The 72,089-nt window shown below is 41.4% G+C and overlaps 1 protein-coding gene across 1 annotated transcript; it reads right to left on the bottom strand.

Moving 5' to 3' along the window:
- Positions 1 to 18,479: 18,479 nt before the first annotated feature.
- On the bottom strand, positions 18,480 to 43,199 carry LOC124776329 (tribbles homolog 2). The gene is made up of 5 exons (XM_047251267.1): positions 43,011 to 43,199; positions 42,061 to 42,738; positions 39,219 to 39,508; positions 20,097 to 20,288; positions 18,480 to 19,992 (listed from the first exon to the last, which is right to left on the bottom strand). Exons 2-5 carry the CDS (start codon positions 42,412 to 42,414, stop codon positions 19,752 to 19,754), a joined length of 1,077 nt encoding a protein of 358 aa, XP_047107223.1. The 5' UTR covers positions 42,415 to 42,738; positions 43,011 to 43,199; the 3' UTR covers positions 18,480 to 19,751.
- Positions 43,200 to 72,089: the final 28,890 nt, after the last annotated feature.

The raw sequence follows: 72,089 nt of genomic DNA on the forward strand, positions 1-72,089 counted from the left end.
AACTGTATCATTAAATATAAGTTAGTAGGCCCAAATCTCTCAAGAACAAAGCTATGTTCATTGTCTTTTCCCATATGAGTGTTATGCAGGCTAATGTGAACAAATACAGGGGATATTTCTTTAGACTATTTTACAACCCATTGATTTTAAATAGATTGTACTTGTTGTTTAGGGTGTTGTCAGTGATAGAAACATCAGATTACACAAAGCTGTGTCAGTTCCTTCGAATTCAATTGCACCATCCACTGCTCTGCGAAGAAATAAATGTCGTATATCATTTTCACCTTGCAATCAGCAAATTACATCCTATTTATGAGGCATGTTCAGAAAATAAGTACCTTTTTGGAAAAAAAACTCATAAAAACTTTTTTCTTCTCCAAACAAAAATTTATTTTCACGAGAAAGAGCCTCTCCTAAGCTATTTTTATAAACATTTGCCATCATTGTTCAGTAATTTTTCGTAGAGAAAAACCCACTTTTCTATACCCTCTTCGTAGGAAGATGCCACCAATGAAAACAGCAACTGCCGAGAATGTTTTTTGTTGTCATTGCTGTCAAGGGGCTTTCCTCCAAGATCACACTTGAAGTTCAAGAATAAGTGGTAGTCAGAAGGTAAGAGTTCACGTCTGTATAGTGAGCACCCTGCTTCCAACCAAATTGTTGAATAAGGTGTTGAGTGACTCCAGCAGAATGGGGACATCCTTTGTCATGAAGCAACACAATGCATTCCACACCTTTTGTTTTAAATTGTGCACCGAAGTATTCTCAGTGAAAACAATCAATTTTTTACAGTATAATGTAATTGTATAGATAATAAGTTTACTCACCAAGAGGCAGAACACACATATGTAATGCCTAATTATAACCTAGTTTTATATGTGTGTTCTGCTGCTGCTGCTGCTGCTGCTGCTGCTTGATTAGGAGAGTCTATTATCTATCCAATTATTTATGTTGTCAAGTATTCTCAGTGTTTCATCATATCGTACTGCATTGATACTTTTGCCTCTGGAAAGGAACTGAACAAGTGGTGTGCCCTGTGTGTCCAAAACACAGTGCATATGACTTCTTGTGCTGACAACGGTGTTTTAAGTGTTTTGTTTTTTGGGAGATGTGCCTCCATTCAGTCAACCGTTATGGTTCTGGAGTGACATCACAAACCCAAGATTCATCACCGGTCACAATTCTGTTTAAAAATTCATCTCCCTCATTGCTGTATTGGGTAAGAAATATCACATCCATAAGCATGTTTGGAACCCAATGGGAACACAGCATGAGAAAATTTGTGACTATCTCCTGTAAAACACCATTCCATCACTCAGTACATTTTCACCATAAATCTCTACGTGTGATGAATTTCGGCTGGTTTGATGTTCTGTGTGTTCAAAAACCATATTACAGAAAGCCCTTCATTGTTGGTGGGCTCAGAGATAGTCTTAAATATTTTGTACGATTGCTAACAAATGTAAACTCAATCAATCTGGCAGTGACAGCATCAGTGGAAAGACAATGAACCAAAGAGATGAGTGTGGAACTGTTACACTATTGCTGCGGTGGTGGAAGAATGAAACTGTACTCAGTTTCGGAACATGTCTCGTACAAGACTTTTAAATGAGGTATACAGTTGAACCTTCCATGAATAGAAACATTATCTTCACCCTATAAATTTATGGCTCCATAATGCCACTTTCCTACTGTAAAAGCACATACTGAAGGGGAAAGTGCATGCAGCAATATTGTCTGAAAGTTCTTACACTCAATACCAAATGTTAATGTAGTGTTTGAGTATTGTGGTTAGCAAATTGATAATGTATACAGTGAAACCCTACTTTTACACTTTAAAAGGGAATTCAAAAAAAAGGTGTAAAATGTGGGAAATAACATCTTAAGCTGTAAAAGTTACTTATAGGATACCCCTTGCATTTTATGTAGTATATATGTACATAACCAAAACGGCCTTGCTGTGCTGGTACTGCGAACGGCTGAAAGCAAGGGGAAACTACAGCCGTAATTTTTCCCGAGGGCATGCAGCTTTACTGTATGATTACATGATGATGGCGTCCTCTTGGGTAAAATATTCCGGAGGTAAAATAGTCCCCCATTCGGATCTCCGGGCGGGGACTACTCAAGAGGATGTCGTTATCAGGAGAAAGAAAACTGGCGTTCTACGGATCGGAGCGTGGAATGTCAGATCCCTTAATCGGGCAGGTAGGTTAGAAAATTTAAAAAGGGAAATGGATAGGTTGAAGTTAGATATAGTGGGAATTAGTGAAGTTCGGTGGCAGGAGGAACAAGACTTCTGGTCAGGTGACTACAGGGTTATAAACACAAAATCAAATAGGGGTAATGCAGGAGTAGGTTTAATAATGAATAGGAAAATAGGAATGCGGTTAAGCTACTACAAACAGCATAGTGAACGCATTATTGTGGCCAAGATAGATACGAAGCCCACGCCTACTACAGTAGTACAAGTTTATATGCCAACTAGCTCTGCAGATGACGAAGAAATTGAAGAAATGTATGATGAAATAAAAGAAATTATTCAGATTGTGAAGGGAGACGAAAATTTAATAGTCATGGGTGACTGGAATTCGAGTGTAGGAAAAGGGAGAGAAGGAAACATAGTAGGTGAATATGGATTGGGGGACAGAAATGAAAGAGGAAGCCGCCTGGTCGAATTTTGCACAGAGCACAACATAATCATAACTAACACTTGGTTTAAGAATCATGAAAGAAGGTTGTATACATGGAAGAACCCTGGAGATACTAAAAGGTATCAGATAGATTATATAATGGTAAGACAGAGATTTAGGAACCAGGTTTTAAATTGTAAGACATTTCCAGGGGCAGATGTGGACTCTGACCACAATCTATTGGTTATGACCTGTAGATTAAAACTGAAGAAACTGCAAAGAGGTGGGAATTTAAGGAGATGGGACCTGGATAAACTAAAAGAACCAGAGGTTGTACAGAGATTCAGGGAGAGCATAAGGGAGCAATTGACAGGAATGGGAGAAATAAATACAGTAGAAGAAGAATGGGTAGCTTTGAGGGATGAAGTAGTGAAGGCAGCAGAGGATCAAGTAGGTAAAAAGACGAGGGCTAGTAGAAATCCTTGGGTAACAGAAGAAATATTGAATTTAATTGATGAAAGGAGAAAATATAAAAATGCAGTAAGTGAAACAGGCAAAAAGGAATACAAACGTCTCAAAAATGAGATCGACAGGAAGTGCAAAATGGCTAAGCAGGGATGGCTAGAGGACAAATGTAAGGATGTAGAGGCCTATCTCACTAGGGGTAAGATAGATACCGCCTACAGGAAAATTAAAGAGATCTTTGGAGATAAGAGAACGACTTGTATGAATATCAAGAGCTCAGATGGAAACCCAGTTCTAAGCAAAGAAGGGAAAGCAGAAAGGTGGAAGGAGTATATAGAGGGTCTATACAAGGGCGATGTACTTGAGGACAATATTATGGAAATGGAAGAGGATGTAGATGAAGATGAAATGGGAGATATGATACTGCGTGAAGAGTTTGACAGAGCACTGAAAGACCTGAGTCTAAACAAGGCTCCCGGAGTAGACAATATTCCATTGGAACTACTGACGGCCGTGGGAGAGCCAGTCCTGACAAAACTCTACCATCTGGTGAGCAAGATGTATGAAACAGGCGAAATACCCTCAGACTTCAAGAAGAATATAATAATTCCAATCCCAAAGAAAGCAGGTGTTGACAGATGTGAAAATTACCGAACTATCAGCTTAATAAGTCACAGCTGCAAAATACTAACACGAATTCTTTACAGACGAATGGAAAAACTAGTAGAAGCCAACCTCGGGGAAGATCAGTTTGGATTCCGTAGAAACACTGGAACACGTGAGGCAATACTGACCTTACGACTTATCTTAGAAGAAAGATTAAGGAAAGGCAAACCTACGTTTCTAGCATTTGTAGACTTAGAGAAAGCTTTTGACAATGTTGACTGGAATACTCTCTTTCAAATTCTAAAGGTGGCAGGGGTAAAATACAGGGAGCGAAAGGCTATTTACAATTTGTACAGAAACCAGATGGCAGTTATAAGAGTCGAGGGACATGAAAGGGAAGCAGTGGTTGGGAAGGGAGTAAGACAGGGTTGTAGCCCCTCCCCGATGTTGTTCAATCTGTATATTGAGCAAGCAGTAAAGGAAACAAAAGAAAAACTCGGAGTAGGTATTAAAATTCATGGAGAAGAAATAAAAACTTTGAGGTTCGCCGATGACATTGTAATTCTGTCAGAGACAGCAAAGGACTTGGAAGAGCAGTTGAATGGAATGGACAGTGTCTTGACAGGAGGATATAAGATGAACATCAACAAAAGCAAAACAAGGATAATGGAATGTAGTCTAATTAATTCGGGTGATGCTGAGGGAATTAGATTAGGAAATGAGACACTTAAAGTAGTAAAGGAGTTTTGCTATTTGGGAAGCAAAATAACTGATGATGGTCGAAGTAGAGAGGATATAAAATGTAGACTGGCAATGGCAAGGAAAGCGTTTCTGAAGAAGAGAAATTTGTTAACATCCAGTATTGATTTAAGTGTCAGGAAGTCATTTCTGAAAGTATTCGTATGGAGTGTAGCCATGTATGGAAGTGAAACATGGACGATAAATAGTTTGGACAAGAAGAGAATAGAAGCTTTCGAAATGTGGTGCTACAGAAGAATGCTGAAGATTAGATGGGTAGATCACATAACTAATGAGGAAGTATTGAATAGGATTGGGGAGAAGAGAAGTTTGTGGCACAACTTGACCAGAAGAAGGGATCGGTTGGTAGGACATGTTCTGAGGCATCAAGGGATCACCAATTTAGTATTGGAGGGCAGCGTGGAGGGTAAAAATCGTAGAGGGAGACCAAGAGATGAATACACTAAGCAGATTCAGAAGGATGTAGGTTGCAGTAGGTACTGGGAGATGAAAAAGCTTGCACAGGATAGAGTAGCATGGAGAGCTGCATCAAACCAGTCTCAGGACTGAAGACCACAACAACAACAACAACATATGTACATAAAAGGCATCAAAAGACTTGTCAGGGACTTTATTATCTAATAAATGTTTATTATCTAGTAAAAACCACTGATGTAACTGGAATTGATAACTGTCTGGGAAGTGGAGACGTTTGACTTAATTTCAAACATCATAATCGATGTTTTTGGAAAGCCTGCAGCTGTCATTCATAATTTAAGTAATGAAATACTGCACTAGTTACATATTTTTTCATGCTTATCATGATGCGTATTGAGAATTTTTTCCCGTTGTCAAGTGTAAATATGTAAATAAGTATTTTGTATGGTGTTTGAATATGTGTTACTCTGCGTCTCTTGCACTGTACTTGTATTTTTGAGGTCATCAAGTACTGTGCCTCATCAGTTACGTAGACCCCCCCCCCCACACACACACACACACACACACACACACACGTGCACACACATAAACACAAACTATCACTGACATTGTTTGTTTGTGTAACGTTACAAAAAATGCATATGTAAATACTGCACTTGACAACGAGAATAAATTTTTGAAATACATTTTGCTCAGCATGAATACAATACATAACCAGTGCTGTGTTTACACTAAAAACATTTGAGCAACACAGAGTGAATGACGGTGTCGACTAGTGCTCCACATGGCCATACGCCAAAACACGCTAAATATGGTTCAACAGAGGTGTCACGATGATCACAACAATCACGAAATTGCATTTGCACAGTAGAGACATTTTGGAAATGGTTGTGATTGGCCATGATATCTTCATTCGAATGAACCTTGTTAGTCCCATCAGCCACCATGCCAAGTAGAGCTTGGCAGTGGCGGGAGATACGGCACGAATTGTTAAAACTATTACTCATTTACTGGTTCAGATCCACTGAATAGAGTGCCCTGGTGTCAAGAAACTTAACCACTTAATATTTGTAAACACTATTGGATGGCCAACATTATGCAAGCATCATATTTTCGCCACAAAACATTTTTTTGTAATGCGTAAATCGCGGGAAAATTATAAATATATTGACACAAAATCAGGTGCAAATTAACATTGTGGGCATAGGAAATTTGACAGGACTGTTAAGAAATGTCATAAACAGCAGGAAAATGTTAATTCTGGGAATGTAAAAGCAGGGTTATACTGTGTTTCTTCTGGGTGAAACGCATAATGCTGTTTCTCCAGAGAAAAAGCAACCTGTAGCACTTTACGTGAAATCAGTGTTCATTTGCAAGTTTGAAGTGATAATCTCCCCTTCCCAAAATAATGTAGCATATTTCAAGTTTATGAACTTGAAATTGCAAATGGGGTGAGTGTGGTTTTAGTGGCTGTAAAGTTGAGCAGTATTTCACCAAATTTTCTCACTAATGAAATAGTTTTATGTATTCCCACTCACAGCTCATCAGTCTTCACATTTCATAGTTTGTGGTTCATTAAATTCTCTGCTCTCAAATTTTCATTAAGATCTTTTGATATGAACTCATTGTGCATTCTTTACTGTCAACAGAGATAATGAAAAGAAATATTTTATGAAATACACACATTCTTAGTAAACAAATGCACCTTGAATGGCTATGATTCCCACCAAGGACAGGAAGCTATGTGCTCTGAAGTACATCTTTCATACCCAGAAGAAAATGCATGCCTTTGTTGTGCTGTGGGAAGCATCCAGCACATGCACAAAGCTGAACAGGAAAAGAAAAAACATTGTGCTCATCACAGGCATAACCCCTGCAGAATTACCGTATTTACTCGAATCTAAGCCGCACTTTTTTCCGGTTTTTGTAATCCAAAAAACCGCCTGCGGCTTAGAATTGAGTGCAAAGCAAGCGGAAGTTCTGAAAAACGTTGTAGGTGCCGCCACAACTAGCTTCTGCCGTCGAATATATGTAGCGCCACACAGGCATGCTTTGTAGGCACAAAGATAAATACTGGCACCAAAACCTCTTTCGACCACTGCATTTTCATACATTATCCAACGAAGTAAATACAAATTCCGTATTGTTCATCTTAGAATGTAGCAGCATTTCGATGTACTACGAAAATCGGACTGGCAAGACTGTTCGGAATGTTTGTCAATAAGGCCAGCTCTAGGTTCTGGATTTTTTCCTACCTGTGAGAAGAGATGGTTGCTAATAGGAAATTTTCTGAATTGTGAATCACATGCAGTATTCTCTTCACCATAAGAATAATACGAATATAAACATTTTGCCATGTATTGTTTCGTGTTTGCTGCTATCTCATTTAAATCCTGCCTGCCTAATAAACTACGAAACTAGAGTGAGACAACAGCAAATGCGGAAGAATATACATATCATGTCATGTTTATATTCGTATTATTCTTATGCCTAATAGTGATACAGTCTGAAATGAATTGACTAGATTTTTAAATGTAAGATAACTCTAACTTCTGTGCAGAAAGGAATGTACTAAAGAGGCGCCTGCAAAGATTTTCAAACGGAGAAAAATTTTCGCTAAACTCTCGTTCGGAACATCTTCTATCACACGCAGTCTATTATTTGGTTCTTGTTGATCATTATCAAAGAAAGCAGCAGTGGAAGTAACAACAAATAGCAGTTTTTTGCCATTGTTTCGCTAATGAGACTATTCCTCTCTCTCTCTCTCTCTCTCTCTCTCTCTCTCTCTCTCTCTCTCTCTCTCTCTCTTTTTTCTCTCTTTCTCTCTTTTAAATTGTAAGCGGCGGTAGCGTGCACAAAAGCAAGTCATGCCGCGAGCGGTGACAGGCCATATACACTCATTATCAGAATGTCACAAACAATGCACGACACAGTATAGTAATGCATTTACAGCTTAGAGTGACGTAAACACCTATAGCAAAGAGAACGGCACTTATCAGATCAAAGAAAAATAAGCAATCAATTCAAACCAGACAAAGCTCGTGAAAAAGGAAGGGTACCCGTACAAATACGGACGGAGCGCCTGACGCATAGCAATGGCTACCTGGTAAAGCTTAACTGCTAAGCTTACGACTCGAACTAAACTACTGTAGCTCTATTGTCATTCATTCGACCTAAATTGTGTCTCATATTACAACGGACCAACTTTGTTTCGATTTGGAGGTGTGGCCCTAAACTTTTCTTTCCCCTTGAATTTCGATTCTCAGATTTCAGGTGTGGCTTAGATTCGGGAAAATTTTTTTCCCTTGATTTCGAGTCTCATTTTTCAGGTGCGGCTTAGATTCGAGTAAATACGGTAACTGTTAGATTTCTACAGTGCTGTACCATACTGGTAAATCTGTTTTACGGTCATCATAGGTCATGTATTCCACGCCTTAAATGCAGCTGCTCCGGGATGACTTTGTGGAAGAGGCCTTATTTGTGTGTAATTGATTAGTTGTAGAAACTTACTGAAGGTTGGTCGGTGTCCCAGGCTGCTGACTTGCAGTCTGATAAGGAAGCAGCTTGCTGTTGCTGAACAGGCAGTGCATCATCCTATGGTGGTCAAGTCCCAAATCCTGCCACTCTGTCTTCGGCTCTGAGAACTACTGTGGTCTATCCCATTAGACAGGCAATCAGATATGGAGACAGCACAAAACTGAATACAAATAAAGAAACCAAAAGATATAAATATAATGGCATATTAAATTATATGTGGGCAATACCATTATGTATTAGAGGACATGCTTGATCATGAGTCTGGTCAGGGTGGTAGGAGATGCATTAATAACAAGCATTTTTAATTCCTTTTGATTCAGTGAAAAATAAAATGTTTAAATCCAGAACTGGTAAGTAAAAAACTGTCCACACTCACTCATCTGACACATTTTCTGTAATTTAGGCTCTTACTTGTTTCACCTGCAGAATCTCTTCATCCATTGGGAATCAATTTTCTATCAGCTGAACAGTCACATGTGGCAACAACATGGAGCTTTGAGGCAATATTATAGTTTTAGGGAATGTCCATGAGCTCAACAACCTGAGGTCTACAGCAGCTGAATGGTCAGTACAAATTTTCTATCAGTCTAAAGGACCACTTGTCATTATTATGACCCAGACCAAACAACTGGTTATTTTATAAAGTGTGCGTGCTATTTGATGCAGTTAGTTTCATGTAACAGTTCCCGTTGACTAATTCTGGAGTGTGAAGCATGACACACTTCAACACTGAACTTACAGTAAAGAAATGTCATTATTTTCTTCTTGCAAAATTAAGAAGTTTAAAGCTGTTTCTATACTATTCTAGCAACATTCTCTGTGAAAACTAGTCAAAGAAGTGAAGGTCCGTGAAGTCTAAAATTAGCTTTCAAATACAGGTTAATGTAACAATGTGGACAGTCGAGCCCACACACTGGGGAAATTTAATCGAAATACTCGAGAAAAATTGTCCTGCAAAACAATTAACAGCTGGTCTCTTTCGTAAGGAAACTTCTTGGTAGTAATTAATGAACAGCTCTGCAACACTGTTAGTTTTTGAGTAGAGTGTATTTATGTGCCTGGAACCTACTTAATTGCGTGCACAAATTAAGGAAATACATTAACACTATAAGGATGGCACACTGTGTTTGTAGCATATTTGCCTTTGGGAAGTGTTACAGATGTCATCAGTAACTATTTTTACGCGACTGTGAAGTGAGATGTGTCGCTTTTCCTGGTGTTTTTAACTATTTGTGATGCAGTTTCAAGTGCCCAGAAGTAAAAAGCCTGTAATGGTTATAATAACGAGAAATATCTTGAGCAATTAGCTGTTTCAACTGGGAAGGTATGTACACTTTACAACAGAGCCCAGTTTTTATCTTAGTGTGTAGAATATTTACAACTTAAGAAAATAACAATTAAAATTATTTTCATATGAGACTGACTATATAACAAACACCACAGGAAACTGAAAACCTCTTACAATGCAATATGCCAGTAATCAGTTTTCTCAATCATCAGTCCCACTGAATTGTACCCATCTATGTTGGATATTAGTAGTTGTCAGTGCAGTGTGGGAGATTGCTCCTTAAGACAATCTGCAACAAAGTAAATGTTGTGTAAAAAAGTTGGAAATGGATGACAATTACAGAGAAATAACATGGAGGGAGATGGCACATTGTCCATTGCTCACTGCTGTGCTCACCGTACATCTTCGCCAGTACAATGCCAGCTCATCCCTACAGAAGGAACTCGCTGAATCATTTTATGCGAACTTGTTTCTTTTCCAAATAGTCTGCAGGATGCAATAAAAATTAAATTGAACAATGAAATGTATTTCAGATATTAAAATGTGCTGTCTGACATTCATACGTGTAAAATATATCTAATGAATGCAATACACAAGATACTAACATAGTGAAATTGACAATGAGAGAGAGTAAATGAACATTTTTACTTTAGAGAGTTTGAATTAATTCATTTATGTGAACAGTTAAAAATTTGATGGTGCAGAATGACTCATTGTGTTGCTGAATGTGCTGGAGTATTAATTAGTCAGATGAGGAATCAATTTAAATGCTAGGAATTATACAATATACTCGTGGTTTAGCCATGCACGTAATTTTGAATCTGTTTGTCATACAGTTCTCACTGAGTGCAGCTTTCAATGTTGTTTGGCTTTTGTTACATTAATGTCGTCCTCAAAGATGGCATACATTTATATACTTTATACAGAATGGGAAAAAAAATTCCAACATGAAGTTCAAACCAGATAGGGAATGACAAATTGAGCTAGCTTTGATTGCACAACTATAGCCATGAACTGGCAGCCTGTCAGGTACAAGTGCATAGAATTTGCCCCAGCTAGTGTCTTTCACTGACGTACTGTACATCACCTTAGATTTGGTGTCAGTGATTCTCAAACAACACAGACAGTACTTTTGATGGAATATAAGTAATGAAAAGGCTAAAGATAACAATTCGACGTATAATTGATGTGTTGTGTGGTGATAGGCACGTAACCAGACATGCAAATATTGCTTATTTTCAGTCTTGTACTAGTTCAGGTTTTTCTGCTTCTCTTTGATGCTCTTGACAGATCAAACAAAACGTGCACTCCTTTGTACATGTTCAGTAGCCTGGTTGAAGAGTGAGTCACGTTTCTGATCTTTAGTCACTTTTTAAAAAAAAATGTTTTCACCTTTTTCAACTTTTGGCACCTTTAGGAAGGAAATAAGTTGTTTACTTTTGTTTCCAAGTATATGCATTGATGTTCATTCATTCAGTGCTCCAATGTTGAAAGTAGATAAAATCTAACCTGAGGGGCTTCTGAAATTTGAAATACCTTGTATTTTTCACAACCATTATTAGCATCAGTTATTCCTCTATTACGACTGAGTCTATTTTTATTCCAGTTTTTAATGTTGCTGAAGTAAGAAGACTGCTGCTATGATACTCTGTTCAGTTTTGAAAACAAATTTTTGTGAGATGAAGAAAATGCAGATTCTGTAGCCACTGCCTTTAGAAGACAGATAATTTGGAAAGTAAAGTTCCTGCTTGTGGAGGGAAAAGCTAGCGAAAGTGAACTGTGTTGCAGTGTGTGTTCTTGCTATATTAATTTTGAGACAGAAGGTTATCAGGCAATTTTTAACCACTCAGTTTCAATTAAATATATGTGTAACTTTGAAATTAAACTTGGATGACACCAGTTTCATTTAGAAGTTTCTGATGAGACAGAACCTTAGAGTTCAGTATGTATGTAAACAACGCAGATGTTAAGTACCACAACTGAACTGATCAGACAGTGAAATCAGTGATTCCAATCACTCTATGGACTCATCAAATGATATTTTTAATGTTTTTAAGATGATGTTCCCTGGTAGTGTTCCCGGACGTTTTTCACTTTTGTTCAAGAAAATGAGATACCTAATAACTAAGGGACTGGCACCATATTTCCAGGTACATATGTTCTAAGGTGCATGTTCATCATATTACACATTGAGTTCCGATGAAACTACCAGTGTTAAAGATAAAAATGAATTACAAATAACCATTACATCTTGATCAAAGTGTAAGTTGTTACATGCAGGTGTTGAGTGATTCCAATTGTGACTTAACATTTTAATCAAAGGTGTTTTGTGAAGTGCACAGTTTTACTACTAGTTGCCAATCTTTGCATTACTTTAAAGTTAGTTAAAAAAATTTACTGGGAAATCTTCAGACTACATCTTTTCTTTATGTCTATACATTGTCACCATTCAGATTAAATCATTTGTCATCTCTCTTACCAAGTTGATAATGGTCAGCTGCTTCAAATTGTGTTGCCTGTGATAGCAGCAGGCCTGTGACAGCATCTTAAAATTTTTTGGTGGAGATGGTATTGGTAGCCAAGCCATCTTTTGATGTGGTTGAAGCGGTGGAAATTGCTTTGATATGAGCCTATTCTCTAGGGCAAATGTTCAAAACATTTACAGTTGAACTATAGCAACAACTGTTACGACTGCCAGGCAATGTGTGGCCAAGCATTGCCACACAAAAACTAACTCCGGCAATTACTTGGTTTCAATGGATCTTCTTAGTTTTCCTAATGTCCAAGAGGACACTTCTGAATTAGTTACACTTCAACGTTCCATAATGCCCACAACCGAGGTCCTAGTATTGTACTAGAAAATTGTTGCATAATGGCCATTCTTGGCAAGCGAAGACAGTGTCAAAGATGAAACCTGATAATAAGTCCTGTTTCTGTGTTCACTGCAATTTTATTATGCCAATGTACATTTCAAAGCCACATCTTCACTAGGGTTTTCTGATGTTGAACCTTCATTGCAATGTCTAAATACCATAAATGCCTTTATATGGAGTTTGTTAGTATATTTTCTGTTTGATACCTGAATGAAGCAACTCCCAAATGTTTGACTTGGTGACATTGCAGTAATAGTCCACAACAGAATGACCTGATGGTGGAACTGTGGCTTTAAAATATACATTGGCACAATACAAAGTTGGTATTAAGTTTTTTTGTGGTAGCCCTAACATTTCTCGCTGACAGTTTGTTGAGCTTGATCCACATCATTCACTGTTTTGTCTGCATGAATGACTACTCGTGTATCAAACAGCTCAGCTTTATGTCTGTCTGACCATTGAGAAATCTCAAGCTGCTTGTAGACTGGTCATCTACATGACAGTATCTTGCTACCCTGTAAGTACCCACACGTGCAGTACATTACTGTAATAAAGGTCTCACCACATTCCGTTATTGCTATACTTTGATTCATTTGAAATTATGTAGTGTCTGACGTGCTTGCTGAATTGCAGAGATAATTTTAATGTTTTAAAACCTTCACATGATACATTGTTTCAGACTTGAGTTTCTGGAACATTTCGTTGGCTTTTTATGATGTAGTTATTCGTCAGGTGCCCAAGTTGTGGGTCATTATCAGGTATGGACTGGTGCTAGGATGTTGAAGTTCAACACTTTATTCCCATGGAGGTCCCACATGCCTGCGTATGACATCAGATCCTAATCAGTGGTTATGGAAATCTGTGGTATAATTCAGCATTATACAGAGTTTAAACAAAGGGAGCCTCTAACCAAGACATACAGCTTCTCTGACTTGAACATAAGAAAAAAAATCCATTGGAATTTAAACTGTGGACGATTACTACATGCATCTCAATGGTATCACCCCAGCAAGGCCTGGGATCTTATCCTTCAAAACAAATTAAAGCCAGAATGTAATGATCAAAACATGACTATCAAACAAGAAGTCAGCATAAGAATGACTGAGCAGAGAGAATGAACTTAGAATAGAACATTTGTTGCAACACTGTAACAAGCTTGAGTAGGGGAGGACACTAAAAGGCAATAAAATAGTGATCCAACCTCCTGACATTAATTCATCAGTGTCTTATCATTTTGGTCACTTGACTACAATGTGTGTGTCGGTAATCATGTTGCTGTGTGCCCTCCATTAAAAAGTTATATTGAGTCATAACCATTGCAATCTGTTTTTCTGGGAACGGGAACTGTATCTATGCTAGAAGCGCACACAGACTGCTCATACCTAATGGTTTCCACGAAACAAAAAGCATGCTGATCATCCATTTCATTGAAATGTTGTTTCAGGAAGAATTTGAGACAATTGTCCTACATCAGGAATCGTGATTATTCCACTTAGTACATGTAATGCAACTAATAAAGAAGTTTCTAATTAATCTTTGTGTAACTGTAGCAAATATTTTTTCCCTCTCCTCCAACATTCCAGAACTGTAGTTTTAATGTTGGATTAAATACAATTTCAGTTCTCTGTGATATACCGTGAAGTCCCCAACCTATTATTTCGTGTATCCATAGTGTGATCTAAATTAGTGAACAAGTGGTGCTGAAGCATAAATCAGCTACAACAGAGACAAGTCAACATTTTTAAGTGTGTGTGTGTGTGTGTGTGTGTGTGTGTGTGTGTGTGTGTGTGTAGCATAAATCAGCTACAACAGAGACAAGTCAACATTTTTAAGTGTGTGTGTGTGTGTGTGTGTGTGTGTGTGTGTGTGTGTGTGTGTGTGTGTGGAGGAGGATCAACTGACAAACTGTTGGGGGTCAAGTGACCATCTTCAAATCACAAATTAAGTTACAGAAAGGCTTGATGAATAATAATAATGATGATGATGAAGTCCCGTACTCCTTGACAGAGTATAGGGGATGATGCGGGTGACCTGCACCGCTGTACTAGGCAAGGTCCTAGCAGAGGTCGTTTGTCATTGCCTTCCTCCGACCGTAATTAGGGATGAACGATGATGATGGTGAAGACGACACAACACCCGGTCATCCCGAGGCAGATGAAACTCCCTGACGCACCGGGAATTGAACCCGGGACCCCGTGCTCGGGAAGCAAGAACACTACTGCGAGACCACGAGTTGCAGACATATAGAAAGGCTTATTGGCATTAATTATGTGTGTGTGTGTGTGTTTAGTTGCACAAATGCGCTGCTGTTATCTTATGCAATTTTGATCAGTCACTGAAAGAATAATAAGTTCCCTAGCCTGAATTGTGTGGTTTGTGTGGTGTCACCGCCAGACACCACACTTGCTAAATGGTAGCCTTTAAATCGGCCGCGGTCCGCTAGTATACGTCGGACCCGTGTGTCGCCACTATCAGTGATTGCAGACCGAGCGCCACCACACGGCAGGGCTAGAGAGACGTCCTATAACTCGCCCCAGTTGTACAGCCGACTTTGCTAGCGATGGTTCACTGACAAATTACGCTCTCATTTGCCGAGATGATAGTTAGCATAGCCTTCAGCTACGTCATTTGCTACGACCTAGCAAGGCGCCATTACCAGTCACTATTGATGCTATAAAACATGTACCATCAAGAGCGATGTTCACCAATTATGGATTAAAGTTAAGTATTCCAGAAGCTCCATACTTTTTTTACTAGACTCAACTCCTTTAACTGTTCCAGACCTCACGCCAGCCTGCGTGAGCTTAAACGCGTGTATGTGCGGATGGATATGTGTGTGTGCGTGTGCGCGCGCGAGTGTATACCTATCCTTTTTTCCCCCTAAGGTAAGTCTTTCCGCTCCCGGGATTGGAATGACTCCTTACCCTCTCCCTTAAAACCCACATCCTTTCGTCTTTCCCTCTCCTTCCCTCTTTCCTGATGAAGCAACCGTTTGTTGCGAAAGCTTGAATTTTGTGTGTATGTTTGTGTATCTATCGACCTGCCAGCACTTTCGTTTGGTAAGTCACATCATCTTTGTTTTTAGATATATTTCTCCCACGTGGAATGTTTCCCGTGTGTGTGTGTGTGTGTGTGTGTGTGTGTGTGTGTGTGTGTGTGTGTGTGTGTAATCTAACTTCTGCACCATTTCAGTGTATTAATGTGTTCATTGTAAATAAGTATTATAGTAGTTGTATTACATGTTTATTACCTTATAAATAAATTTTAAAAATTTTTTATTTTAAATTCAGTGCATTAGTATTTGTAAAATGACTTTCATATAGTGTTCATTAAAAAATGATCATTCCACTTGGGACCTGTGGAATGGTGCATTAGCTTATTTGTTTTAGTTGTAAATATTTGTCATGTACTGTTTTTCTGACATGTTCCACATCCTGGAGGACCTCCTCACTATGGATCAAGTGGAATGAAAGTAAATCTAATCTAATCCAATTCACTTCAAGATGTGTATGACAGTTCTGTAATGAATAAAAACTCTGTACTCCAGATTCAGAGGAGGGGAGTAAGTGCCACCTCTTGACCTCCCCCTTGCAAATTCTTATGGAACCATTACATAGGGTAAAATTTCTTTGCTCCATCTTCCCCTTTACCTTTCAAGGAATGTGATCCACAATTCCCATCTCTTTCCAATAGTCCTTTGCCTCACTGAGTAAAGATTGTGAGCTGTTTTGGTATTATGTTATTTCCCCACTCCTTTTAAATGCTTCTTCATATCCTGTAATCTTCTGTTGTATCAATATTAAAAACTTTCATCTGTATCTGACTACATTGTTGTATAAAATCTATTCAGTGTCAATAAAATTTGGTTCTTGCCAAGTAAGACTCATTTTCCTTCTTTTGGAAACATTTCTTAAGTCAAAACCTGTTGTCAGTCTCAGGAAATTCTAGCAGTGTACCACATCAGTCATTTCTGGTAGCCTATATCTGAAATACACCACTGAAAAATTCTTAAGTTTATGTTGTATTTTATCAATAATCTAATACTATAATTTAGTGGGATTTGCTGTCTCATTTATCTGCTTCTGTAACTTTATAGTAGTGTACCTTCATAATAATGAGACCATGTCAGTGTAAGGAACCTGAATGATTTCAATGGCTTTTTTTTTTAACTCATCCTGCTATTTGTTGAGTTTCCTTCAATATCAGTAATTTTTATAATATTCTTGCCTGCAGAAAATTTAAACTTTAATTTTGTCCCTGCTATATTCATCTTTAGTTTTTATATTCAACTACAATTAAAAGAAAACATGGAGGTCCATAATTAACCAGAAACTCAACTTTAGGAAGTTGTTATACCTTTAAATCTTTAGGAGTTTACCATTATGAGTCACTTATTTGAAAATTGAGGCAATTCACCATTTTGTCTCCAGATTAGGTAAATATCTGAAAATTACCTTCAAGATTATGCATTCACTTTCATTTGTTGACAAAGTATTTGCAAGTATTACTATGTTTAATATGTGGATACTTTCCTTGAACCCTGATTATGTGCTAGTCAATGAGAAGACATTCAAAACTGCGTTTCGGAAGGTCAGCGACATTGTCAGTTGTTCAGGTATGTAATACTAAGTGATTTTTTGTTGGATTTTAGACACACAACGTTTGGGTTGGCTTGCAGTGTGATTTGCAAGGGGAGGGGGGGGGGGAGAAATCAACTAATGAAGTTGAGCAAATTGTAAATGCAAGGAAAAATTTGCTATAAGAGAAAATGCTCTCACACAATGAAAGAAAGTGACATGTTCCCTCAAAGTGAGACTTAAGAAGATAAGACAAATGAACTTTCCAATAGCTTTAAACTTTTGTGTAAAACACTGTACATGAGAAACGTTTATTTGGTTGTGCACTATTCAGATGGAGTATGGAAAAATCTGCACACCAGCAACACTATAAATGAAATCAACTTTGATCCCGAAATTCATGTTATAACTGAGGAATGGAAGTTGTGAAAGCTCTGAATTCCCTCTCACCTAAGATAGCATGCAGTCTATCTAGCTGCATGAGGTGCATGTCACAAGACGATGCAAGAGTGCCACTATCGCAAAACAGAAGGGTGTAGACCTTTCAGTATCCTCTGAGCATGAGCCCATCATTATAATTAGTCATATGATCTACATATGTGAACCACACTGGAAAATATTCTTGTGGTATAAATCATTGTAAACAACTAGAATTAGCATGTATAACCTTTTTTCCCTTGGTTGATTGGTATGAATATTTACCACCGCGTTGTTGACTTAAAAATACATAGAATTGAGCAGGTTTATTTGTTGCAATTCCCTAACAGTACATAGATGCGTATTTCAGCATTATTTTGAAAAAACCTTTTGTCACTTAAAAGGCATCAGTGCAAAGCTTAATTTCCTGTAATAATGGGGTGCAACAAGTACTGCAAGTTGTAATATGAGCAAGCAAATATGCAGCATTCTTCTGCCCAAAGACATGCATTTGACATTAATTTATGGAGCTCTCCCCATTCATTTTCAAGATGCTATTAATTTCAGGGTACAAAATGGATTGCATAGTTCCAGTGCCATCTTTTCACTTCTACTCTTTCTTTAACCTATCCCTGCTGGTTCATAACTGATATGTGACAATTTGCAGTTATGACACTGACCTCATATTCAGGAGTACTTAGCTTTTTCCAAATCATTTCAGGCAAATCCCAGGATGGTTCCTTCATCACGACCACAGCCGACTGTGTGTGTGTGTGTGTGTGTGTGTGTGTGTGTGTGTGTGTGTGTGTGCCTTTGCCATAACTAACAAATCCTATGTCATTGTGAGATGATCTGCAGAGGAATAAATAATATTTTCTCTTATGTGATATAGAAAGTAGAAAACTCACAATTATTTTGAAGTAATTATTTATTACTATTACTAGTCATAAACTAACATATTCACGTAAACTATTTACACAGGAAAAAAAATATATGTACATTTCAGTTCTAGTGTGACATTTGACAGTACACCTTCCTGAGGGCTATCCCACTTCAAAAACAAAAAAAAGAGATCACAATTTTAACTGAAATATCTCTTCAGACCAGGATGCAATGGAAATTGTGGCAGACTCCAAAAACCCAGCTCTGGAGTGGGTCGTGTAAGCGACACTGGCACTTTTTTTTTTCTTTTTACACCAGACGTTTTTGTACTAGAAATTTTTGCTATTTCAATTAACATACCAATACTTTTAGATCTTTGGTTGTGTCATTTTTTTGCATCCTGGTACTGATAATCAGTCTTTAAAACATAACTGAGTGATTCTGATGGAATACAAGAGAAGATGCGGTTTCCCACAGATGGCAATGGCATTATAACTGCCACTTAAATTTTAGCATTATCAGTCCAAAAGTCTTACTGTAACAAAATAAAAATTAACTTTTTGCTACTGTGATGTATTGCAATATCACACTTTTTGTACCACACAACATTCATACTTTCAAAAATGCCTTCTGGAAGATTTGTTAATTGCTACAATATGCACATCTTGCATAACATGCCAATGAGATCTCTTGCAGCAACCGTAAGCTCACTCTCTCTCTGCCACACACAGACTGGAAGCACACTGCAGTGAGTACAGGTGCACTAGGGGGGGCAGGGCGAGTGAGGGTCAGGAACTCAGGGAGGGGGTAGTCGCAGCAGTAGGACAGGCACAACAACAACACTACTGGGAAACAACAAATCACGGCTAACACTGCTAAATCACACACATACTAATAAAGGAATATTCAACGGGTACATGTAATCTTTACAATTTCATAACTGATGCTGCTTTGTGCCTGCTCCAGAAGAGCAATGAAGTCACTGATGATGTGTGACTCTAGATGCAAGACACAGGTAACATTGTGCCACAGCAATTATCATATAAGCCAAAACTACAACAATAAATGCGCAACATAACTTTTTGTGAATAACACAAAAATTTACGGTCAATTCATTTTAGAATGACATTTAGGATATTTATGCTCTATGCAGGATACAAAATGCAGCTCCTGGTCCCAGTCAAATTTCATATACATGGCTGTGGAACCTGAAAATGGAAATAGACCCACAAACATCCTTCACGGTTTTAAATTTTTTGGCTTCCTGAAGAAGTCTATAGCAGTCCCTCGGGAGAGATGTTCACTTTGCTTTGAATACTGGAACTACTTGATCGAGCCGCGAAGAGCTTTCCAACTGTTCTTCATTTGCGAGCCACGGGTGTAGCAGCACATCCTCAGCAGACAGCCTTTCACTGGGTTCTCGACGAAGCAGGCTCCTAATTAAGCACTTTGCCCGAGATGATAGGTGATCAGGAATGACGAAATGGCCCCTGCTTATTTTAGCAAATAGACTGGCGTGTTCACTATCATTGAATGGATACCTGGAACAAAGAAAGGCAAATGAACATCAAGTGACTTCTGGAAATATATGCCGAAAAATTATCAAGAGTTTAATTTGTGTTTGTTTTTGAAAGATGATGATTACCTTCCAACTAGCATAGTGTACAGAATTACACCGAGACTCCACATATCAGCTGCCCGACCCGAATACTGTGCGTGACTGCGTAGAATCTCTGGGCTGACGTACGCCGGACAACCTCGCTTATCCTGTAGCAAATCGTCATCCGGATCATCCAAAACAACAGCGTCTTCCAAAGTCTCCAGCTTCAGATGCGTTCTGCAAACAAACAAACTGGAATTAAATTTATGCACAAAAATGGTGGAGACAGAGTGACACAGGAAATTTAAAAGTGATTATTTCTTGCCAATCAGTTCAGCAGGAGATGCCATGCACTCGTTTCCAAATTTAATACTCGACTCATTGTGTAAAACCTTTGGCAAAATTATGTCTTAATTAAAATGCTGGCATAATCTAATCATTAAGTTAGTAATTATACAAAATACTGGAAACTATATTTCTGATGCCCCAGAAGCTGTCAGATAAGTCACAATTCCCAGTGGCAGGTTGCCTAAATGACTAATAATATTCTTTGATGAACGGGACAATTATTCTGACGCAAATATCGAAGTACTTAGACGCAAAATTTTACATTGCCACGATTTTCACACAACACTCAATTGCAAACGCACAGCTAAGTCACTTGAAATACTGATTAATATAACAATTTTCTCCCTCCTCCCCCATAAAATCCTAACTTAATTGGGTTGCGCGCGTTTAAAAATACGACCCGAAAGTGTACTCTTGACTACAAATTTGACAATACTGTGTGTCCGAGTGCGATTTTAACAATTGGCACTTCAGCTGTGCACGATTACGATTTTCTAGTTCTACCTGCACTGTCGAGATTAAGAGGTCGCGAAATGTAAATTCACGTGTGAAAAAGCCCTGAATATTGTGCGTCACATGGCGACACGTCCTGCTCTTTCATCGATCTGTCGTAACTGCAAACAGCTCGTTTCCTGGCCGCCGCAGCCGTTACTCAACTCTCCATTCGAAATACGTGACGTCAGACCTTGCAAAACCTTCCGCTTGCCTGCCGTAGCCATCTCCCCTCTTCACACGCCAATCCACCGTCACACTGACAATCCCACAGAGGCGTATGTGTTTAAGTTCGAAATGGGATTTCGGCGTTTACTACATCAGTATACGACAATGAAATTAGTTTTTACCTGCTGTTCATCAAGGAGAGAGTGGTCCATCGCAATACCTCTTGACCGTATTCAAATACTTTTCGCGAAATGCGACAGATGAGCGCCCTGGAACCGTAAGCGCACAGATGTGTGCCAGTTTATGGCAGCGAAGAATGGCTTACGTCAAAACTCCATCGCCGCTACGCCCCGCAGACAAGAAACAGACGAGACGCAATGAATGTTGCTCAAGTAGACGAAATAAAGCCGAGTGGTATTTCACGCTCGGCCGTTTCGAAATAATTCTCTTTTGTAAAGCACGCGTCTTTCGGGCACCGTATTGCGCAGGCAGCTCCACCTGCCTTTCGAATCGGCTTTCCACGAGTTCACACGTTGCGCCACGCTAAGTGACTGACCCGATATGCCGGCGACAGCGAACAGATTCTCGCGCGCGGCCCTTGTAACAGCACCTGGGACGCCGCAAATGCAAATCCAACAATGAGTGGTCGCGACAATGACGACACGTTTGTACAACTGCCACAGGCCGACCTAGTAAACACGTCAAGCGAAACAAAAATGGCGTACCATCTAAATCTGTGGGGCTTTTTTCATTTTTTAGCACACGGTACAGTTTGGGGACGTTGGCGGTGAAATCGGTAAAAGTGCGCTAGATCAGGGGGGAGACTGGCCGATGCGGCACGGGTTGCGAAACACGGGCGGCCCATGGCCCGCCGGCGGATCCACTCTCTCCGGGCGGGCAGCGGGTTGACTGAACCCGGCCGGCATCCGGAGAAAGCACGGGGAAAGTGGATGCGCCCAGCGCCAGCCGGCCTACTCACAGGCGGACAATACGGACTTCGTCTCATTTTCAGTACGGCCTACTCTAATAGAAAGTGTTCACACTTCACGTCTACTGTTCACCTACACCGAGCGAGGTGGCACATTATTAAACTGCACTCTTATTCCGGAACAGCGAGGTTCAGGCCCCGCCCAGCCGTCTTATTTCGGTTTTTTCGTGATGTGCGAAAGATAAGTGCAAAACGATATTTCTTACTTGCTACTCTACGATCTGTGCGGCTCAGGGTAAGGCTGTACTCGCGCCAATGACTGTTTTAATCTCAACTTTTTTTTTAACAATACGAATTAATTTATGTTCCGATGTTAGTAATGGGCACAGATTAGGTCAAAACGAAGTTCCCTATTAAAACTAAGCGTCCGAGACGTCTGGATGAGACACGAATGCCAGGCAATGAGCAGTGCTGATTTTTTTTTTTAGTATTCACCTTAATGAATGCTGACCAGGACCCACGCTTTCTCAGCAAGAGTATGCAGGAGAATTAATACACTATGACAACATCTGAAATACATCCGATTGCAATGATACTATAGCCCCAAAAAAATTGCTGGATTACAGTTTGTACTGCGCGCGAAGGATCGATTCCATGCGATTAACACGTTTTCAGCCCCCACAGGTTCCCTTTACACAGGGTCTTTCTTAATCCTGAGACGCCATTATCTCCGCTTGAAAAACAAAAAGTTGAATTAGAAAATTAACAAGATTTAACGAAACAGACGCTACCCATACTATCTACGGAAGTGAATACGAAAACTGCAAAAGTGGTGAAAAATATGACGATTTCAGCGTTAAATACTCGACAGAAAGACCTTCAATTGCTGCTCACTAACATCGAAGCGTCAAGTTACAGTCTCTACACAACTTCTTTTAAGACGCTAATGCTGGACTCTTGAATAGATGTATATACACAACGAAAAAACACGCAACTTTAAAGGGCCCTCACATGCTCAGAATAATATTGACCGCCTGACAGAAAGATTGGTATTGACGGTTTGTGCAATATACTGAAGACTGCAGAGCTTTATTAAAACTGACACCCACGCAGTATATTGTGCAATACAATGCAGTTTCTGCGTAGACCGAGAGAAAGTTTCGCAAAGAACTACAAAAAGTAAAGTGTTAATCATCAGGAAGTAGTAGGTGGATGATTTATATGGAATCGCCAAGTGGTACTTTGGAGAAATGAAATTGCCAGATACCTCGTTTTCCAAAATAGCTGCGGAAGCTAAAGATGGTTTGCGTTCTGGATAACGTTAAAAATCCATTATTTTCCCCCATTTAATTTCTAGCACAGTTTTTTTATGAAAGCAACCTTAACACACATTTCTGCTAATTTCATTAATTTCTCTCTATTTTAAACCACACTGTTAAGACCTGAAACCGTTCATTACTTGTTCAAACATTTCCGTATTTTTGCTCGCAGAGACATTTCCTTTTCAGTTTGCCACTGCCTTATCAGAACAGGTTAGCGAGTTTCTTTCGCGAGAGCCAAAATTTTCTATATTCGTGTAACATGCAAATAAATTTATTAGCACTACATCCGACAAGATAATTCAGCAACTGTGCTGATATCTAAAAATAAACTACTTTTTTTAAAATTTGTTAGCAGTTACGCGTTTTTTTTCGATGCTTATGATATGGCTATACAGGGTGAGTCAAAAAAGGCTTTACAACTTTGGAATAGAAATTTGAGATAACTTACAGAGGGGTATGTCAGTTTACAACAAGCAAACTCAAGATTCACATAGAAGTTTCGCTTTGGTTCGACATGACTACCATTTGTGATGCGGCAAACACCCCTGCGGTAGTTAATTTCTTCCCACACTCGCGGTAGATCGGGCATAACTTTTGTGTAATGGCAGAGTATATTTAATTTTTCATGTCGGTGAAACTGTTTCGCGCGGGACGATCATACACACAGTCTTTGATGAAAACAGTGGTGTCAACCAAACACGGCGAGCACGCTCCCTACGAGTATCGGGTGGCGGAATGGGGAACTGATGCACTACGTGAATCAAACTTCAGGTTGTTCGCTACAAAATGGCACATTTAAAGACTCTGTAAGTTAACTCAAGTTTATAGATCCTTCCAAAGTTGTAGTCATTTTTAACTCACCTGTATTTATTTCTGGTCGCGCCAGACCGCAAGTGGGTCCTTGGTAGGAGGGAAAAAGCTGACTGCACGTAACAGCCACGGAGTAACGCAATGGGCGAAATCGACCGGTAGGAGGTAGTCGATCCCGTCGCGACATCGGCGTGCGACCTATCGGTGGCCTGTGTGCGCTGAACTTTGCGGCAGTGGACAGCTGTTTCGTAAGAGCTGTAATTGGCTCCGGCGACCACACGACTGCGGCACAGCGCAGCGCGTCTTCCGCGTTGCCACACCAGCAGCTCGCCAGGTCGATACATATTTCGAGAGGAGAGGAGAGGCAGAGCCTTACGTAAGGCCCAAGAGACGGCCGGTTTCTCCAACGGCCGCTGACGATGCAGCAACATGAGCAGAGCCGACAATGTGCAGGTGCCCGCCGGGGGCCGTTCACCCCGGCCGCAACTGGGTTAAGGCCTACTTCAAGGATTTCCCAAGCGCCGGCGCTCTCTCCCGCCAGTCGCGGAGACACACCACGGTCACGGACTTTCCTACGCAGATCCTGTTCTGCTTTGTTCCGCGTCGCGCTTTCTACGGATCCAGGGTGCTAGTGGCTCCGGGCAGGAAAGAGTGTGGCTTCTACAACCCCAGCTCTCCAAATAACCAGTGCACGACGTCGTGGAGGGCTTTGAGATGGGTGCGGTGCCACGATCAGGTCTCTCATTTCTCTCTCCCATGTGAGCTGTGAGAGGCTCGCGAGAAAAACAGTAGGAGGCTGATGCGACTTCCAACATATCAAAGTGGTATCCTGTGAGCTGCCGGCCGGTGTGGCCGAGCGGTTCTAGGCGCTTCAGTCCGGAACCGCGCTGCTGCTACGGTCTCAGGTTCGAATCCTGCCTCAGGTATGGATGTGTGTGATGTCCTGAGGTTGGTTAGGTTTAAGTAGTTTTCAGTCTAGGGGACTGATGACTTCAGATATTAAGTCCCATAGTGCTCAGAGCCATTTCAATCATTTTTTTTATTCTGTGAGCTGAAGTCTCTTTTGCTTGTGCCTTTATACCGCGGTCCGCAGGGTCGGCACGGATTTTGGAAGGTTAATGGTAAGGGGTGGCCGGATGCCCTTCCTGCCGCCACCCTGTACCCCCCGGGATGGAATTAGTGTACCCCACCTGTCTGCGTCTAGCGTAATCCATGGAATAGTGCAGACGTGTTCCGATGTCTGCGAGTCGTGTAGCTAAGGTGGGGTGTGAGGACCAGCCCGGTATTCACCTAAGGGGATGTGGAAAACCGCCTAAAAAACACATCCCGGCTGGCCGGCACACCAGCCCTCTGCGCGCCTACCAGAGCCCAGGATGGAACGCATTAGCGCCCTCGGCTGACCTGGCGGGTTCTGTGAGCTGAAATAGAAATAATGAGTCGCTGGCTACAAGACAGAGCACGCAACAAAATTACAATTCTTTGCCTTGAGAACATTAAGTACATACTCTAATTCACGTAATTTTCAGTGTAATAAAATAAAATTGAATAATCTATCGGCTCCTGAAACTACTTGTAGCGCACTTAATATGTCACCCTATAGCCAACCACATTACTGTGCCCGAAACAGGCCATGAAAGCCCAACGGTACCGACCAGCCGCCTTATCCTCAGCGCACAGGCATCACAGGATGCGGAGATGGAGGGGCACGTGGTCAGCACACCGCTCTCCCGGCCGTATGTCAGTTCACGAGACCGGAGCCTCTGCTTCTCAATCAAGTAGCGCCTCAGTTTGCCTAACAAGGGCTGAGTGCACCCCGCTAGCCACCAGCGCTCGGCAGACTGGATGCTAGCTCAGCCCGACAGCGCTTAACTTGGGTGATCTGACGGGAACCGGTGTTGCCACTGCGGCGCGGCCGTTGGCTATATCCAACCACACGAAGGGTGAAAACCTGTTGGGTTGATGGAATATACTGCTGGGTTCTAGCCGAAGACTATGAGCTAAACAATGCCCAACAGTACAGGTACTCTACCTTATTCCCATCACTAATTCGATTGGTAAAAAGTACAAGCCTGCATAAGAGATTCCAATAACTTTATGACGACGATTGAGAGGATATAGCTCTCTTTTGGATGTTAAATCCAAGTAACTGTTAGAATGTGCAAATATACATGGGATTGTTATTACCGCCGATTTTCAGTTGCTTTTGAAAAAATGAGCTAAACTACGATAGGAAACATGCTGCGTTTGTTACATGACGGGAGCGGCTGGACGAAGGCGTGCTGAAAATATTCAGTGCAAGAGAAAAACCATGTAAATTGTTAAATAGCAACCACAAAACATTTTGTAATGCAGTCGATCGTTCAACCAACAATGCACAAGATTCCATATTAAACCTAGGCGGAGAAAGTAAATGAAAATTGATTACAGACGTTCGGTGCAAAATTTTCAGCTAGTCAACGAAAAATAATTACTAACTGGCAATATCAAAAATATTCTTCAGTGTCAGTTTACGCATGAGCATATTCTTACTGTGGCTGATGTCAGTGAACAGCATTCTTTGTACGATTTTATTGCTCAGTTTTCTTTTTATGTCCACGCAACGTCTTTCACAGTTATAGTTATTACCGCATGGGGGTGGCCCCCACACGTGTCGGGCACGTTCCAGGACGGAACCACTGCTTTCAATGCCTCACTTCCGGCACCTACGATTATTCCCGATGTGGCGAGAAACGATTTTCCTCTCCTTCGAAAGCAGTTTGTCTGCATGCGGGAGTAGAGTGTAGGGTGGAGGATGAAACATTTCCAAGCAATCTGGTCGGTGCTGAATAAGGGCTCAAGAACACGGCAACAATTCCCAGGTCCTGGAGAGTGTTGTTCAGAACGAGTGAGTACGCTTTCGATATAGGAGGGGGCGGGTCTGCGTGACGTGTCGCACGCGTGAGCCATTGGCAGTCTGCGTCATCAGCTGTGACGCACAGGGTGCTGCTCTCGATGAACCACCCCAGGGCGGTGGCCTGCAGCCAAGAGCCCAGGAGGCGCTGACTCACGCGGCCAGCATGGGAACAGCAAAGGGGGACGGGCTGAGAGCTGTGATTAACACACTGCTTACAGTTCAGACTCAGGTTTCACGAGCTTTTGCTAAGTGAATTCGAGACGTATACGTCACGTATTAGGGAAAAGCGACACCCCACAGCGGATGAAACTGGTGCTGAAACGCTTGGGTAAGCGAAGAGAAAAAGTGGCCAGGGTCGAGTTGGACTTGCGCACTGACGGTTCCGTACAAAATTAATTATGTATATAGACAGTTCACCCGTTCCAGGACTTTTACGATATTGACAGTTTTTGTCTGTTATCGACATTGATACTAGGAAGACATCGGTCCCAGTGATTCCAGGACTTTCGAGGATGTTTCAATGTCAAGTTTGAAGTCTGATAACAAGCGCGAGAGAAATGTGTTTTTCGTATGATATATTATCAAATTAACAATTTCGGATTTTTGCTTTTACTTGTACGCTGAAACTATTCTTGCCAAATTTCATGATTCTAGACCAACACGAAGCACGCTTTGCGATTTGAATGGTATCAAAATGTGACAAATGGTCGTATTTTGACTGCACTGACTAAGAAGCTTCAGTTTTTTTTTTTTTTTTTTTTTTTTTTTTTTTTACATCACCAAGGGACCGTAGAACTTAATGTGACAAATTTCAACTTGGTATCTCTACTCGTTCCTGTGAAGTATCTCTACTCGTTCCCGTGAAAAGTGTTTTGAACCATCTGAACAGACAGGCGGACAACTAAGTCATTAGATAAGGGTGCTGTTTTTACCGACTGAGGTACAGAACCCTAAAAACAATTGTGTTCTGCAGGAGGCGAAGTTACAAAAACCAGAAAGCATTTTTAACTGAAAAAAAATCATGCCTCAGCATTTAATTTTTTCAGAAACGAAATCTAATTCAGATTCCACTAAGTTTTCAATTGATCCAGCCCGGAATTATTTTGGCCGAATGGTTAATTACTTACGTCGGTACGAAGTGCTAAGTGCCAACCCGTTTTACGTGTAGCAGCCTCGACAGTAGGAAGTTGGTTACAGTACGCTTGTTCGCCCACTGTTTGAATACTGCTCAGCAGTGTGGGATCCGTACCAGATAGGGTTGACGAGCTTTTGTTGAGGTTTCGAGAACATACCTTCACCGAGAAGTCAAGCAGTATATTGCTCCCTCCTACGTATATCTCGCGAAGAGACCATGAGGATAAAATCAGAGAGATTAGAGCCCACACAGAAGCATACTGACAATCCTTTCCACGAACAATACGAGACTGGAATAGAAGGGAGAACCTATAGAAGTACTCAGGGTACCCTCCGCCACACACCGTCAGCTGGCTTGCGGAGTATGGATGTAGATGTAGATGCCTGCTGAAATGTGGATGTTTCTGGTCTCTAAACGTATCTTCTTCTGGCTGGGAAACTGCATAACAAGTTGTGGGAGAGGCATCCGAAATGTAACATTCTCCTAAATCACGCCTGGGAAACTACTATTATGATTTTCTAGTGTCCACAGTTGCGATTTGGGCCTCCCGTCGGGTAGACGGGTAGCGTGGTGCAAGTCTTTAGTTGACGCCAGTTGGGCGAATTGTGTGTCGATTAGAGTGAAGAGTGCTCAGTTCCTGAGCGGAGAAAATCTCCATCGCTGCCGGGAATCGAACTCCTTCTTTGTGTTCTGCCACGCTAACCACTCAGCCACGGAGCAGGCAGCGTCTACACAGTGTTACGACGTGTTTTAGTATTTTGACCATGGGCGTACCCAGCGAGGGGCAGGGTACTGTTTTATTTAATAAGAAATGCTGCATGTTTTTTCGCATTGTACAAGTGCATTCTTGTATTTAAAATTGTTTATTAAAAGCAGTTTTTCACTGGTTTACTGTTTTATTTAATAAGAAGTGCTGTATGTTGTCTCGAGTCCTTGTTTCCTGAGACAAATATGACCTGCCCCCCCCCCCCCCCCAGTTCAGATCCTGGGTACGGCCCTTGATTGACCCCAATTTCTGGTCGCTTCCCCCCCCCCCCCTCCCCGGTTGTTTACTGCCGAAAATTTAGAGATGTTGCTTTGCGTCAAACTAGCAAGTTACTTCGCCTGTCGGTGTAGCAAATGCTGATTTTTGGTCGGCACGTGTCCTGGGTTCTCGCAGCGACCGAGAGGGAAGTAGGTGGTGGCAAGCGGAAGCTCCGGTGTGTGGGCCTCTATTTCTGAGGCTGGACATCATCACGGCAGGGATGGGGCGCCGGCCATTCACCGGGGGTATTTGCGTCGCCAGCGGCGGCCAAGGCCGGCGCCTTATGGGGAATGCGGCTGTGGCGGTAGCTGCCGGCTATTCCTGGCGCTGACGACAGCCGCCACGCCCGCAAAGTCAAGGGCTCCGGCGGGGCGCCGGGCTGCCGCGCCGTCCCAACATGTCTCCCTTCTCTCACAGCAATCACCAACATGTCCTCATTGCAGGCAGTATCGGTAACACAACATCCCTCGAGCAAAACAACGGCTAGTTTTTATCAATTATATGGCCTTCCCCATTTTCCGCCACTTCAAACAGTTCACCTACTGCCTTTCTCCACAGCTGTTTACCAAGAACACATTTATACCTAGGTACATATACACCTACAGCCCGATTAAAATTACTTGTCGCAGAAGTCTGTCACTTGTCACTACAGTGTTGCTACATCTGCTGCCGGCTACCACTTGGTCATAGGCGACACATTAACACGGCGGGTCACTACAGAAATGCTGTTAATGTTTAATGCTGACCAATATTGGAAGCGGCCGCCGGGAGGGTATGACGGAAACGGAAAATGCTCTGCCGACACGTTTTGCAGCCCTGAAGTTAAACTCGTGTCTTAACCTAACCACAACCTCGCGCTGTGCAATGTGTCCGAGAAAACGGCGATCAACAGTCTGTGGCAGGACTAAGATCATCATCGCTTTGTTCACGGCTTTTAAAGCTAACTTCGACGAGTAAATTCAAGACAGGAAAATTTCATATGTCTGTCTGCACAAACATCGTCCGCAGCAAAATTTCAATTTCAGCAGTAAAAGCAAACTAATTTCTCAAGCAAACTAATTTCTCGCTGTCACTGGTTACCTGAAACCATCCTCACATTGGCTAACGTCCTGGTTGACAATTCGTTGGTTGCATATTTTAGGGATTCCAAACGAAAAACAAATATAGTTAGAAAAAAAATAAGAGCAAATAAAAAAGGCAATACTATGATGAAAATGACGCAGCGAAGTATTAGAAACTAAAAAATAGTTTCAAGCAATTCATTGAATAAAAATGATGAAGTCTTGATTAGATTCAGAAAAATAATGAATTTCGCTGCCATTGCAGTGACTCGAGCCTTAGACCTTTTCCACGGGAGGCTTACACTGACCACAACGCTATGCCGTTACACTGCAAAATGCTCTTGTATTTATCACTCTCTGGGGTCCCAATCGGAACGATTGACAGTCTTCAAAAATACGGCTTCGCGCAATGTCGCGAGAAGCCTACTGCACTTCGAGCTCTGTGATATCAATAACTATAAATGACGCTAAATGGCGTCTTCTACGGAAGGAAGCAATAGCGTGTGGTTAGCGCCGTGTGTATTTCGTTAGCATCGCACGCGCGCGATCGCGTGCGTGTGATGAAATACGAAACAGAGTCGGGATCCAAACAAATCACGAGGGACAGTGGAACGAGAAACTTCTAGTGAACTACTTATGGCAACGGCGAACAGTTCGACTTTGACGTTGAGCGTTCTGATTGGAGAAATCTAGCTACAACGCGTGAAGTGTCAACTATCGCGTAATTTTTATTTGACTAACAACATCGAGCAATATTAGATTAAAAAAAAAAAATACTAAACCAAAACTTCGTCTACAGCACGCCAGAGACATTGCCAGTAGCGGGACCAGAAAAAAAAAATTTACGTCTCTGAATCATTGTGCTGAAGAATAGTCAGATGATGGGCCGGCAGAAGGAAGGACGAATCTTTTGTAAGACTAACACAAAGGGGGGGTAGGGGGGGGGGGGTGTTATGTAGGAAGGTGACGTGTCGCAGGCGTGTGCAATTGGCACGCTGCGTCATCAGCCATGACGCACACAGGGTGCTGGATGGGATGATCCACCCCGCAGAGCGGCAGCTGAAGCTGAGAGCATGCTCTGACTCATACGGGCAACAAAAAAATTGTACGAGGGCTCTTCGGAGAGTTCGGTACGATACGAGCTTTGCACGGATGTGTTCGGCAGTGTTTCTAGTATGCCTGTCGATCACATCACGTCGCTCTTTTGAGTTTTGTGCACACAATGAGCACGTAAAGATGCCCACGATAATGTCTCCCGTCAACTATGAGTGGGGGGGGGGGGGGGGGGGGGGAATTTCGCTCGATTTCACTCATCCCCACAAAACGTAATTGTTACGCATTTCGCCGGCCTGAGTGGACAAGCGGCTCTAGGCGCTTCAGTCTGGAACCGCGCGACCGCTACGGTCGCAGGTTCGAATCCCGCATCGGGCATGGATGTGTGTGGTGTCCTTAGGTTAGTCAGGTTTAAGTAGGGGACTGATGACCTCAGAAGTCCCATAGTGGAGGGGGGGGGGGGTTGCTTGGGGGAAGAGAGCAAACCGCGAGGTCATCGGTCTCATCGGATGGGGAAGGAAGCCGGCCATGCCCTTTCAAAGAAACCATCGCGGCATTTGCCTGGAGTGATTTAGGGAAATCACGGAAAACCTAAATCAGGATGCCGTCCCTTAGTGCTCAGAGCCATTGTTTGTTACGCATTTCCGTCTTCAGAACAATTCTCGGCCGCACACTGCAGGGGCAATGAAAACTCGCCTGCAGTGTTTTCGATGGGAAGTGTTTCTTTTGATGACCCACCATACAACCCAGACTTGACACCCCCTGATGTTCATCTCTGCTCACATAAACCGCTGGCGATGATGAAAACACTTTGGCACAGACAACGAGCCGCAGCTCAGCGTAGAGAAGTGGCAGAAAGCACAGGCGGCCACCTTTATGACGAGGATATTGGAAAGTTGGTACAACGCCACGACAGATGTCTAAGTCGGCGTGGTGACTATGTACAGAAGTAGCTGGAAGGTGCAGCAAACTGCTGCATATAAAATATGTTCACTGTGGTTTCCATTTCGCTACCGATCGGACGTTACTTTCCGAGTACCTTTCGTATTATAGAAGTAAAGATCGCATGAGAAATCCGCATGGTAGTGCTACGGTTTCATTACATACAGATGTAAAATTAAAAATACATCGCGAACTACATGGATCTGAAAACTAGTGGACAAAGCGGGCCGAGGAATGAAGAGCACAGAACCTACCGAGTCTTCCGGTGTCCTTGAGATTTAAGGTCTCTTATGTGGGTGTGCACTGACATAACATGTTACTGAAGCGGCTACAGCCGTGAAGCAAAACGAGCAAACGGCAAAAATTTTGCAATGACAGCGACCGTCTTCACACAGTAGTAAAAAATTGTGGTGCCCTAAGAAAGTTTTCCAAGTGTACCTACACTGCAGTACCACCAGAAAGTACGCTGTGGGTTCACAACCATTACTTGATTATTTCCTCAAATATTACATGTGGTTTACAGTGGCACGCAGTCCGACGCCAATGACGCGGCCATCGGGTTCTCACTGCGTCTTACGCACAGCCGGCAACCCCCACTGAAGTCGCCGACGTCAGCAGCTGCACCTGCACCTGCGGTGCTGCGCAGCTGGGAGCAGCACGAGAAGGGCTGCGAGGGCCGACGACCGGCGCGCCGGGTTGCGACAGTGGCCACTGGAGGCGCGCCAGTCGCCGCCGCCTTCCGCTTTCTCCGGAGCCGACAACGCGGCGCCCCGCCACTCTATTCAAGGCCGACGACCGGGCACGGCACTTTCTTCCCCACGGCTTGCGCCGGAAGTGACAGTGACCCAGCATCGCGTCTCTGCCTCTCCAACCTCTGGCGCCAGGGAGCACCCACAGGAAAAAGTCCGGTGGCGTGAGGTCTGATGATCGCGGGGGCCATGTCCTACGAGCACCTCCGCCAAATACCCGGCCGTCCAAGAATTCATTTAAATATCCGTGCACAGCACGACTTGTGTGTGAGCGCCCCATTATGCTGCAACAACAAGTGTAGCTGTATGTTCAGGGGAACATCTTCAAACAGGCCGGGTAGAGTTTCTTGAACAAGTGAGGGTAATTAGCCGACGACGATGCGACTTGTCGTCCACGCAGTCAAATGGGGGAGATGTTTCAGATGACCGAACGACCCCCTTCGATTCTTGCACTTCCTGTACTGATTGCGCTCTCTTTACTTGGCCGCTTGGACGGTGGAAGTTTGTCGATGTCGAATGTTTACTGTCGCTGCCAACATTAGCTACGTAACGGTATTGTGCGCAGTAACAAGCAGCCGTCGTGAATATAGTGTTGAACCGGTGCGGTCTTGTGCGTAGTGATTGTCAATATTATTTAACGAAGCGAGAGAAGAGGCTGTACCTGGTCCAAGTAACAACTCGCCATCAACTTTCGTGTCACTTCTGCGACGTTTTATTATACGTTCATTCCTTTTGCATGCTGTAAGCTGGCAGCTATGGAAGGAGGCAGGGCTTGCCTCACCAGCCAATCTGCTACCTTCCACTCCCCGGCATCCTCCGCTCAGGACTCGAGTAAAAGTGAGCTAGCTGTCACATTCCATTAGTGACAACGCATGTGTCATTGACAGCCGATGGTATGATCACGTCCTGGTTTAAAAAAAAGTTTAACCTAGAGAAGTATCGTAAACAGTACAGACAATTCGAGGCAGCGTCAATAACCCACGTCGTACGATTGTGTTCCGGTTGACAATGGTTCACTGGGCACCAACTCTATTCAGAACCATCTGTCGACAGTAACTAAAGCCATAGACAAACAGATTGTAAAGTCACGACTCCAACTTGGCTGTTGCATTTAAGATTTTAAATTCACAACAGACAAACCTGTCTGTACCTTGGTTTCAACCCTTTCCCTTTTATTGTGTGCTCGGATAAGCTGATTTACCGATCAGTTCCCATTACAATCGTCCCTTGTCAGGACAGAGTTAGCTATTGTCATGTTTGACTACTTGAAACGAGTGGCAGTTGTATAAATTTTCGTGTTAGCATTTGTATTTATGTACAGGTCAACATTCAAGATAAGTTCACCAACTAAAATGAGTTTTCCTGGAGGGCTGTCTTTCATTCAATAAAATTATTTATAAGTCACTACTGGCCAGTTTCGACTAATCTGTCATTTTCATATGATCCATTCTTCTCGCAAGGGTACATGAAATATTTTAATTTTAGTACTGATCGACAGTAAAAATATTGTACACTCCACATACATTGGGGATTCAGGCAGCCAGTAAAATACCGCCACAAGGTAGCAACATTGCCGTGTAATATACTTAGGATTATCCGGATAATTATTTCAAAAGGAGAAGAGTATGATAAATGCAGTGCTATTTTAGGACACGCTAATCGCCCTGTGTTCTCGATGCCGATTACGCCGTCGGCGACGCCACTGCCGGAACAAGTGCGGCGAGTGCGCAAGCTGAAACCGCTTGCGTCAGCCAGCGCGCAGGTGAAGGTCAGGTTTACCCCTACCACCTCCCCACCTAATGTCAGTTATTTTACACGGCTCTGCGCTGAAACGATGGCGCCGGCAGCAACAGTACCCACGTACAGCGACTGTACGTCACTATACACTGCTGGCATACGCGAACACAGCACACACCATGTCGATAATATAGACTACTAAAAACTAGCAACATGGAAAAAGCATAAAAATGGCATGCCAGAATACTGGAAGTTCACAAGGTGCCAACTGGTTTGGCCACAGCTCAGATGCACGACGTACGGAAATGGAACACTGAGGTCAGCTGTAATTGGCGACTTCTTGCGGCACGGCAGCGGTTTGCACACCTCCGACGGCCGAGACCTGGTCTACCACGAGGTCATTCGTTACTACGCCGCTTCAGCGGCTTCGAGGTTGTTTGCTTGATCGCGTGATTCAAAAACCTGATAGACTATGTTTCCTCGGTGCCGCCACATCTTCAGGAAGGAAATACAGAATGCCCTCTAAGCCATATTTCCTGATACGAATCCTTACATCATCTACAGACCGTCAACTCGCTGCCTCGTGGCCGTTGCCTGAATCTTTCGCAGACTACTATTACTTCGTTCACGCGGGACTCCGAAACGCCGCCATCTACACGACTATATAATTCGGCATCTTTCCTGTTAAGTAAAGCTCCCATCAACTCTAAGGCTGGAGTGCTTCCCTAAACATGGTACTGCTTGAGGGGCTGTGCTGTTGCCTTTGAACTGCTTTACCCATCATTTATAGAGGGACATACAGCTTAAAGTGGACACCCAAAAATAGGAGCAACTCAGCATTTTCACATCACAAATACTGTCAGATGTGGAACAACTGATAAATGACAGATAAAAATCCTAGAACTGACCAGGATTCTAACCAAGGGCCTGGTAATCTGTCGTGTGGCAATTTACCACTGACCCAGCGAGACTTTCTCGTAACGGGAACAAAATTTATGTCATTCAGACAGTACCCTAGAGTGTTTTCAAACTCCCATTTCCTTTCCCAGACACTGATCTTCCAAAACGGGCAAAAAGCTGCTTGTGCGTAAGTGGCAACTTAACACCGTGTTTCAGATCCTACGGTAATCTGCTGATCTCCCATTATCAGTTGGTTCCAAAGAGGCTATTTCACCCAAGAAGACTACTGTTAATAAACAGCTCTTGTGTTTAAACTGGTCGATTGAAGACAGCTCTCTACAAAGGAGAGGAGACCCGTCCGAGGGTCAAGGATACGACCGGCCGCGTCCGTTGGGGGCGTGGTGTCCGAGGTCACCTACTTTCGGCGCCGCCCGTTTCATTTCCTAAGCAGGCAGGTGGGCCGGCGTTTCGTCACGGACCTTGGGCAGCCCAGCCCACTGCAGTTGCAACACGGCAGAGCACAAAGAGAACGCACGCCTCGCACGTGGCGCCGCCACCAGCTGCAACCCCCTCCCCCCCCCCCCCCTCTCTCTCTCTCACTCACACACTTCTTTGGTCAAAGATATTTGATGGTGTAATAGGGATCTTTGTCAAATGTCGTCTAATATTTGATCAAAAAAGTCGCTCGTCTTCTTTTCACTGCAATGTGACATGTTACCACACGGAGCGCTAGCATCGCTGCATTCTGTCGTCTGCAGTGTTTTTATAAACATTGCTGGTAGATACAATTGGTGTGAGCCGACAACTACAAAATTAATAGAGATGTATGAAGCTGATGAGGCGCTTTACAACGTGAGGCACGCTGAATACAAAAATAGATTACGAAGATTGGAGACCTGACCTGACCTAACTTAACCTAACCCTCTCCTGTAGCAAGGAATCACAGTGTTACAGTGAGCCTGTCTTCTGCAGATGTAGCAGTTCTTAAGTGAATATTGTGCTTTGTGATATGAGGATACACTTCATTGAGCACATGCTCATCCATTCTTAAGTAATTGATGTACGACTTGACGTCCTCCATTATAAGCTCACGTAACAAGTTTTGTTGAATGCTTTTATCGGTCTTAAAACCCACGGCTTCACCCAGGTATGTTTCCTATTTTTCTCCCGCTTCTCTTCCGCATGTGCACACAGTGCAATTGTGGTACATGCAACTGCTGCGGTTGATAACAAGTAGTTGTTGTCAGCCATCTTGCACTTTGACGAAACAGTGTAATACCCCCCTCTAGCGCTACGTCCAAGATCTTTGTCAAATATATTTGACGGAATATTTGATCACATCTTTGATCAAATCTTTGACAAAGAAATTTGATATTGTAATACCGGCCTTAGCGAAAGCCCTTTAATAAGTACAGAGACCACCACTAACACTTTCCAGTTCCTTGGAAGAAGTAAGTTTTGTCATTCGTACAGGCCGTCTTTGCAGAGACAGCTGACGTGTAGCCACTTACAAGACTTTGTATCACCAGCATCTCGCGCCAATAGGTTAAATTCCTAACAGCTGCACTGTGTACAGTTGTGTGACTTCCCAAAACATCTGAGCCGGCATGACGTTTCATCATCTTGCCTCTGTGTGTCTTTACCGTACATGCATTCATCAGTCATCTACCTTGAACAATCACCGAAATTGCTGTCCGCCTATAGGCTTGCATCGCACGAAATGCTGAATCACTTGCGGAACATTTACGTGTCACCGACACTTACGTACCAAAGTAATTGTTATGCAGACGACTGTTTTCTTATTCATCGGGCACCCATAATCACTCTTCACATGTAAAAGCTACTTTTAACAGGCCCGTTTTGACTGCAAGTACGTTCATGAAAAAACGAGTAGGTGCCCGTTATCCTAAATTAGTTATTGGAGATGGCATGAACGTGCAGAATATTCCCTTTCCGGGCTGACGCTCATAGTATCACGTTATTTTTACGTAAGTCATGGGATCAATGTTACTTATACACAATTTTCGCGTCACACTGACCCGACAGCTGAGAAATAATCGGAATAGACATCTTTCTTTGTGGCAGTACTTTCCCCTCAAATAAAAATTTAATGCAGTGCAAGCTGTATAAACGCCCTCCTTGTATCAAAGTAGTGATTAAACAGCTAATCTGTTTATATAATTTACCAGCCCTTATGCTAGAAGGTTGTCGTTAGAACTTTATTTTCAAGGCCCGGAAAAAAAACTTATGTCTAAGTCTGCTAGAAAATTGCATCTAACGTCTAGATCACGGCAAGTAGCAGTCGCAGCTCATGGGCTGACAACCCATCAGTTTCGCCTAGCCAGTGGGACGAGTCTGACCTATTCAATAAGAGGCCAGAACAGGGGAAATGTATTCCTAGCGCCGACGCTGAAGTCTTTGTTTTGCTTGCTATTTTTTGGTGTGTTAGTGAGTAATATTTTGTGATTATGGCTGCCACTGCGACAAAATGGGCTGATTTAAGCGAATTAGTTCTGCAAAGCGATGCCATCCGTTGGTGCATGTCTCATGGATTAACAGCAGAGACACGAAAATTTATCATATATGGTGGTGAAATGACTAAAGATTCGAAGGTTTGCATGGATGGAATTATCTGGAAGTGCAACAAAAACTGATACTTTTTAATAAGTCGATCAATGTTTTTTAATTCAACCATGGAAGAAGATAGAGGCGCACGTGCGATATATTACAACACAGCAGAGAAGTATTTCACTTTTTTCGAATATCATAGAATGCGACGCTGTCTTCGGTTTGCAGTTACTAGCACAGTTTAAACAACTGCGGCTCAAACAACGAGTAATTAAATTTATAATCAACGTTTACAACAGCTTTTCACACTCTTCCGAATGAATCACTTTGAAACACGTCCTCCGTCTGCAGCTCTCTCATTGGCTGCATAGCACGACACAATTGACACACCTCTTGTTTCCACCATACCTCACGGCAACCGCCGACAGAATTCCTTCTACACTATACTTTTGCTGTTAATGGCGGATAATGGCTATAACAACGTGACTCAGGCGTTAAAACACATTGTATAGATAAACTCATGTTACTGAACTGCTGTGCAACTAAAGGCAAGGTACGTAAGATACGCACAAATTATTACAGGCTCTAAAGCAAAATCTATTGTGTGCGCCGCACCTTGCGACTAATAAAAATATATATTCTTCCATTTACGCACGTCCAGTTCATTATTATGCACGAGATGCGTTTTTTTGATTGTGTGTGTTGGCAACCCACAGTGCTTTTGCTATAAATTCTATGCAAACATAAGTGGCACTATTACACTATATTACACAAAAACATTGGTATATCTACATCGTTTTGTATTTTCATCAACTATTGAAGTTCACGGCCACAAAATAAAAAGACCTGAATGTTCAATTTTACATAGAGCTTCTGTCGCCGCACGCCATGAGTTGGCAACAGCCCACTATCAGTTGGCTGCACTGCACAGTCGCAATCGTGGCCAGACAGCAGAGCCATCTGCAGGCAGTTCTGGTTAGAGCCACGTAACGAACCAGACGAATGTAACGCTGCGGTAAAGCGGCACTGGTACCAACCTGGCGGCGTCAGCGAAGACGAATTTGCGCAGCTTGAGATCTCGTAGCACGATGCCCTCCTCGTGACAGGCGCGCACCGTCTCGGCGATCTGAAGGAACAGCTGTCGCGCCTCGTGTTCGCGGAGGCGCTTGCGCGTGCGCACGTACGAGTGCAGGTCCCCGTGCGCCTTCGGGAACACCAGGTACAGGAAGCTGGGGCCCAGCACGACCTCCCGCGTCCGGTTCACGTGCGGGTGCTCGTCCAGTCGATGGTGCGCTGCCAGCAGGCCGCCCGCCTCTCGTCCCACCACCTGTACCACCAACACAGGCTTAGGCCACGCAATTTGCGGCCCATTTCCTAACGCGCAAATATTTCCCGTGATGCCATGACGTCTATGTACGTGCTTCGAACACGTAACAAATGTCGAAGAGTTTGCAGCATAATTTGCAGATCGTAAAATAGTTCAGTCGCAGAGGTGCCATCACCGTCGTCTACAGATTTCGTAACATCCCTCTCGATAATTATTTGCAAAACGTGACAAACAGTGAAAATTATTTCATAAATGTACAACATACTCGCAGATCTCAATACAAATTCAAGTTAATTTTTCAGGTTTCTATTTCAGTTCATGTCATACTAATGCTATTTATCATAAAGGGTTAACTCACCTACAGCAACAATATCGTTAGAAATCCATGACAAAAAAAGCAATTCTGGGCAACACACAAGAGTGAAAACTAATTTCTATTCAGCTGCCCCTTCACGTAAGCTCACAGCTATGTACTGCACCACAGCTTTGACATTTCATCAGCCACCACAACCTCTGTGCAGCTGGTCGTGCTCAAACCCGGGAGAAAAAGTATCACCAGGCAACAACTAATACTTCAATACTAGTAAATATATACTAACAGACAACTGTTGACAAAACTTACTGGCAGATTAAAACTGTGTGCCCGACCGAGACTCAAACTCGGGACCTTTGCCTTTCGCGGGCAGTTTTAATCTGCCAGGAAGTTTCATATCAGCGCACACTCCGCTGCAGAGTGAAAATCTCATTCTGGAAACTGTTGACAACTTCTGCATATTAAGAACATTACGCTGAAATTTTCAGAACAAAAATCTCGTGTTGGTCGAAACACTGTGGCACCATATTGGGCAACTTGTGTATAAATAAATCACTATTATTACTCCGTGACAAAGTTTAATTTGTGCTTTTCGCATTCCTCATCAATGGCTAACGCACTTCCAGTCTTTATTCCTGTAGTGCGTGACAAGAGATACGAGAAGTGGTCAGAGTGTTACAAGCAATTTGCGCCCCACTTTTTCCCGACGGTGACGAATACGGAGCGGCGAGGCCAACCTGCTGACCTAGTTGCAAATTGGGTGCACTATGGCGACATTTAAATACAGCGCATTAACTACCGTTCAGAAGGAATTAAAACACTTCACCGTTCACCCCAATCGCGACTATATTGGAACCGATAACAGCTATCTCGCTTCGCATGGGCAAATAGAGCAGGAAACGGCCACTCAATCAATTTCATCTCCATTGGGCCTGTTGGGGAAAAAATGTATAGGCACGACACAGATGAGCAAGGTGTTCTTCAATCTCTAGTATCAATCTGTTCAAGTGACAAGGGATGAAATTTCCCTTTTCCGTGGAACAATGTTGTACAGGATGGAGCAAGATTAAAACGCCTGTTGGCCCGAGTTGCACAAGGTCTCCAGTTTACGCAAGCACAGCCGCAGCGCTGCTAGCGCCAGCCAAGTGCAGCGGCAGGCCGGAACATCAGGCCAAGGTCAGCGCCGACGGCTGAGAGCGATTACCGCTCATTCGACTGTCTTCCGGAGCGTCTATGTTGCAGGCGCAGCTACCGAAGACATCACTTTTCAACTAAATGTTACAAATGCATGTACAAGTACACCGCTGATGTTAGGTCCTGCATTTTGCATTTTTGATTATTTTCTACATGATAGAGAAAAGTAACTTTAGGACCTAGTGAACTGTATTGGTTCTGCAGGAAATTCAAGATAAAAGTTTTAAGGAAGCCGATGTAAGTATGGAAAAGATCGCCTGCAGACGTAAGAAATAGATCGACTGTAAACGAAGTGTTAGACGGAGTTTGCAGTCATTTCAGTGAGTTATATCCAGACGGCTGTTACGACTTTTAAACACACACACAATGGAAATCTGTTACAAGACAGAAAAGTGAAGTAAATGCAGCGTCGTCTATTTGCCAATTAAAAGAAGTCTTCTGATTAATTATGTTCACGTTGGTTGCTATGCAATATTTTATTTCAAACGGTTTGACGCTCCAAAAGGGACACGTTAACGCTCATTTGCTCTCTGACGTTCAAAAGTCAAACAAAATAACGTACATACATGACGGAACATCAGATGGTAAAATTGTTTTATAAATATTCCGGCATTCAAGCCATGACTTAAGGCAACCATGGAGAAGGCAACGAACGCGATGTGTGCCTTTAGACTATTGCAACGAACGGATTTCTTCTACAACCATCTAAGTGACATTAACGCTAACGTCAAAAAAAGATGTCGCGTCCACTAACCTTCCAAAGATTGTATATACAAACACTAAACGCAAATTTTTATACTAAAAATTTGTTTTCGCCGATGACACTTCGTTGTGTCAAAAGCCCATAAAACAAAGACGGGCATACGCAAGTTAAGGATGTTTCCGTTACCGCTTTTAAATAATAAATAAAAAACACAAACTGTTATACACGCCAGTGTCAACAAAAGCAAGTCAATTTGGGGCAGCAGAAGCAGTTTCTATTCATAGTGAATCCGAAACATATGAGACAAATTTGACATGGTGGTATACACAAATCAATTCTTACCTTACACACGAGTTCCTCTTGCGTATGGACGTTAATACACCGACACAGCGTGCTGCCTTCAACTTGCTCCAGCATCAGGTACTTATCGGCGACGAGAGAAACTGGTGGGAACTGTCTCGAAGATGGTGACACAGGTGGAGGAACAACGGGGAGGTTCGGGCACAAGCCACCCTGGGCCACCGGCGGAGGCGCCTGTGCATCAGGCTTGAGCAAATCACAGTCCGCGTCACTGACGGCATTCTGTTGCTGCAACTGTTGTTGCTGTTGCTGCTGCTGGTCTTGCGGAGCAGCCTCTTCCTGATCTTTCAGCCTTGAAATAGGCAGGTTAAAGGTGGGAGTATTTTCCACTTGCATTTGGATCTCCTTGGCAATTACACACGAACACAAGATATTGCAGTTTGTACTATATAAACACCTAATTTACGGTTCCGCACACGCGGATCACTAAATATGCACGTAAACACTGTCACTGGAAGACTTTACAACTTCAGGGCCGTAAATTGTAAAGCACATAACACAAAACGATGTTATCCGATTCCACCCTCACGGAAACCTTCGGTTTCTGTAGTAATTATTCACGGATATATAATATCCAGATTTTAATACAAACTCGATGACTTCGCCGTCATCGAAATGACGGATCAGCGCCCTTTTGGAACGACAGGTCCGATTCTTTTCCTGAAACAGAAGTGTTAAATTCGTTAGCATTCGGCGGCTACCTCCAACTCAATGACTGTTACTTGTACATCTCTACGAGTATATATATCGAACGTATGGTTGTCTCAATATGGTGTAATATCAAAGTAACTTACTAATTGCAAAATAAGGTGAAATATAATACAATATAGCCGTACATAGAATGTGTTAATGCAAAGAATACTGCAAGTAAATATTCTGAAACAAGTTTACGGAACTTCGAATGAAACAAAAGAACAGATAAAACAGCTTACCGTAGTAAAGCTTGTTCCTGAGTGGATATCGTTCCAAAACTTGACCGTCGGTACGAGGGATGTTCGTCTGGCCCTTGCGACAACGTCTCCGTAACCTGGACAGGCCAATTTTTGGGCCGGTCCCCGCTCAGAAACAGACTTCACAGCTCGTACAACACGCTTTACCGCACGCCATTGTGCAACTGAACAGCCGCTCGACGTTGCGCCGCGTCAAGTACCAGCGACTGCGCGAGCAGCTGGAAGTGTATCCCTCCGCGCGAACAAATTCACTTGTTTTAAAGCATTTACTAAGCCTTTAATGCAACAAAACTATTCAAATTACTCATGATACTACTCAAATTTCATACAGAGCCTGCAATTTGGCTTAAGAGTTTAGATTTTCACTTGAACTATTTTATGCTTCCGCGATCTTGAGTTCTCCACCTAAACGGGAAATGTAGACGCTATTATGAAACTCCAATGAGTATTTCGTTCGACTTATGCTATCAAAGCGACATATCTCCAACTGGAGGATACAGCCGACAACTTTTTCGGTGATTTTGGAAAAGTCTCTTGCAAATGTGCAATTGAACGTAACGGAAGGAATCGAATTCTTTTGAAAATCTGGGACAGAGTCAGCAACAAATGTGTTGCTTTTTATAAACGATGGGCTTACTGAAGCAATTTAAAAAAAAGTGACATCATTTTGATGTTCAGACCGTTGTAATTCCCCTCATTTAATCTCTGTCCGTTCCTGTTGCTCGCTAGTAAGATATTTGTCCGCGAAATTCCTTGAATGTTTTACTACACCTTGTTCACATAATACTGCCGTTCTCTTTGAAGAATCCAATGAAATGAAATAAGAACTTGAACAAAGTTTTTATCAAGTTCGTACTGATTAGGCACCCTTAATTCTTCTTGCTGCTCTAAAAGTAAACATAACGTTCTAAAGTTGCAAAACAAAACTTTTTCAGAACAATTACACAACACTCATAGTATTTCATGTAATTCTTCGTCTGGTCAGTATGACCGTGGTTACTGTACAGTACTTTTAAGATATTTCAGAAATGACTGTTCAGCTACTAGAATGCGTATTTTACCTTCCGCTATACGTTTTATTGAATTAAAATATTTATGTGCTATAATTGTGCAATACTTAGTTGTGTAAAACAAATATTTTCTTGTCCGCCTAGATTGCTAGATTAAAGTAATCGCTGTTTAGATTGCTTTAATCTAGCAGTCTAGGCAGACAAGAAGAAATCAGTTCTACAACTATTAATTAGCAATTTTCTCCGAGGTTATTGTCAATTTTTTTGCTAAATTTAGTGGTCTGTCACAGGAGAAAATGCCCAGAGCATCAAGTGAAAATCAAATTAGGCCAAAGGCTAGAATAGTGAGAAATGCGCATCTACACGACACTTAACGGATGTGAACAGTAAACATACGAAAAGGTTGGAACTAAAAAAGAAAACTTCCATGCATTGTTAAAATAATAGTTTTTAGATCGACAGCCAAACCAACATTATAAATAGTTTTGATCCCAGATAAACAATGTTTTAATTCATGAAAGTGTCATGCACATGGTAAAATAAAATTTTTTGTGGTTGCATGGATGGATCTGAATTACGGGCACCTGAAGAAATGTTCTGTATAAATCAATGTATTATGTGGTAAGTCAATGTCTGTCACAAACACCAAGAATGAACGTATCTTTTACTAATAACGTCCTACACACATTATAAGCCAAGATTTGGATTATAATTTTGGTTCGTATTTGTACTTAGACAGTAGTTTTGACAGAAGTCTGTCATTTAAAATGACTTCTAGACACTAATCACCGACCATTAACCGACTATGTCTCTGTGTTGAGCAGTAAAAATTTGTACTTACGTTGCGGCAAAATTACCGTTTACCTCGCGGCTGCCCCATATTTGATCGGAACTATAGATCAATGCCTCAATCGATTCGACACACACACACACACACACACACACACACACACACACACACACAGAGAGAGAGAGAGAGAGAGAGAGAGAGCATTTTCAGTAGAGATTTTCGTTATTACCGTAGTGTTGGGTTCCTGAATGAAAACACTTCGACAGCTGACGCAAACAGCGCCGGACGTGACTCGCCGGTCGATAGCGAACGGCGACTTCTGTTTCCAGGCAAGCAATGGCCCTCGTATCTCCTAGTGCAAGCACATATCTCGACTACTGCTCAACGCAACTTGCACAACAGTCAACGGTATTGGTCTAGACATTGGCACACACACACAAATTGTGTAAGTCATCACACATTCAAAAATTCCACGTGATTTACAAGTCGGTTTCCTCACCATATTTGTTACTCTACATGGGGTATATCGCGCTTCCCTTCATGATGTAAGTTCTGTCCGTGCAGAAAACTGTGTTTCTGTGACCTACTCAAAAATTCCGATTCTCTGTCGAACACCGTGCAAGTAGACTTACACGTTTAACTAAATGTTATAGAAGTCAAAATAAACGACGATTCGAGTATGAATAGGGCCGTAGTGAGGGCATGCCGAGATAGCCGCCCCCCCCCCCATATGTCACAGGTACAGAGGGGGTGCAAAATATGACCAATTAAAAAAATTGGTTTAGATATTAACTGGGAGAAATACGTGAGTTCACCTACCCCTACCTACAAGGTAGGGATGACGGTTATCGCTGAAACAACCGGTTTTCGGTTCCACAGTTTTTTTTTAATTTTTTTTGTTTTTTTTTAACGCCAGTTTAACTGGACCGTTAGAACCGGTCAAAATAATCGGTTTCTGGAGTAACCGATTTCGGTTTTTGTTCTTGTAATACATGTACAAATCGAACAAAGATTGAAAAATTTGGACTCCCTCACTTTCAAGATGCATAGTCTCAAAATAAGAAATTAAATAGGCAAATAAAAGAAAACTCAGTGTGTCCAATGTTCGCTGCTTTTCTCGAAAAGTGACGAGTGGCTGACTGCCACAAAAAATCACAAGTGTTCTCCAAGTGATTCTAATTTTTTGGATCTCTGCTAAGAAGTCATGTTGTGATCGGAGATCATACCACTGTTTGGACATTCCGAATAGTCGATCTAAAGGGTGAAAACTGAAGTCAAAGAACTATTTTTCGTGTTGATTTGTCCGTTTTCAAGGGCTACAAGCAATGTTATACAGACACAAGCAGCAGGTCAGCTGCTTCCTTTTTTTATTTTAATTATGAATGAACTGTTATCTCTTTTCTCGCAAAGGTGTTGTGACTTCTGCTGGTTTTAATCTTTTGAACCAAACAAAGCATTGTACTACACTGAGACCGCACTTCGTAAAATACTTCCAGACTAGGGATGGTGTCATTCTGTAATACAACTGATGTCCGACGACGACAGAAACTGTCACAAAGACCAGATGGGACAAGACTCGCACATCACATGTAGACGCTAACACCCAATAGGCCACGCCACGTGGTAACCAAGTACATTATTATCTCAGCAATGCCGTACCAATTCTTATGCCAAGTATTTGTTGCACTTTTCGGTCGGCACTGTTATTAAAATAACACTGATCGCTTTTCCCACTTTCTATAATAACGCAATATTTCAGAGAAATGCAAATGTTACGAGTAAAAATGACATGTTCGCTTTGTTACTCGGATATTGTCCGTCCGTGCCGGCCGGAGTGGCCGGGCGGTTCTACGCGCTACAGTCCGGAACCGAGCGACCGCTACGGTCGCAGGTTCGAGTCCTGCCTCGGGCATGGATGTGTGTGATGTCCTTAGGTTAGTTAGGTTTAGGTAGTTCTAAGTTCTAGGGGACTGATGACCACAGCAGTTAAGTCCCATAGTGCTCACAGCCATTTGAACCTTTTGTCCGCCCGCGGTAGCTGAGTGGTACCGGCACGGTAGATCAGCGTGTTCAGCCAGCGAGCTGGTTGGCCTCTGTAATTAAAAAACTGAGCGGAAGGATCAACAAACGAACTTGAACGGATGTCATGTCGTCGTGTGAGGATCAGAGGAACGTAACTCCATTTCAGCTACTTTACAGGAGGTTAAAAAAACGATATTTCAAGAAGTACAAAAATGGTTCAAATGGCTCTGAGCACTATGGGACTTAACTTCTTTGGTCATCAGTCCCCTAGAACTTAGAACTACTTAAACCTAACTAACCTAAGGACACCACACACATCCATGCCCGAGGCAGGATTCGAACCTTCGACCGTAGCGGTCTTGCGGTTCCAGACTGCAGCCCTTTAACCGCACGGCCACTTCGGCGCAGTTCGAGACTGTAGAGCCTAGAACCGCTCGGCCACTCTGGCCGGCTCAAGAAGTATATTTCGTTTTTCAGTGACTAATACAAACTTTATTGAAAAATTTCTACATTACACATAAATACACTTAAAAATCTGTCAGATGATAATATATTTATAAAAATGGTTCGTACTGGACTACCACTATTAATTTTTAATATGGTACTAAGGAGATACGTCTTTATGATCCTAAGTGAATAAATCTACATAGAGGTTTTACACTTTGGAGATACGCATTTGGTTTGCCAAAATATAACTTACAAAGATAATTTACTCATTAAAAACAGATAGGGTACAGTAAAAGTAAAAACATATGAGCGGAATTTGTGCCTACATCACCAATGAATGCTCACTTTCTAGCTAACTTCATCACAACTGTTGCCACCACAGTATGAATCTCCAGCTATTTCTTCTTGAAGATTCTTGTAAAATGCGTGGTACTGTTCCCTGATAATGCCACTGCGGCGTAGATCCAGGAGGTCTTTTACCTTCTCTTCCTGAAGTTTCAGTGCTCCATGGTATTTCTGTTGCAACTGGAAGATTGCATCGGAATTTCGGTATTTTCTGGAAACTGGCAAACTTCTGAATTGTTGATTATGGAAATGCTTAAAAAAGATGTGACTAACATCACTTTTGCGATATTGAAGTTGCATCACTTTAAGCCATTGTACTTGATTTCCTTCACTGTCAAGTTTAGTATTCTTAAACTTTTCCTTCTGCATAGCACCAAAATCCAAAAAGTCCTTCTGGTCCATTTCAGTGACTTCATACAGTCTTTGTTTTGTAGCAGTTTGAACAACAGTGGCCGCGCGAGATTAGCCGAGCGGTCTAGGGCGCTGCAGCCATGGACTGTGCGGTTGGTCCCGGAGGAGGTTCGAGTCCTCCCTCGGGCATGGGTGTGTGTGTTTGTCCTTTGGATAATTTAGGTTAAGTAGTGTGTAAGCTTAGGGACTGATGACCTTAGCAGTTACGTCCCATAATATTTCACATACATTTGAACATTTTTGAACAACAGTATACCACCCTGACGGGTCACAAACATTAACATTTTTTGCAGCCCTTTCTATAAGGGCATGGACTGAATCACACTCCATTAAAAAGTGGCCAGGCTCAAAGAAGCACTGCTGTATCACCGGGATGTTCAATGTTTGGACAGCATGAAGGAACTTGGTACTCATGTTGACATTTCGGTTCGTCCACCAAAAGTTCAAAATGGTTCAAATGGATCTGAACACTATGGGACTCAACTGCTGCGGTCATCAGTCCCCTAGAACTTAGAACTACTTAAACCTAACTAACCTAAGGACATCACACACATCCATGCCTGAGGCAGGATTCGAACCTGCGACCGTAGCAGTCGCACGGTTCCGGACTGCGCGCCTAGAACCGCGAGACTACCGCGGCCGGCGTCCACCAAAAGTGTCGGAGAACAAAACAACTGGACGGCCATCTGCAATCTTCTGGAGTTCTTGAAATATACATGGTGCTACTTCAATTGAGCCGCGTTTAGCCACACCTTCATGCCACATTTAATTTCTAGCTTTCCTGGTAACATTATTGTATACTGTGAGGTTGTATACCGCCAGCCTTCTTTTGCAAAAAATGTCTTTAGCTGCTATGTGTGGACAGTATCTCACAGCTTCTAGGTCAAACTCCAGTAAATGACATTCTCCTGCTTTGGCCCGATCCTTCAATTCATTTTTTAGTATCCTAGCAGCCTCCTTACTCTTTAGGTGTTCTGAGTGCTGGACTTTCTCTGCCTCTTGATTTTCTTCAGACAGATTTTGAAAGCGATAGCAGTGGTCATATACATCTTTTCTTGGTACATGAAAGCCTAAGTTAAACTCTGTATTGAATATTTCTCTGTAAAGCCAATATTTTCAGCAGTAACCTGTTCCTCTTCGCAACGTTTCTTATATATGGTTCAAATGGCTCTGAGCACTATGGGACTTAACTTCTAAGGTCATCAGTCCCCTAGAACTTAGAACTACTTGAACCTAACGACAACACACACATCCATGCCCGAGGCAGGATTCGAACCTGCGACCGTAGCCGTCACGCGGTTCCAGACTGTAGCGCCTTTAACCGCTTGGCCACCCCGGCCGGCTTTCTTATATAGTTCGTGCATTATTTGTATATTCAAATCTCCTGGTAAGAACTGTCGCACAGTGCTCTGTCGGCAGTAATGCGATGGAATGGTAGGAAATGATTTTATGTGGTTCCTTATTCTCTCCCTTGCCTCGTCGGACCTCCTGATACCTGGACGATGATGTCCCCTCTTGTCAGCAGACACAATCATGTTGCTGCTGTCCCTTTTCTTCTGTATATATCGCACAAATGTTTCTGATATATTAAAATTGCTAAGGAAAAACCCTAGACACACTTGAACTTCACCACCATTTTTCAGGAGGACGTACTTCTTTGTGACATTTCTTCGAGACTGCGCACCTGCAGAACGTGACCTTAATAAGTGGAGCTAAATACTGTCGCTGCTTTTCTAAATCTTTCACCATCCAGAATCCTTGGAACATCTGTCTCCCTTCAGTCTCGCTGATGTTCTCGCTACATTTTCTCGGGCATTTGGAACAATCCTTGTACTTAAATGTTCTGGCTGGTACTTCTTTATTAGCACTTGATTTGTACGCCTTTTTTGACTGCCTATTCATTTTTCTTATGTTCTTTTTCCACTTGTCAGTGTTCTTACTTCTTTTTCTCGTTTTATTTTTCTTACCAACTTCATTTCCTCTGTCAGATTGCCCATGTTCTTGATCATTAGACTCAACGATCACTGGATTAACTTCTTCCTGTTGCATGTTCATTAACATCACAAAATCTTTGCCCACACAAATTGATGAATCAGGACTGAATAGCTGATTTATCGGTGAACGTGGATTTCCGTATTGTATCTCCTTTGTGACATTGCCTGGAAAGGAGAAAATTACATTACTGACGTTAGTGCCTTATCTAGCATAATATACCACAATAATCAACTATGAATCTTACAGTCCCATTGTATTTTAAAAATTATGGCATGTGATAATTACGACAAAATGTACCGCTTCACCCAAAGACAATAAATGTGACCTTAGCTCTATTGAAATGCAGATGTGTTACTATTTTAGTAACATCGCAGTTAGGAGAAGAAATAAATCAGAATGTAATTAAGGACCACTAAGAAAATGCGTACACACAACCATATTCAAACGATATTCCCAGTATATGTATTTTGTTTGTCAAATAATTTGGGACTAAGAAATTAGTATTCGAAATGTTAAACAACACCCACCGGATTATCATTTTGCTTACCGGGGTTTTCTAAAGATATTTGCAGTTTCTGTTGAACTGCAGCTCTCCTTTTCTTTGGCCTCAGAGATGGTGATGGTGGTGATGATGATGAAGAATCAATGCTGTTTTCGGGTATGTAATCATCTGACGAACCCGAACTAAGAACTTTGAAATCATTGCAATCTTCTTCAGTTAACTCTTGCAGTCGTTTCACATCGGAACAGTTTTGTATTGCAGACGAGGTTTCACCATTCTTTTCTTCTGCTTCTGTAATTTCTACAATACGGTATACAAACAATGAATGGGAATCAAGTCAATCAAACTAACGATCCGTATCTCCGTTGATGATTACATCATAGATAAAATTAATAGTAATTCATCTTACCTTCATCGGATGTAGAATTACTTTCACTGCGGTAATTTTGCATCACTAGCTCAACCATTCTCCTTCCTCGTGAAGTTTTTTTTTTTATTTAACAGAGAGCGCACACTAACAACAACCTCTTCACAGTGAATACCACACGAAACTAAACACTAAACAGAATTTGACGTGACAATGACAGCAACGTGACTGCGTTGACAATGCTTACAAAGGGCACTCAGTGTTTAGCGTTTCTCCGCTTATTGATTCTTGCAAGGGAAATACAACGTCTTGAAACCTCGTACGTAAAGTGTTTCGAGAACTGATGAACAGACGAATGATTCAGCAGGGAGGCGTGATGCGAAGTTTCTACTTGGCGTCGCAAGCTTCGTTATTATCTGCTAGGAAAATGGTGCACAAATGCAGCAAAATTGTATTACACAAAACAAGCAGATAATGGTATCTGCTGAATAAAAACGTATTTCCAAATTTACTTCATGAAGTAAGCAGTCAGAAGAACGTAAGCGCCCATACGTTTTGCTGATCCGAAAACAGAGATGCACTGACTCGAGACAGAAGAACGTAAGCGCCAATACGTTTATCTGTATCTAAATTAAGCTCACAACTTGGAGATACGCAACAGCTTATTCTTTTAACGAGAAGAGATAGAGATACGCCGTTTTGACACAACAAGGACCTGGTTACCGTAAGGACATACGTTAAAAAAACCTTTTGGAGATACTTTCGTCTGACTCTCACACGGCCTTGTGACATCCGCAACGACCAGACTATATATATATATATATATATATATATATATAGTGTTAAGCTCGACAGAATGTCACTTCTAAGAGCCCGGGTTCGATTCCCGTCTGGGTCGGAGATTTTCTCCGCTCAAGGACTGGGCGTTGCGTTGTCCTAATCATCATCATTTCATCCCCATCGACGCGCAAGTCGCCGAAGTGGCGTCAAATCGAAAGACTTGCACTCGGCGAACGTTCAACCCGGCAGGAGGCCCTAGTCACACGACATTTTATTTACCCGGATATTAGAAAAAGAAAACAAAAACACCCGTAATAATTGAGACCAAACAAATACCGAAAAATACCGATTATTCAGAACTGAAATACCGGTATCTGTTTTAGCCTTCAGTTTTCCCCACCGTTACTTCGAGAAGAACCCTTTCGCTTAGACGGCGAATGTAAATGCGCGCTGTTGTCACAGCGTCCATTCTACAATGTCATATCGCCCAAACAGCATGATGAAGAACCGACTGCTACCGATTACGGAACAGACGTCTGTCGGTAACATGTTTTACGTGGCACCAGCGCACTTGCTTCATACAGCTGCCGCCTACCTACACAACTCGTTCATGTTCAACTGTGGAGCTCTTTGCTGCAATTTCGCTTCGGTATTGTAGGTCTCAAACGTAGGCAAACTGGTGCAGAAGCAAATACGCTATTTGATTGAGAACATCCGATTTTTGTCGGCTGAGGACTGGAACGAGACTGTTTGAACGAGAGTGCTTTAAAGTATTTAACATAATAAAATGTGCAATGCAAAAGAGTTCTCACATATATTTATTTCCCCGTCACTAAACAACTTAAATGAAAGATCTGTATTCTATATTGCAAAAAGTGCAGCTGGTTCTGGTGCCAAATTTGTAAGCGTTACTGACAAAGCGTAATTAATTAAAGTAATAGCCGCTGTCAAATTCTATGTGAAAGAGCCGATTGTGAGCACTGAAACACGTTCCCGTTTGGGTATTTCGAAGGTTCGTCAAAGTATGAGCTTATGCAGAGCTTATCCAAACGTCGAAATAGCCTTGTCACGTTCTGTAGTGCTTTAGGTGAATGCAGACTGTTAATTCAAACATGTCATCCATAAAGTACGACGTAGCTGTTAAACATGACTTCAATAACCAATGTATTTACTACGCTTAAAAAAATTAAAATCAAAGCAAAATTATAACACAGACATAATTCTACAAAGGGATATTGTCTCAACTCTTAATTTGCCACTTTTTCTTCTAATAAGTAATGTATGCACCATTGATAATTTATAAAGAACAAATAAAACTGTTCTTTATTATTGCTGTTATTATTAACATTAACTGAATTTCCGTTGGTGCTTGGAAGAACACGATAATAATATTCAAAACGAAAAACGCTTCACGTAGTTCTGCAAAATTATATTTACTTGGTCACGAACCGGCTTTCGGCTTCTCAAGCTATCTTCAGGTGACAATTGAATGTCGCAAACACAGGTAACCATGATGAGCGACTCACACAGATATAATTTGTACAGAAGAAACAAAAAATGACCGAGTGTTTACGTACGAAAACATTACATATTTTGATCACATAGAAATAATTACATTAACTATGATGGGGAGGGGGGTAAACAAAGTTGTTATGTGGAGGTACGTTTAACAACAGATGAAAAATAAGATGAAATTACAGTTTGAATCTAGTATTTGTAACGAAAACTAAATTTTCCGAAAGATGAAAATGCATAAAATTACAACATTCCTGTACGCTGGCCAACAGCAATCACTCAGCAGTTACTAAACCTGTTGGAAAATGCTATACATCGGCAACACTTCAGACAACCTCTTAAAAATTTAAAGTCTCACAACTGCAGACCTGCATTCTATAATACCAATAGCACATCAAAATTTTTATTCAATAGTAAAGACAAATGCAGCCCTTGGCACAGAGTGGTGTTTATAAAATCACCTGCAAGCAGTTTTAGGTAGTGTATACTGCTGTGAAGCAGAGTGTGGCAATTAGGCCATGTGAAGATTTAATCTTCGGCGATCGGCTTTTAGCAGAAAACCTTTGATATGATGTAGAACATGAAGTTCACATTCTGTTTAAAAAATGCATAAAGATGAACCTACTGGAAATACTTGAAATCAACAAACACATGACACAGAATGGAGCCTAGTATTAAATGACCAGATTCAGTTTCCATTTTCCCCTTTGTTAAATTAAGTTTTCGTTACAAATAATAGATTGAAACTGTAAACTGATCTTATTTCCCATCTGTTGTTACATATACCTCCATATAAAAACTTTGTTTATCCCCTTTTTTAGTTAATGTAATTAATTGTACATGACCAAAAAAATGCAATTCTTTTCTATATAAACACTATGTCATTTTTTTGAGTCTTCTGTACAAATAATATCTGTATAAGTCAGGAAACGTAGCGACAGCCTCCGACATTTGCACAAGCCCCGCCCATTTACCCCCCTCCACACCTACTCCCCTGCCACACCAACCAAGAGTGCATCAACATGATCTTTGGTAGTCCCCGTCGCTGTCGTGTTTTTGTTCGTCTTTTTTTTTTTTACCGCGATTGTTCATACTACCAGTGTTGTGCTGTTAGTACTTCTTAGCAGTTTGTGTAATACTGTCAAAATGAAACATAGATATGCACTCTCAATAAAGTTATCATACACAAGGTACCTAATCTTGACTGTTGTGGCCAACTGCTGTCAAAACTGATATCTAACAGATGTTAAAGTACGATAATATGTGTTGGAATGACACTGACGAAATTATGTACATATGTTTAACAATAGGCAGCTCTAAAGCTCTCAAACACTGAAGAAGAACTCAAAGTAATTTTGTGTCTGCTGTAAAAATTCACCCATTACACAGGCAAATATTAATGAAGAATGTCACTGTATAAATATCTGACTGCTTGCATTACGCATTTCTACATTATCCCACTCTTACATTCTTTAGTCTTAATGACGTAATCAGAAACAAACCAAGACATCGACTTTGCCTTGTTCATGCACAAAATTGACTTTAGACAATCGAGATAATGGACAGCATCCTTGGTGATACTACCAATTAATATTTCCCAACAGAATTTCTTACAGTACGCGAGGTGACGGAAATTTGCGCTCACTGCAGTTAACTAATATCAGATTTTTTGATATAGTGCAGATGAAAGCTCATGAAATAAAAAAGACAGTCTGGATACCATTTTTATTTTGCTTTCTTATTGGTGATTTTTCAACTCGCACATTAATGAACATATTTCTAATTCTTTTCACAATGGTACCGGAAAAACTGTATTTCGTACTAACTCCTGATTTTCTCCCTTGTTATGACTGGCATATCTGTGATACGAACAACTTTGAAGTTGGAACATGCGGCAGACCATGGGCGGAGCTTAGGATATGGATTGGTGTGGAGGGGGGTGGTTGGGCGGGATTTGTGCGCCGTCCGGGGCTGTCGCTAACGTTACGTGTGTAAGTCGCATGTCATGTTTATCTGTGTTTGCGACATTCAGCTGCCACGTGAGAAGCCGAAAGCCGGTTCGTCACCAAATAAATATAATTTTGCAGAACATTAGGAAGTGATTTTCTTTTTGATGTTATTATTATTTGCGTCTGATCTCTGTTGTATCACGCAATGCTTTCAGATTCGTTATTCCAGTCTCCCACATGGCTCTCATTCTCTCTCCATAGCCTATTTTCCTTTCTTGAGTTCACTTGGTTCCCAGTTCGTTTGGCACCTCATTCTATCCAACAGTTTATCTTTCGACTGAACAGCTTTCTGTTTACTACTTCCACTACTTCTTTCTGGGCTTTCTCAAGATTCTTTCTAATCTTTTGATCCATTGTATTGTAAGTAGGCTGTTTATGTTTTCTCTATGTAAGTAGGCTGTTTAGGTTTTTTATTGGTAACGCCACCTCTGTATGACAATCACTGGCTGTGCTGTGGGCAGTCTGTGTCTGCTTTGCATTGTTGTAATACTCGCCATTGTAGTGTTAGGCAGCTGGCTGTGAACAGCGCGTAGCGTTGCGCAGTTGGAGGTGAGCCGCCAGCAGTGGTGGATGTGGGGAGAGAGATGGCGGAGTTTTGTAATTTGTCATGAACTGATATATATTGTGACTTGTGATGATAGTAAGGTAAATACATTGTTTGCTCTCTATTAATATCTTTCATTTGCTAACTACCCCTATCAGTAGTTAGTGCCTTCAGTAGTTTGAATCTTTTATTTAGCTGGCAGTAGTGGCGCTCGCTGTATTGCAGTAGCTTGAGCAGCGAAGATTTTTGTGAGGTAAGTGATTTGTGAAAGGTATAGTTTAATGTTTGTCAGGGCCATTCTTTAGTAGGGAATTTTGAAAGTCAGATTGCGTTGCGCTAAAAATATTGTGTGTCAGGTTAAGCACAGTCCTGTATAATTGTACTAAGGGGACGTTTCATATGTCGACCCTTAGCCTAGGATACCTCACTGGAATCTTCTGATTTTTTCTTGTAGTTTGTGTATTTAGTGTAGCTTTTGTTTATTGCTAGCGCGTAATTGTAGAGAGAATCTCCTTTGTAGTTGTAGTTTTTCATTGTTGTAGAGTAAAACAGTTGTGGCATGCATGTAGATTTGCACCAAGTATTTCGCAGCTGCAATTAACTAGACATTATTTCCATTGCTACGTTATTTTATTTTGCTCTTCAAATTGTGTTTTTCTGTGTTGTCGTGTGAAATACTGTGACAATAATGGCGTGTGAAAAACGTAATACTAGGCTCCAAAGTAAACTGAGAAATGACAGTGAAGACGAAGGCAGTGTGTTAGCGCCACCGAGTAATGAATTAACTGATGTTCAAAGTAGTAATTTGGTAATTGTGCATAGGGAAATGGAGCGGGCTGCAAACAATGGCACGGACAGTGAAACAATTAGTGAAGAGGGAAGCATTATCGATCGATCGGTCGGCAATAGCTCGCCTCAGGAAGCCGAAATGACAGAACACAATATTGCAAATACTGCAGACTCAGGTTTTGGGTTCTCACCGTTTTCTCGAATAAGTCAAGACACATTTTCTGCTTGTCAAAATGTGAATGTTTCCGGTGTAAATTCACTGCCGAAAAGCACTGAGGAACATGTTTCAGACACCAATGCATTGTTATTACAATTAATACAACAAATGGGACAGACACAGCAAAAGCTTCAAAAGTTAGACACAGTGGAACAAAATCTTAAAAAGTTAGACACAATGGAACAACACCAGAGACAAACACAGCAACAGTTAGACACAGTGGAACAAAATCTCAAAAAGTTAGACTCATTGGAACAAACTCTCGAACAAACACGTGAGGATTTAACTGCTGAGTTACATAACATTGAATCGAAATGTCAAAAAGTCTGTAATGACGTAAAAACTCAAATTTGTGAGCATTTTCAACCTATTTTTTCGCGTCATGAAAATGCATTACAGAATCACGAAGCAGCCATAAAAGAACTGCAAACTATTGTTCATGAAAATCACAACACCTTGCAAGCTAAAATTGACGCAGTTGCATCTACCGATTCGGTTACGCAACTTGCAAAAAGTCAAGAAAACTTAAAAGACACAGTAGATACGATTTCAACACAAATGGACACTCTGAAACTTGGTTCAGAAAAACACACTGAGGAAATAAGTACACTATCGGATAAAGTAGCCGAACTTTCAGATCAGTTCACTAACTTATCTACAAAGGTAGATGATGATCTGAATGACACAACACCTGTAGCCTTCACTGACACAGAAGAGTATGAACAAATTAGGAAATTCAAACAAAATCAGAATCGAATTAATACACAACACCAAAGAGAAATCCGGGAAGTACAAGATCAGCTGACACAGGTAATACAAGAATTACGTATTTCAGAGAACACTCGCGCTCCAACACGGGAAGAGGGACTTAGAAACACGGAAAAGCTGCAAAATAATAACACAGGGCATTTGGGAAGTAATGAAAGAAATTGGGAATGTGCACCGAATTTTGAGATGGAACGGCCGACACGACCTAACAATGACCGATATGCGACTCGCCGACATGATGATTTTGACTATAAGCTGTTCATTACTACACGTAAATTCAAAACATTTAAGAATTCTGGCAACGACATTCATCCACAAGCATGGCTCCATCAATTCTCTCATTGTTTTCCTCCCAACTGGTCGTTGGAACACAGATTAGAATTTATGTGTGGCTACTTAGAGAATGAACCAGCTGTAAGAAGCGATCGGTAATTCACGATTGCCACAGTGAAGGAGAGTTTTACCATGCCTTCCTCTCAGCATATTGGTCTCAAGCTACACAAGACCGTGTAAAACATAGCATCATGATGATGAAACACTTTGAACAATCTGAATTTTCCAGTCTTGTCAAATATTTTGAAGACATGTTGCATAAGAATCAATATCTTTCAAACCCATACAGCCCCTCAGAACTCATCCGCATTTGCTTACTCAAATTGCCTGAACATTTACGACATATTATTTTAGCAGGACGTTGCAAAGATGACATTGAAGCATTTCAGGGTCTGTTACAAGAATTGGAAATTGACACTGACAATCGCGGAACGCGAAACCAGGAACACAGCAATTACAGGTCACATCCGTCGCAATTCCGCGATGAAAGAAGTAATAACTTTACACGACAAGGCTATTCTCACAACACAAATCGTGACCAAAACAGACACCACCCGTATGACAACCGTTGGCAGAGTAGTAATAACTACAGGGAAAGATCACCTCTCCGTGGTAATGACTATCACAGAGACAATAAGAGAAACAGACAATATGGGAACCAAAATAAATACTATCAAGGGAGACAGAATAACTTTAGACGCAACGGACCAGCGCGCAGTTACGATTCAGGGAGAAATTCTCCACCATGTGACCGACAAGAAAGAAACTATGGAAACTACCGACAAAACGACAGACCTGAATTGCATCAGAACTGGCGGGATTCAAACAGAGCAGGGCCCTCTCGAGGAGGTGAATTTGTAGAAGTTAGGCCTCCTAATCCCAGTAACGACGCGCGGCAACAAAGAGACAGACAATGACTCGCACCGCAGGCATACACGTGCGCCGGCTGGCTCCGAGAAAAATAACATTATATCTGGTACTGCTAATGAGATTTTAATGCAACATTTTGGTTTACTTGAAAATACATTCTGGGTTTAAAGTACTTTCTGTGAGATACCAGACGACTCAGTGGTTAGTTTATGCGACAGCTACACGATTTTTATCACGACGCTACTAATGAGTAACAATTTATAATGTCGCTTTTGCGGTGTATCTGTTTTATATCTGCACAGTTTTCTGAATTCTTCTGGAAAGAAAAACATGTTTTAGTAGTAACTTTTGTGGTATAGCAACAATGAGACACCCTTTTTCGTGGCACAACATTACGTTACTGTACAGTACTTTCTTCATCACGCCAATAAGCGTAATAAGTATGATATCTATACGCAAAGCATTTCACTTTGTTTATCATGAGGTCAGTACATTGACTTCTGCAGAACTTAGCTTTCGGAGGAAAATAACTACGACACTTCCACAGAGATTATCTTACAACAAGATGCACATTTAGCGCTACAGGACACGCATTTCAGTGATCAATTTTATACTTAAAACATTTATTTTTAAAGATTTTTGAATTACAAAAAAAGTTTTCCGTGATATATTTCATTCCATTGGTGTAATCTGTAACACCTGAGGGTATAATTACATTAATCCTCAGGGGGGTACACGCTTACTTTCTGTACCATGTGTGTGGCAACCACAAGGAACCCTAGCTAATATGGTATTTGCTTATACAACTTTACACATCGGTACCATATTTCTCTAACACACAAATTACACAGCTATCTGATCATTTAACTGAGAGATAAACATTTTTTTACTACGTCAGTGACAGATGTTTACGTAATTACACAGCTGGATAACTTCACACTTATGAAACTGTATTTTGTCTGTGCATTGTAAACTGTTCATATTTTTTTCGGAACCATTGTGATACTATGAGAGCTTTGAATGATGTATTTGGTAAAGGGATTATGATTTTTAAAGTACGTTTGAGGCAGATGACACTTTTGACATGAGCAGAGAATTTTTTTAATTATTGGAGGAAGCTACGACGATTTTGAGATTTGACTGAGGTGTTATGATGTTATTTTTACGACGACGATGTGTATCATGCTGCTGAGGTATGTTTATGATTAATAGGCTGAGGCTATATGAGTTATTTGATTATGCTTCATATTTATAATGACGAAATATTGACGAGTGTCGATGGATACGTATATGTGTAATAAGGTAAGGAGTAATGAATAGTGGGTAGGGACTCTTGACTTGTGAAAAAGGATGTTGGAAACCAAGAATCGTACTTTAAGAGTTATGACATGTGTGAATCATGTGTGAATGTATCACAATGCCACTGAAAATTTTTTTGGACACTGTTATATTTATAGGGTTTTGTTTCTACAGATTTGCAACGCTAATTCTTGACCTGTGAAATATTTTTATATGAGACTACCACGGTAGCAGAATCTCCTGTCGTAAATATTTCCGTACGAAAGTTAAGTGACCACCTGCACGTAATGCGTCGCGGGCACCCAGCTGTGTCAGACGCCTGGAGAAAAAGCCATTATTGCGAGCCCTTTTCAGCGGCACAGGTAGAACAAAAAAAAGGGGAGGCCATTATCCTCGGAAATATTCTTACATCTGCAAACCTGATAATGACAAGTGTCTTTCTACGAGAATTGAGAGCTACTGACTTACGAAATGCCACATAGCTATTGAATGATGTTTTTTTGCTTTGGTTTGCGTAATTGCTTATTTCATTTGATATCTGGTTTCCAGCTGTGTTGCAGCATTGCTTTTATAAAATGAAATGCATTTGCTAATGTGAACACTTTCTGTCAACAGATCTATTAAATAATTATTTTATGATCCACATTCTTTAAAAAAGGAGCACTTGGAAAGGAAAGAACAATAAGAAGGAACTAGTAACTGCATACATAATATTCTTTTCAAGTACATGGTAATATTTCTTTTACAATAAGTTGTTGTGGTGCACCACTTTAATTACATAGATATTAAGATGTGAATATACATTTCCCTTATCTGCATTGTTGTTTTTACTGTATTATTTTTTCTGCTTGAGCTATGTCATGTTTAGATATAAGTTATTGCATTTGCTGTTGCTGTTTGCCAGGCATAGTGCTACTAAATTTCACATTACATTACTCTGTTAAGCCAATTTTACTACTCATTGATTTTTCATGTTGCTGCACATTGGCTCATATTAGTTGTAATTTTGCATTTTATCTGTTAATTTAGATTTACTGTAGCTTGCTTTGCAATTTTCCAATTTTTTGGTCATTGCTGTTTGTGTTACTTATTTTGTGCTGCTGCATTGCCTCGTCCCTTAGTTTAGCATCTGAGCTCAGTAGATTTAAGTTAGCTTAAGAGGGGGTAGCCTCTAAGAGAATGAGTTGCGATGAATTGGAAGAAATGCATTGAGAAAACAGGTTTAGGTAGGATTTTCTTGGAAATAAATGTTGAGGTAAGAAATGTGTGAACATATAAATACAGAAAGCATGCTTAGATAGAATTTTTTTTGGTGGAAACAAAGGATGAAATAAGAAGAACGATATATGAAGTTTTGGGTTGGACTGCAGTACCAAATGTTACACTGAAAACGTACCCTGTCCTTTCCTATTGGTGTTATCCCACTATGTGTGTGTGTACTCTTGTGTATTTGTTTTCTTCCTGTCTCTGTGTAGTTTCATAGAATTTTTTCTTCTATTAATATTAAGCTACATTCACTATGATGAGGAATACTGTTATCCTCAAATATAATTGGCATTAATAATATGTTATTTACTTTGTAAAGATATTAGACATTATTCATTCTGTTTAAATGCTCATGTGTGAAGTTGATGTTTCAAAAGTTATTGTGATCTTTTATGTATGTACTCATGTCATAATTCCACTGATGTATATGTTAGTTCGATTCTTTTGTAAAGCCTGTACTACAAATGTTATCTGTATTATTATGTTTTTAATGATGTGTTTTGTACCTTTGTTATTGTATTCTTATGTTATAAAATTGTAATTGTCACCAGTTCATGATATTATTAACTTGTTAGTTACATTTCACTGCACACGTTTCTGTTGGTCATAGTATATGGATAATATGTGAGAAGTTGGGACTGTGAGTGTTTGCACGTGTGTTAATAACTCAGCAAGGGACTGGATAACAGCATTGCTGGATCTAAGGACAATTCCAGAAACTTTGTGAGTGCACAAGTGGTGGTTTATGGACTTGCTATATTCTCCGCAAGACTCTTCGATGGTGAATGTGCACCTGCACAATCGCAACAGATGGCTGCTGGCCATTTCTACAAGGACTGCAGTGGGTCTGCACCTCTGGTGGCCCACCAATACCACAATCTCTACCAGGACTCCAGTGGGTCTGCTCTGTGATGACCTACCTACCAATATTCTTCCAAACTTCGAATGACTCTGCTGTGGGTTTGCTCTGTTGTGGCCCATTACCCGTCTGCATGTCGAGAGTCAGTACTGTCTTTCCGTTGGAAGGTCAACACTACTTCTTCAAGACTGCATGGAAATCCACTACTTCTATGTGCATTTTCTTTTACTGCTTGGACTTTGAGAAAAACTCTGCATTTTTACTGTGATGAACAATGTGGACTGTCTTTATGGACTGTGAGAAATTTTGATCTTTTGACCAACATAATATTAATAAGTGTGTGCATTTTATATCTTTGTTACTGTAATTGTGAAAAATTTTTGTCAAATCTGTATTGGCCAGTGCCCAACACCATTTGTAAAAATTTTTGTGGGGAGCATGGGGGCTATGTAAGTAGGCTGTTTATGTTTTCTCTATGTAAGTAGGCTGTTTAGGTTTTTTATTGGTAACGCCACCTCTGTATGACAATCACTGGCTGTGCTGTGGGCAGTCTGTGTCTGCTTTGCATTGTTGTAATACTCGCCATTGTAGTGTTAGGCAGCTGGCTGTGAACAGCGCGTAGCGTTGCGCAGTTGGAGGTGAGCCGCCAGCAGTGGTGGATGTGGGGAGAGAGATGGCGGAGTTTTGTAATTTGTCATGAACTGATATATATTGTGACTTGTGATGATATTAAGGTAAATACATTGTTTGCTCTCTATTAATATCTTTCATTTGCTAACTACCCCTATCAGTAGTTAGTGCCTTCAGTAGTTTGAATCTTTTATTTAGCTGGCAGTAGTGGCGCTCGCTGTATTGCAGTAGCTTGAGCAGCGAAGATTTTTGTGAGGTAAGTGATTTGTGAAAGGTATAGTTTAATGTTTGTCAGGGCCATTCTTTAGTAGGGAATTTTGAAAGTCAGATTGCGTTGCGCTAAAAATATTGTGTGTCAGGTTAAGCACAGTCCTGTATAATCGTATTAAGGGGACGTTTCAGTATATTATTTAATTTTCCGATGTATGCCATATCCTGGCGTGTAAGTCATATTCTTGATAGTCTTCGAATATGTTCAAAAAAATTTTAATCCTCCTTTTCTAATGTGTGCTGTCAGTGGTGACCATTTCTGTAGTGCCTTACAAGATTTCAGTCTCTGTCGTGCCTCTGTTTTGTCTAGGTCAGCAATTTTCCTCATACACCGATGTGACAAAAGTTGTGGGATATCTCCTAATATTGTGCCGGACCTCTTTTTGCCCAGCGTAGTGCAGCAACTCGACATGGCAAGTACTCAACAGGTCGTTGGTAGTCCCTGCAGAAATACAGGGTGATTCAAAAAGAATACCACAACTTTAGGAATTTAAAACTCTGCAACGACAAAAGGCAGAGCTAAGCACTATCTGTCGGCGAATTAAGGGAGCTATAAAGTTTCATTTAGTTGTACATTTGTTCGCTTGAGGCGCTGTTGACTAGGCGTCAGCGTCAGTTGATGCTAAGATGGTGACCGCTTAACAGAAAGCTTTTTGTGTTATTGAGAACGGCAGAAGTGAATCGACGACAGTTGTTCAGCGTGCATTTCGAACGAAGTATGGTGTTAAACCTCCTGATAGGTGGTGTATTAAACGTTGGTATAAACAGTTTACAGAGAATGGGTGTTTGTGCAAAGGGAAAAGTTCTGGACGGCCGAGAACGAGTGATGAAAATGTAGCACGCATCTACCAAGCATTTGTTCGCAGCCCAGGAAAATCGACTCGCAGAGCTAGCAGAGAGCTGCAAATTCCACAGTCAACTGTATGGAGAGTCCTACGAAAAAGGTTAGTTATGAAACCTTATCGTCTGAAATTGGTTCAAGCACTGTCTGCAGCTGATAAGATTAAAAGAATCGATTTCTGTGATTTTATCCTTGCTCAAATGGAAACAGATGAATCTTTCGTTTCAAAGATTGTGTTTAGTGATGAAGCAACTTTCCACACTAACGGGAAAGTCAACCGTCACAATGTCTGTATATGGGGCACTGAGAATCCGCGGGAAACAACTCAGTATGAACGTGACTCGCCTAAGGTGAACGTTTTCTGTGCCATTTCGGCCAATAAAGTTTTTGGTCCCTTTTTCTTCGAAGGTGCTACTGTAACTGGACTACAGTATCGGGAGATGTTAGAGAACTGGCTGTTCCCTCAGCTCGAACAAGAAGCACAACAATTCATATTTCAGCAGGATGGAGCGCCACCACATTGGCACTTATCTGTCCGTAACTACCTGAACGTCAATTACCCGAGGCGATGGATCGGCCGCCAGGCAGCCCGTGACAGAGCACTTCATCACTGGCCTCCAAGAAGCCCTGATCTTACCCCCTGCGATTTTTTCTTACGGGGGTATGTTAAGGATATGGTGTTTCGGCCACCTCTCCCAGCCACCATTGATGATTTGAAACGAGAAATAACAGCAGCTATCCAAACTGTTACGCCTGATATGCTACAATGAGTGTGGAACGAGTTGGAGTATCGGGTTGATATTGCTCGAGTGTCTGGAGGGGGCCATATTGAACATCTCTGAACTTGTTTTTGAGTGAAAAAAAACCTTTTTAAATACTCTTTGTAATGATGTATAACAGAAGGTTATATTATGTTTCTTTCATTAAATACACATTTTTAAAGTTGTGGTATTCTTTTTGAATCACCCTGTATTAAGCCATGCTGCCTCCATAGCTAACCATTGCGAAAGTGTTGCCGCTGCACCATTATACAGGACGGCGGCCCTGAGGTCAGTGCTAGAGGAGCTCGATAAAACCAAGGCTGGCATAGTTGCCCTATAGGAAATGCGATGGAATGGACACGTAGTGCTTGATAACAGAAGCTGAGTAATTTTCTACCATGATCTAGTGAGCAACCGTAAATCTAGTACAGGGTTTACAGTGAGGCAAAAACTTAAGCATATGGTGCGTGGATTTACTGGAATAACATTTAGAATCTCGCAGATGAAATTGAAGGCCCGATTCGCAAACTATTCATTGATCAGTGTTCCTGGACCTACAGAAGTATCAGATGACCAGGATAAAGATGCCTTCCATGAGAACCTCGAGGGAGCCTATAACGGATGCCCTATGCATGATGTTAAAATAATTATTGGGGACCTCAGTGCACAGATTGGAAAATAAGATCAATGCCGTCCAAATAGCCTCCATGAATACACAAACGATAATAGACACAGAGCTGTTCAGTTTGCACTGTCATGTAACATGGCTGTAGTTAGGACTATGTTCCCACGCGAAAGCATCCATAAAGCAACATGGTGTAGCCCTGGTCAGCATACCTTCAACCAAAACGACTGTGTAATTATTGACGGTAGGAATTTCTCAAACGAACTAGGCGTACGTACTTGCAGAGGACTTAATGTGTATTGCGAAACTAAGAGCTAGAGTATCTAACGCAAGAAAAGTGTAAGGAGCATCTGCTAAAACTGAAGAGATTTCTGAAACGTACTCTGAGAAGGTTATTGAGAATCTTGCACTATATACGCCTAGTGTAAGCGATACTTTGGATCAGGAATGGAGCGCTTACAGCGACGCAGTTATTATGGCAGCAGAAGAAGTGGTAGGGACCGAAAGAGAATAAGTCATGAGAAAAACCTTGCATATAGGAAGATGCTTGAGAAATCGTATACATGTTTTGTGGTACGAAATTATGAAGATAAAAGGAAGAAAGAGAAGAAACTATATCGAAAGAAGAAAAGGGAATGGGAAAGAAAGCAGACAGAAGAATTGGAGACAACTGGAAAAACAAATGATCTGAGAAAATTCTACCAGACAATTAATAGTAAAAGAAGAACCATTAAGCCACTTATTGGTATACTTGAAAGTAAAAATGGGGTATTACTAACCGATGACCAATAGATGTTGGAACGTTGGGTTGAGTGTTTTAATGAACTGTTGGATGCTTCAGAGCTTCATATTGAAGAGATCCTAATCCACCTGGAAGAAGACGATGAGGCCATAGTCCCTCCCAGCTCTTAAGGAGAAGTAGACAAAGCAATTGCCCGACTGAGGAACAATAAAGCAGAAAGGACTGATAATATAACATCAGAACTATTGAAAGACGGGGGAGGTATGTTACATCACGGGGTATACAAGATTTTGTGCCTCATCTGGAAAAAGGAGGAATTGCCAAAAGAGTGGAATGTAGGTATAATGTGTTTGATACCCAGGAAGAAGAGTATTTAAGTGCGATAACTACAGAGGCTTAACATTCCTAAATATTACATACAAAATACTGTCAAATATATTGTTTAGTAGACTCCCAGTTGTAGCAGAAAACATTACTGGAAGTATTTAAGTGCGTCAACTACAGAGGCTTAACATTCCTAAATATTACATACAAAATACTGTCAAATATCTTGTTTAGTAGACTCTCACTTGTAGCAGAAAACATTACTGGAAGTTATCAATTTGGATTCAGACCAATAAAGCCAACTTTGAACCAGGTATTTACTCTCCGGCAAATAGTAGAAAAGACCAACGAATTTATTGTTGGTATGCTCCATCTTTTCATTGATTTCAAATCGGCATATGACATAATAAATCAGGCCAAACCTTAAGAGTCAATGCAGGAATTTTGAGTGCCTGGGAAATTGGCGAGTTTGGTGGAGGTTACTCTAAGGCACTGGTTCCCAACCTTTCTTAAAACATTACCCACGAGTGCAATTAGACATTAGCTAGTACTCCAGCCCTCTCCCGCCACCCCCCCCCCCCCTGCCGCCTGTTGTCCCCCACCCCCCTCACCCACTCCCCTATATTACCACCAAATTTAGCACCTAACTAAACTGTAGAATGAAAGACTTTTCTTCGAACACTTTTATTTTTAAAATCATGGAAGATGAATGATATTTAGTATGTGTGTGTGTGTGTGTGTGTGTGTGTGTGTTAGAACGGATGACGAAGGGATTCGTGGTGCATCGCAAGTGATAGCCACAACTGACTATTCACAATGAGGGTAGACACTTGTCACGAAACATACCTCCCGTGCATTACTCTTCTCCATTGCGGCACTGGCTTGACCTGCACACCGCAATCGCATTTAAAATCAACGAAGTTGAAAAGTCTGCAATATACTTGCTGTTCGTAAAACACTTGATTGCTGCACTCCTTATTTCTGGCAGAAATTGGAAGACTTTAAGCTGTCAATGCTTTGTGCCTGACCACAGCCTCTAATAGTAATAATAATAATACTATGTACAGCACTATGGTAGCCGTTATGTAGTCACTGCTGTGTAATGCTGTCAGTTAATCATTTACCTGTTTCGAAGCGAATAATGAAGCAATTTCTGGACTACTGCAGTTACTATCAACAATTTGGAGAAGGCATTTTCTTGAGATATTTAGTATTTGTTACGCACAAGTCTCACTTTTATCATCAGCGATGTATGAGACAGAGCACAAAATATGTGTGTAGTGGGTGAACTATGTGAGGAACCTGTAACCTCCACCGCGTTAATGCTACCAATTGAGAAAAGTAATTATTGATAACTTATCGCCGGCCGGAGTGGCTGAGCGGTTCTAGGCGCTACAGTCTGGATTCGCGCGACCGCTACGGTCGCAGGTTCGAATCCTGCCTCGGGCATGGATGTGTGTGATGTCCTTAGGTTTAATTAGTTCTAAGTTCTAGGGGACTGATGACCTCAGTAGTTAAGTCCCATAGTGCTCAGAGCCATTTTTTTGATAACTTATCAGTATTAGAATCTTACAAAATGGTGATAATAGGAGCGATCTTTTGAAAATAATTTAGCTTCATGACTGAAACAGAATCTTTTTGCTTCCGTGGGGATCCACAGCCTCTAAGTGTTTTATTAAAACAATACACTGTGCGCTGTAGGCTATATTGTGCTTTGTTATAATAGTGCTTTTAGCTAATGTCGGCGGTGAGCCATTATCAAGCACATTTGCTTTGTCATGCATTACATATCATGCTCATTGTGTGATAAGCACGATATGCAATACATGACACAGCAAATGTGCTTGATAGTTCTCATGCTCATTGTGTGATAAGCACGATATGTAATAAATGACACAGCAAATATGCTAGATAATGGCTCACTGCCGAAGTCAGCTAATATCACGAGTTTAATAAATCACAATACAGCCTACAATGGACAATGTATTCTTTTATGAAACAGAACTGAATCGTTTGGTTTTTAGCCTTCAAAAAATTGCATTTTACCCCTCAGAGGGTAATTACCCCCAGGCTGGGAACCACTGACCAAAGGCACGTCCAGCGTACTGTACGAGTGGAGTCTAGGCTGCCACTCCAGGTCCCCACACTAACTGGGCTAAGACAAGGGGATGGGCTTTCCTACCTATCTTCAATTTGTCACTCGAAAGAGTGGTGCGTGAATCGGGTATCCAGACAAGAGGTATTATCTGCTATAAGCTTGTACAACTGTTGGAATATACAGATAATTTGGACCTAATGAGTAGAACATTTAGAGATCTACAAGGTGCATTCTTAGCTCTAAAACTGAGTGCCGAGAAGATGGGCTTGAAAATTAATGAAGGAAGTAAAGGTGTAGTGGTACAAATCAACCCTTGCAGCCCACAGTAACCCTTGATGGAATGACTTTTGAGCGAGTGGAATGTTTCAGTTATCTGGGCGCAAAGATGGAAACAAATGGCAGCACTTCGACTGAAATTATGGCCCGCGCAATTGCTTCTCATCGATGTTATTTTGGAATGTTGCGACAAATTAAATCCAAGTTTCTATCACGAGAGACTAAGTGCCAACTCTATAAAACACTGATACGCTCAGTACTTACGTATGGCTCAGAATCATTGATTACAAAGGAGGCTGAAAGCAGACTGAGTTCACACACAGGAAGTGTATTGAGGAGAATCTTTGGACCTATGTATCAAAATGAGAGTTGGAGAAGGCGAAGGAATGACGAGTTTTATGACCGCTACATGGATGATGTGGCCAAGTTTAATGTTGTGTAGGTTGAGATGGCGTGGACATGTAATACGACTCGACGAGACAGATCCTGCAAGGAAAGCCTGCTGCAATGAACCTGGAGAAAGGAGAGCAAGAGGACGACCGAGGTTGAGATGGAGTGACGAGGTTACAAAAGCACTGCTCGTGTTGGTTGCCGTAGCTAGAGGTCTACAGCGAAGTCCAAACAGGAACGGCGCGAAATTATCGAGAAGGCCAAGTCCCATCCTGCGATGTTGTGCCAATGGAAGATGAAGATTTCTTCACCTGAATGGTTGTTATTAAATAATGAACGGATGTACTCCCATCTGCCCAAGCTCTGTTCAATGCTAAAAAGTAAAGATACCAGGATGTGACAAAACGAGATCAACCTTAACATATCCCATATTTTTCTATAGAGATCATAATATTCCATCTGGCACTGAAATTGTTTACTGTAGCGTTTCAGCCCACACACTATTACTATTATTATTATTATCATTATTACTTGTGGCTGTTGTCAGACACAAAACATTGGCAGCCTAAAATCCTCAATTTGTACCAGTTGAAAGATGATTCACAAACAATAAATATAGTCATAGATGTTAACTTGATGGAAGGAGGGGGGAGGGGGTGCAGGGTATGGGTGAGCATGTTTTATGTTTAGTAACTAGTGTCTCCCCTCGGTGTGGACAGTCGGCTTTCTTTTCTGAGGAGAAATCGTAGGCAGCACTTGTGACGCACTGAGAAGCGTTCATCATTACACAGGAAATGTTGTTGGAAATAAACAATACCAATTGTCTCATTGAGTCTTTAGTTCATGGTTAAATAAAACACAAAAAAACTCACTTATCCTTCGACATTTTAAAAATAAAAATATTCTTCGAAAATTATTTTTCATTCTAAAGCTTAATTAGTCGATAATGTTGAAGATGCTGGGGGGAAGGTTGGGCGGTGAGTTACTAACTAATATCTGATTACACTCAGAGGTTATAGTCTCTGAAGGGATGAGAACCACTGGCCTAATAGGACTCTTATATCGACTTTTCTTATACATCATACTAAAACCAATGTGCAGTAACTCCATAGACAAAACCATATCGTTTTAGTTTAATTTTTTTATAAAGTTTATTCTACTTGTGATTTGTTTACTACAATGATACATTTAATCACTTGTGGGCAATATTTCGTATAAATAGAGTTCAATGAAAAACATATATTTATTATAAACATTGCTAAACCTGTATACAAAATGTAGAAATAAAGAAATAAAGTTTTATGGGAAAAGGAGGGGAGGGAAGGGGGCAGGGCGCAGATCTTGCAGTTCCGCAAAGTGCGCAGATATTAATGACGGCCTTTAGCTGTACAAATATTTCGATACGTCACAATTGCGAATATATCACTACAGCTGCAATCGGGGTTAGAATCCCGGTCCAGCACAAATTTTCATTCTCATTCATCCATTTTGCCGCTGAAGCCTAATCATATTCGCAACTGCGAATAAATTTAATGCATGACATTAAACAGTTGGTCAAAATAAAAACAACTTAATGCCACCCATTAAATGGAAACTATTTCATGAATTTACGGTGGTTCAAATGGCTCTGAGCACTATGGGACTAAACTTCTGAGGTCATCAGTCCCCTAGAACTTAGAACTACTTAAACCTAACTAACCTAAGGACATCACACACATCCATGCCCAAGGCAGGATTCGAACCTACGACAGTAGCCGTCGTGCGGTTCCAGACTGTAGCGCCTAGAACCGCTCGGCCACTCCAGCCGGCCAATTTAAGGTGGTATCAATACAGTTACATTCTATATAATGTATTATTGTGTGCTTTTTGGTATATTGTTGTGGAAGTCAGTAGCGTATAACGTACTTATTTTTGTGTGACTTTCTTTAAATAAGCATAATTAAAGAGTGAACATAAATCCAGATTTTGCTTATTTTAGAGCTCCGTAAAATATTTAGTATGTCGAAAGGGTTTCGTTGCCTAAAAAGTTTGAGCTGGTCTGTAGTTTTCCCCACCTGGGCTGCTACCCTTCTTACTCGCTGGACCGACTTGAGCTTTGTCACCTTTCGTTGTTCCAGCAGCCTACGGTAAACTGTTAAGACGGAAAAAGCGAGTACGAACCGGAGAAAAACACCAAAACGACGATAAAATAAATTTTCCGACTAGCGTACCGTGATATTTTTTCATCTTAGGCGAAAGGGGCTTTGTCACCGATAGAAGTAAGAGTGATTTCAGGTGTGCCGCAGGGGAGTGTCGTAGGACCTTGCTATTCACAATATACATAAATGACCGTGTGTATGACATCGGAAGTTCACTGAGGCTTTTTGCGGATGATGCTGCAGTGTATAGAGAGGTTGTAACAATGGAAAATTGTACTGAAATGCAGGAGGATTTGCAACGAATTGACGCATGGTGCTGGGAATGGCAATTGAATCTCAATGTAGACAAGTGTAAAGTGCTGCGAATACATAGAAAGAAAGATCCTTTATCATTTAGCTACAATATAGCAGGTCAACAACTGGAAGCAGTTAATTTCATAAATTATCTGGGAGTAGGCAATAGGAGTGATTTAAAATGGAATGACTATATAAAATTAATCGTCGGTAAAGCAGATGCCAGACTGAGATTCATTGGAAGAATGCTAAGGAAATGCAGTCCGAAAACAAAGGAAGTAGGTTACAGTACACTTGTTCGCCCACTGCTTGAATACTGCTCACCGGTGTGGCATCCGTACCAGATAGGGTTGATAGAAGAGATAGAGAAGATCCAACGGAGAGCAGCGCGCTTCGTTACAGGATCATTTAGTAATCGCGAAAGCGTTACGGAGTTGATAGATAAACTCCAGTGGAAGACTCTGCAAGAGAGACGCTCAGTAGCTCGGTACGGGCTTTTCTTGAAGTCTCGAGAACATACCTTCACCGAGGAGT

The sequence above is a fragment of the Schistocerca piceifrons genome, chromosome 2 (genome assembly GCF_021461385.2).
Source record: "Schistocerca piceifrons isolate TAMUIC-IGC-003096 chromosome 2, iqSchPice1.1, whole genome shotgun sequence".
NCBI lineage: Eukaryota > Metazoa > Arthropoda > Insecta > Orthoptera > Acrididae > Schistocerca > Schistocerca piceifrons.

Coding starts and splice junctions, on each gene's coding strand:
- LOC124776329 (XM_047251267.1), bottom strand. CDS start 42,414: ATGCAAGTGGAAAATACTCCCACCTTTAACCTGCCTATTTCAAGGCTG. Junction 39,509..42,060: donor AAGAGGAACTCGTGTGTAAG/GTAAGAATTGAT, acceptor TTGGTGGTACAG/GTGGTGGGACGAGAGGCGGG. Junction 20,289..39,218: donor GTCTTCGCTGACGCCGCCAG/GTTGGTACCAGT, acceptor GTTTGTTTGCAG/AACGCATCTGAAGCTGGAGA.